The sequence below is a fragment of the Chenopodium quinoa genome, unplaced genomic scaffold (assembly GCF_001683475.1).
Source record: "Chenopodium quinoa cultivar QQ74 unplaced genomic scaffold, ASM168347v1, whole genome shotgun sequence".
Taxonomy (NCBI): Eukaryota; Viridiplantae; Streptophyta; class Magnoliopsida; order Caryophyllales; family Amaranthaceae; genus Chenopodium; species Chenopodium quinoa.
Window position 1 is genome coordinate 1,519,309 of NW_018742951.1, and position 72,089 is coordinate 1,591,397.

Below are 72,089 nucleotides of genomic sequence, written 5' to 3' on the forward strand. Positions count from 1 at the left end.
GTTATGGGATGGTGTGGTGGCATGGGCCAGTAAGGCAGGCCCAGCCAAGGGACTAGGCCCCAACGCGGCAGCCTGCCAACTTGCTAGTTATGATAGAGGCCGGTTGTGTGTGGTGTTCTTGCTTGGGGAGCTATGGGAGTTGTCGTCCTCCCCTGGTGGTTATCACCTACCCTCACTCTCCATTTTCCACATGTTGTTTGCAAATTGATTTGTGTATTCAATTTAATTTAGAATTAAATTAATTACTTAGTTTCTCATTTCCTCAACTTTCCCACATGGAATAATAATTGATGTGTTTGGGAGTGCTTTGCTTATAAATGCCAACCCTAGGAGTTAGGAATAGTTGCTTGAGTTTAACTCAATAAGTCATCTTCAAATGCGGGAGAAAATCTTTAAGATCGTAAAACTCGAGTTTTTGGTTTAGCCTCGTCTAAGCTACGAGATAGGAACTTTGTTCGGGCGCGTGGGTGTGCTTAAAGTAGGAGGGTTCGTGCTTGCGGCTCTTAAGCTTTCCGAGGTTCATGCTCGAGTTCTTGAGAAGCACGCTACAAGGATAAGAAATTATTTTCCTTACTTTCTCTCTCCTCTTCTTTGGTGTTTATTATTTTAATAATTGCATGTTAGTTTGTTTATTTTTATTAATTATGCATGCGGTCCGGGCCGGTTTTAATTCCACATAGTGCACTCGATTCGTAAAACCCAACAGCGGTATCATAGCCACTTGCATTTTAGTTTTACAACTAAAAATTGAATAAGGTGATTTAAATTGGATTTAAATTTCTGGATTAGCAACCTAATTAGATTAGGACCTCAGTTTTATTGGATTAAAATCTTATTATTACTGTTGTTTTACTACAAACCTAAATTTCGACCCAAAATAGTGTATTCTGGGTGGAATTGATGTTCTAAATTTTCTCTTTACCCACATAGTGTTTAAAAATGGTCTTCTAAAAGGCAAAATCTGCACAAAAAGGTATTTTTCCAGGGGTCTTTCGTTTGCAATGAATATTTTTAATTCTTTAGACCTTGATTAATTATGACTTGCAATTGTTGGATTATATTTTTGATTATAGCATTAATCTACTGCAATTTCGTTCCTTATTAAGTACACCTTGATGTGATTTAGTTACTTAATTTGGATAGCTCTAAAATTTACATAAACTTGATTATTGTTCATTATTGCAATTAGATTGCTTGTAATGCATGAGTTTATGTTAAATATGATTTTTGAACCCTTAAAATAATAAAATATTGAATCTTTAATGAATTAATCAATTGAATCTTGACTTACTAAAATCCAAAGTGAACATATTTTGAGTTTTAATCATTTTGGAAGTTGATTAAAATCATGAATGTTCATACTTGTGCTTGAACACTATTCTTCATTAGAAGGTTGAAATATTCAAATATGCATGATTAATTATTGGATAAATTTTTTTCATTGGTAAATTGATTAATTTATTCAACTAATTTTGTCAAACTCATAATTAAATTTAATCTTTGGTTGAGTTAATCATGAGAGAAGCCCTTAACTTTTATTGTATCAAGTTGACCTAATATTACTAAAGAATAGTTCTTGGAGTAATTTTGGTTTATGCACTAAACTTGGATTAATTATGTTAGACTTGATAATAATTCAAAATTGCTTAAATGTTAATTCCAAAATAAATTTTGAATTAATAAAAGTCACACAAAAATTAGGGATTAAAAATCCCAAAGCACACGCATACCAAAGCTTGGAAGCCTCGAGCAACTCTCTTAGCTAGCTAGGGCTGCTCACGCAACCCGCATGAATGTTGCTCCCAATGAGTGCTTGTGTGTGCGGGAGTGTGTGCGAGCATCCTAGTGTAAGGGACAGGTGCATGCGTGCAAGGGTTGGCTGCCATGGCGCAGTAGGCACACGGGCTGAGCCAGGGTTTCTAGGTAGCGCCCACCAACAGCAGCGTGCATATGCGTGCGCGCCATGTGCGTGTTGGGCTGCTAGGCAACACCTAGCAGTAGCTCGGCCTGCAAGGCAGGAGCTACTAGGCAGCGCACATCACTTGCATGCATACGAGCAGCAGGGGGTTGCTAGGCAGCACCCAGCGTTTGCATGGGAGCTAAAGGCCCAGTTTTTGCTAGCCTTGATTTTTCCTTTGTTTGGGCTTGTAATTTTGCATTTTGTATAAAACAAGGGTAGGCCTCAATTTTTCATGTAGGTCCATAATTTTTGACAAAATTTGACTCGATCGGTTTAGCTAATATTTAATTGTATTAATTTAATTAAGTTGGATGTGGAATTTAGTGGGAGCTTCATTAATCGATTTTGAGCTCGTTAAAATTAAATTATGCTTATGGTTTCTTGACGATTATATCTTTTGACATGTTAGTTTTGGTCTGATTAATTGATACGATGATCTGATTAATTGATGCATTGATGACTGATTATTGTGTTTTACCCTGCAATATTATTTATGTGTGAACCTATACCCTAGGCTTTGATTTATTTATTTCTCCTTGGTTTAATTTGCTTTAGCTTATTTATTCTCCTTAGATTAATTCTCAGAAAACAATTTGGTTACTTGATAATTTAGATTATATTTAATTATTTAGGAATAGAAAGACTTTGTTTCTCTGTGGATTCGACCCTACTTCCCTATCTTCTTTAGTTAGAGGACTTAGGTAATTCTTTTGATTAGGTGATACGACTAGATCCTGTCAAAATTTAGCGTTGTTGCCGGGGAAACGGTTTTATTTTTATTTCTGATTATCTTTGTAGTCTAGATTATTTTATTTGGTCTTAGAGAACACAAGTTCTTTGGGACAGTTTCTCATATTTGTTTGTTTAGTTCTGTGTTTATGCCTAGGAGTTCTTGATCAGGTTACATTCCATTCGATCCTGAAATCGAAAATTCTTTTCATAGACAGAAGAACCTTTTCAGACAACTACGAACTACTTCCGAGGGTAATATACCTTAGGAACCCCCATCTGATTCTAGCGACACATAAGCTTCTTCAGAACCAGAATCAGAGATGGGGAATCCGCCACCACCACCACCTCACAAGCCTAGTGATTATTCACAGCCATCCTTGACAGATTTCCCACAGCTTGCTCCAACACCAAATCTCGAGGGAGTACAATTCGAGATTAAACCACAGTTTATGACTATGATCGAAAGGAAGAAATTTAGTGGAGCTAAGAATGAAGATCCAAATCTTTATATTTTGGATTTTTGCCAATATTGCAATACCATCCGATAAACTAGGGTCACGCAGGTCCAAATCATGGAGATTCTTTTTCCCTTTTCTTTATGTGGTAAAGCTAAAATATGGTATAATGGATTGAATAGGACTACTCTTGGTATTACTGACTGGAATTCTCTTGCTATGAATTTCTATATTAAATATTACCCTGTAGAGAGGATAGCTTTGTTGAGAAGTTCGATCCTTAATTTTTCCCAGGAAGTGGATGAAACTTTATATGAAGCTTGGGAAAGATTTAAGGATTTGCACAGTGGCAAATAATCCAAGCCTTCTACAACGGGTTGCAAATTCATTTAGATCAATCCTAGACCTCAGCAGCTAATGGAAGATTTTTGAATCTTCAAGAGGAGCAGGAACATTTATTGAAGAGATGAAAATTCATAATTTTCAATATGGGAATCCTAGAGGTTTTGCAAACAAAGAGAAACATAATGTCGATTCTGTACCCTTTGTACATCTCAATTGACCTCTATTTGTAAGAAATTAGATAATATTAGTATTGCTATTCCTACTTCTTTAGCTAATGTTTCTGTTGTTAATAATAACACTACTCATGTTTTTTGTGAAAATTGTGGAATTGTAGATGAATGGGCACAAGACTGTAGCAGGTTAATGCTTTCCATGACTATAAGCAAAATAACCCATACTCCAACACTTGTAATCCTGGTCTCCAGAACCATCCAAATCTTTCCTACCAAACCCTCCACCTCAACAACAATAACAACAACAAGCCCCACAGCTGAAAGGAATGGTGTCCTTCGAACAAGTGTATTATGCCGATAGAAGGTTCAGAATTATTAGAAAGCTAATTATTCAGTGAGGTCAAGTGATCGGAATGTTTAGCTAGAGGTCACTTCCGATCAGTAATATTAATGCATAATTAATATCACAGCTTAATCTTGACTAAACTTTTTGGGTCACACCCAATCGAGTAACCGAACCGAAACGACGAATTAATCCGAAGGATTAAATGAGTCACTAGAGTATTACGAACATACACCTCGAATTCCAAGCTTAGAGCGTCAAAAACCGAGCGTCGTAAGTCAAGTCGAATTTAGGAATCGACGAGACCAAAAATCAAGCAAACAACAAGTTACAAATATGCACCTAGCCTTGATGTGCCCCGAGTAATCCGAGGAATAGGAGTAATATGGCTAGCCAAAGCTACTAGCATGCATGGCATGGCCGCAAGCATTCACATGCTAGCTAGAAAGCAACACCATGTCGAGCTGTGCCAGCAACAGGCGCATGCCAAGCATCGCAAGCTAGCAGCTTGCGCACCATGCTTGCTAGCATGCTAGCATGCTAATGCCTCGCAAATTGCAGCTCACTAGCAAGTGAAGAGTGTTGGGCTGCACCTAGCACAAGCATCGCAGATGCTAGGCGCTGCCTAGCATAAGCAACGCAACAGCAGTCGAAGCCTGCATAGTTGTGCGTGGCTTGCTTGCTATGCGTGAGACTATACGGGCTAGCTTGCAGGCCTAGCCATGAAGCTAGGTGCCAGAGAGGCTGCCTTGGCTGCCAAGGCAGGCCGCCAGCCAGCACACGCTTGTTTTCTTGTGCATGTGGGTTTCTTAGGAAGAAAGGGGAGGGTGGTCCCCCCCTTGTGGTCCTCACCTAACCCCTTGCTCTCTTCTTGACACTTGTTGTTTGTTGATTCATTTGCATTTTAATTTGCTTTTCGAATTAAATTAAATTGAATAAATGTATTTTTACCAACTATCCCACATTGATGGGAGATTGGAATTCAAGGGCTCCTTTCCCTATAGATTCCAATCACTTGGCATTAAAAAAGGCACTTGAGTTGTGAGCTTGAAAGGATCTTCACAAATGAGAACACTTTTGTTCTAATACTCTAAGTACTTTTGGACTAGCCCGAAATAAGCTTCGGGGTAGGGGCCGTTTGGGTCGGGTCTCGAGGGTAAGAGCCTTTGGAGGCTTACGCTTTTGCGAAGCTTTACGCTTTCCAACACGAGCTCTTAAAAAGAGCAAAGCACGCATCAAGGGTAAGATCGACTTATCTTCTTTCTCTCTCCTTTTTAATTAATTATGTGATTGTTAATTAATTAATATGCATGTTTACTTACTATAATTTGTGTGCGGATTTTGGGAGGGTTTCATTCCGTGTAGTGTCGAAAACTACGAAACCCAACATCGGTATCGGAGCCGCGCTCATTTAAGTATTGTAACTAGTAATTAATTAATGTAATTTAAATGGATTTAAATTTCTGGTTTTGCTTTCTAATTAGATCAGAAGCTCGTTTTAATTAGGTTTAATCTCGCTTTAATGCTAATATTGGCTAAAGAACCTAGATTTTGACCCAAAAGTAGTGAATTGTGGGTGGAATCCATGTTCTATGTCAGTTTTGACCCTCTACGAGGATTGTCCAGAAGCCAAAATCCACCCAGAAACATATTTTTCGAGATATTTTCCGTTTTTGACGAATTTTTATATTTTTAAACCTTGATTAATTATGGAATGTTAATGTTAGATTATGTGTATGGTTACATCATTATTTTACTGCAGTAATAACTCTTATTAAGCATGTTTATGAAGTCATATTTGGTGACTAATTGAATCTTTAATTGTTTATTTGGTTGGAACTTTACTTTCTAGATTCCATGTTTAACTAATTTTTGGTTTAATCATTTTTTGAGTTTATTTAAGTCTTAAAAGATCAAAACTTGTGATTGAAATTTAATTAATCTTCATATTGGAACATGTATTTTTTCAAGTTTACACAAGTTAGTGTTGGAAATTTTCATTGGATGATTGTATTTTTTTTTCCAACCCCTTTAATTTTGTCAAATCTCATTATTATTTTATGTTTTGTTATATTAATTGTGATAATATCCCTCAATTTTTGTAGCATCAAGTTAAGCAAAAAATAATTTAAAGAATTGTTCTTGAATTAATTTCGGTTTGTGCACTAAAAATTGAATTTATTTAATTGGACTTATTTTATTTTCATTATTGCTCAATATTGATTCTAAAATTAATTTAGAATTAATTATTTATGTCACAAAAAATTGGGATAAATTCCCGAGGCACAAGCACGCAAATCAAGGCTAAAGCCCCTAGCACAACACTCGGCCAGCCGGGCTGCTTGTGCGGCCCACATGTGGCTGTCGAGGTGAGCAGGGCTGCCAATGCATTGATGCTCGATTTATGGTGCTTGTGTGTGTGAGCTATAGTGCGGAGGGCTAGCAAACTTGTGTGTAGGCACACCCACCATGCCGCAAAGCCCGAGCTACTGGGCACCTGCTGCGACTAGCAGTGGGGCGCGCCAAGTCTGCCTTGGTGCGCTGGTCACGTGTGTGTTGTCGGCCTTGCGTATCATGCTTGGTGCCTAGCCAATTTAAGCTTGTGGCTAGGCACTTAGCATTGTTTATTTAGCGATATTTCCGTTTCATTTATTTTATTATTTTATTATAATGAGGCTAGGCCTCGATTTTTGCCGGCACTTGCAAAATAATTTGGCTAAATTTGGGTAAAACGGCTTAATTAAATTAATTGGATTAATTTTAATCAAGTTGGATAGGGAATTTAGTGGGAGCTTTGTTAATTACTTGATCTAATTTTATTGTGTTTTAATCACATAATCAGTTAACAACTTGAATTATTTTAATTAGGCGTGTTAATTGGACTAACCACCTAATTTAGTTACTATTTTGTGCGTGTTTTGCATTATTACTTGTTTTACGTTGTAAAATGCATGGGCCATTCACATATAGTAAACAAAATGAATATTCTATCACAGGTTTTATGAAATGGCAACTATTGTGGCCTGATTAGGATAGTAAACACGGACTGCGATTCGTTATGTATTTTTGTAAATCTAAATACGGTTTGCGTACCGTTGTGTATTTTTTGTATCTTAATATTAAGATTAGTCCTAGTCATAATTGCTAGTAGTTGCATTATTAATGGCGATGTCTCGAAGATAGAGATTCTTAGAAGACGAGGCCAAGATGATGTGATAAAGACCCTTGAAGATTTGAAGACTCAATGGGTCATGCTAGTTGCCAAATGCATCTTTTACTTATGTTTTCTATATATAATTATGCTTATATATGAATGATATGTTAGATGCAATGTTTAGGATTTCGAATGTGGCGATGATTAATTAGGTTCATTTCAATCAACCAACATAGAAACCCTTCCCTATAATGTTGAGCCAAATTTTCCATTCCAAGATAACGCTTACCGAACTAATGTGAATAGTAATGGGCTATGCCAAAGCAAGGCATCACTATCTCCCTAGGACGTAAGTTATACTAGGTATACAAGTTGATTTTGGTTAAGCTCAACGACATCAATAAGGACTCCTTAGATTTCGTGACCATGGAGATAAAATGTCAAGAAAGCATTAGATGCGACGTTTTATCGAACCAAGAGTAGCTTAGAGCTATTAGTAATTGGATTGCTTACCTTACAATATTAAGTGTTAAAAAAAGCCAAAGCATGCTTAATCACTTTTTGATTTTTGGGATCTTGGAATCGTTTTATTCTCGCCTAAAAGGGACAAATTTATTATGTGGATAAAACGCTCAATAAGATTGAAAATTTGCATGTATGCTTTATATTTCAAACTTATTGGTTTTATGAATGGTTTTTCATTTCAAATTCTTTCAATTGTAGAAATATGTCTGCAAATAACTCAAACAACCAATTTTCGTTACACTTAATTCTCGACAAGGAGAAATTGAGTGGGCCAAATTTTTTTGATTGGCAAAGGAACTTGTGTTACGTCCTTGATGAGGAAATGCCCGACGCTCCCAATGAGGAGGTCACTCAGGCTGCCCTAAGCCGATGGCAAACTGCCAATTGGGATGTCAAATGCATAATGTTGGCCACGATGTCTCTAGACCTCCAAAAGACTTTCTTTGAGAAGGAGACAACTTTTGAGATCATTCTTGAGCTTCAGAACATGTTTAAAGAGCAGTCCCGAACTGAGAGGTTCAAAACCCACAGGCAGATCCTTCAGAGCAAGCTCAAGAAAGGAGAGCCAGTCAGCCCACATGTACTTAAAATGATCGGATTATTTGAGAACATGGAAAGTCTTTACGCTGTGTATTCGACCGAGATGGGAATTGACAATAGTCTCCATTCACTTCATAATGGCTACGATCAATTCAAGATGAACTATAATATGCACAACATGGAGAAAACCCTTACTGAGCTTCATAGGATGTTGAAGCGAGTCGAGAAAACGCTCAAGGATGAGGGGAAGCATGACATGCTAATGTTCAAGGGAGAGCCATTTAAGAGCTCGGGCAAGAAGAAAGGCTTTAAGGAGATGAGTAAGAAGACTTCTCTGCCTAAGTCAAAAGCTGCCAAGGGCAACAAGAGCAAGAAGGTAGCCTCTTCTCAATCCGATTCCGAATGTTTCTATTTCAAGAAGAATGGACATTGGAAGCGGGATTGCGTCAAATTCAAGGAAGATTAGAAGAACGGCACCGTTGCTTTTTTATTAGGTATTTTTGTTATAGACTTAAACTTCGCTAGCAAAACATCATGGGTATTAGATACCGGATGTGGCTTACACCTTTTTTCCAATGCTCAGGGACTAAGGATTAGTAGAAGGCTAGAGAAGGGAGGGGTTGAACTCCGGGTTGGCAATAGAGCCAAGATGTCAACCGTATCCGTTGGAACTCTAAGTTTGTCTTTGCCCTGTAGGCTTGTTTTAGAACTTGAAAATTGTTATCATGTTCCAAGAGTTACCAAAATTATTATTTCAATTTCGGCGTTGGACGCCAAGGTATTTGAATTTTGGATAAAAGACAATAGTTGTTCATTTTATCTCGATAATGTTTTATATGGTATAGCACATTCATAAAATGGTCTTTATGTTCTTTCCCTTGATAAACTAGTTTATAATGTTAATGATACCACCAAAAGAGCTAAGACCATTGAGTCAAATAAAACCTAGTTGTGGCATTATTGCCTTGGCCACAATAACATTAAATGCATCAAGAAACTTCTGCAAGGAGGTATTCTTGACTAATTCAACTTGGAGTCGTTTGAAAAGTGCGAAGGAAACAATTCTCCAAGTTGGGAGAAAGGGCTAGTGAATTATTGGGTCTTATACACACGGATGTGTGTGGACAAATGAGTACTCCCGCAAGGAATGGTTATCGCTATTTTATCACTTTCACGGACAACTATAGTAGATATGGATATGTCTACCTCATGTCGCACAAATATGAATCCTTTGAGAAATTCAAAGAGTTTCAGAGTGAAGTGGAAAATTAGTTAGGCAAGAAAATCAAAGCGCTTCGATAGGATCAAGGTGGCGAGTATTTGAGCCATGAATTCGACGACCATCTGAAAGAACATGGTATTCTTTAAGAGTTGACACCTCCCGGAACCCCACAATGGGACGGAGTGTCCCAGAGAAGGAATCGAACCTTGTTAGACATGGTCCGATCAATGATAGGTCTAAGCGATCTTCCTATCTCTTTCTAGGGACACACACTTCTCACGGCGACACTAACACTGAACCGAGCTCCGTTAATTTAAATGCTGTCAAAAAGACTCCATATAAATTATGGATGAAGAAACCTCCAAGGTTGTCTTGTCTTAAGATTTGGGGTTGCAAAGCATATGTTAATAAATTAATTTCTGACAAAATTCACCCAAAATCAGACAAGTATTTCTTTGTGGGATACTCAAATGAAACTAAGGGGTATTACTTCTACAACAAATCCAAGAGCAAAGTGTTTGTTGCTCGTGATGGTGTCTTTTTGAAGGAGCACCTTTCCTAAATGACAAGTGGGAGGAAAATCGAACTCGATGAAGTTCAAGAGGACGAGCAAAAAAGTCAAACTGACAAAACTGACAATCAAAGTGCTTTAGAAGCAGCTGATAACATTGATCAGAGTCAAACTGACAAGGTGCAAAGTCAAAATGATAATGCAAATGCTTAATCTATTACCCTGGTAATGAGAGGCGTTTACGCCACTATTTCACCCTTTTTCAATAATGAATTTCCATCATTTGTCACTTGTTTATGCCTTCTCTTACCTTTTACTTTTGTTTTAGTTACTTTTGTTCTTTCTCGTGTTTTTCCTTTACTTTTATCTTTTCTTTTGCTTTTTATCTCTTGTTTGTTTGTTTTGATAGCTCTTGGCACTCATAGGTGGAATTTAACTTGCTCAATGGAGTTGAAATTGCTATTGTGGCTCGGTCCAAGAAGAGAAGATGGCTAAAGTAGAGGGTGTGCAGCACATAGAAGGCCGCGGGCGCGGGTGCCAAAGCCGCAGGCGCGGGTCAAGGTTCTGTGCTAAACATCAGTTTCTGGAGATGGCTTGGAGAGGGCGCGGCCAAGGTGGCAGCGGGTATGGCAGATAATGGCCGCGGGCGCGGCAATCTGGGTTTTCCCAACTTCGTACCCACAGCGGAGAGGACACGACAGCTTAGTTGAGAGGCCTCTCCTCTACTCGGTTCCCTTATTGTATAAAGAGACTATAAATAGTCCTTGGATTGAAATTTCATGACATTCACTATTCCATTGCCATCTAGAACATTTTTCTAGAGAGAGTATATCAAAATCTTAGAGAGAGAAGATAGCTTAATCTTCAAGTTTCCATTATTATAATCAACATCTTTTCAAGCTTCCTTCAAGTTTTCATCTTTTCAATGCAACTAGTCCATATTTACTTAATAATTCAAGCTTAATAGTAGTACTCTCTTTACCCCTTATCTTTTGTTTTGTTTTATTACTCTAAATAGTGTTTATTTCCATAAAGTTCATTGCTTTTACTTATTTCATTGGTTTTTCTTTGGTTTTGAATCATATTTAGTTTTGTTAGGATTGAATCCATGTTTAGAGTAGTTGGTATGACTATCTTCTTTTCTCTAGCTTAGATTTCTAGCTAAGGAAGGGGGTGAAATTCATGATTGATTGAGTTTATATTGATGATTGATTGAACTAGTAGAAAAAATGAAATAGGCACCGTAGAATGCACACCGCTTTTTAAAAAAACGGTGCGAAAAAAAATAGGCGGGATTGAGGGGAAGAGATTTCCCACCGGTTCTAACCAAACCGGTGCGAAAAATGAGTTAATCGCACCGGTTCGGTTCGAACCGGTGCGAAATCTATTGTAAAATAAAAAAACGAATATACTCTTCTTTCTCTTTCATTTCCTCGATCTTTCCTCCTCTCTCATTTGCCTCTCTCTCCTCCATTGAAACGTACTCAAATTTCTCCATTGAAGGGGCTTCTGAGCTTTCTCTCAGCACTTTCCTCAAACTCCTTCTCTCTCCTTCTCCATAACCGCCACTTTCCCTTTCCTTTCTTCTCTTTTTCGATCTCCTTCTCCTTTTCTCTTTCTACAATATTGGAGGTTAGGGTTTCTGGGTTCGTCTATTTTAAATCAATTTGATGTGCGTGCGTCTTCAACTATTCCAAGACGCACTCCAATAACTAAAGCAATTAAAGCAAGCAAAACATGATTGATACATAATTAAGAGAAAAGGGAGAGAGAATTATACCCTAGACGCGTGCTTCGCTCGCCGAAAGAGCTCTTACTTGAACCTCGTAAATGCAAGGTCTTCGACGGCTCGTACCCACGAACCCCGACCCGAACGGTCCAAGTCCCGAAGATAAGTCGTGACTCGACCAATAAAAACTAGAGTTTTACGAACTTAGAGATTTTCTCACCTAATGGGAGATACCTCATTGAGTTCCACTCAAGTGTTCTTCCCAAATGCCAAAACCTTGGTATTTATAGGGAAATGAACCCTTGAACTCCCACTCTTGATCAATGTGGGAGTTTTGTGCATTTCCACCAATTTATTTAATTCTAAAAAAATTTAAAAAGCAAATGCAATCACAAAGCAACAAGTGGGAAGAGGAAAGAGAACGGGTTGGGTGAGGACCATATCCCATGGGGGGACCATTACCTTCTCCCCAAGGCATGGCTATAAGCCTTGGTTCCCACTCTCCTCAAAACCGGCATCTTGCAAGGGGTGAGCTAGCAGCCCAGCTAGCACTGCCAGCCTTGGCGCAGCTAGCATGGCCAGCACGCACCAGCCAGCAGGCCCAGCACATGCGTGCTGCTAGCGAGCCACGCATGCTGCTGGCTGCTGGGCGAGGCTTGCTAGTTGCTCGCTGCCTGCTGCGATGGCATGCACACACACACACACGCATAGCAAGCACAACGTGCTGCTTCTGCTTGGTGCTGCCATGCGAAGGCACGCACACAATCCAGCACGCATGATGCTGCCATGCGAGGCACACACACGCAAGCATCTAGTGCTAGCGATGGTGCGGCCATGCGAGGCACGCATGCACGCAAGCACCTAGTGCTAGCGACGGTGCGCCTAGAACACATGGTGCGTCTAGGCTTGCGCCTAGCCATGAAAAGTGCATGCTAGCTCGAGCTAGCCTAGCGTCCACATAGCTCGACCAATGTGATGCTACGGCTATGCTCGAACTTGTTGCTTTTGATTTTGCGACGCCCGGTCTCGACGCCGTAGGCTCAATATCCAACGTATGTGTTCGTAAAACTCCGACGTCTCATCTAATTCTTCGAATTGATTCGTCGTCTCGGATCGGTTGTTCGATTGGGTTTAACCCGAAGGGTTCAGTCAAGATTAAGCTGTAATATTAATTGTACATTAATATTACTGATCGGAAGCGGCCTCCACCTAGGCGTTCCGATCACTTGACCTTACTAAAAAATTAGTTGTGTAATAAATCTCAACCCTCGATCAGAATAATACACTTGTTGGAAGGACACCATTCCTTTTAATCTCCCACTTGTCCTTCCGGACAAGTGTGCATATAGTGTATAGCCCATTTCCTATGTCGTTTAATGTCTCTTCGTGAACTGTAAGGTAAGATTCATCGTCATCCTTATTATGTTTAGAAGTGTTTCTCAATATCCGAGTTCGTCTGTTAATAAGTAGATGATTTCTAAAATCTATCTGACCACGACCATGCATTTTCACAGTCTCGCTCTTCGAGCGGCCTTGTAAACAACAAAGACATGTTCCCTATTGTTAATAGGGGGACATTCCCAGTCTTGTACCGTAAGTTTCTCGTACTAAGAGGACCCAATCTCCCGAGTGTTCCCGTTATGATCCCCAGTTACGGCAGACGTTAGGCAACATCAAAGAGACTAGTACTCAAACAAGAAAACTTCACAATACTTATGGTTGAGGAAAGAGGTTCCGATAGTTATAATGAGAAATGTAATTATGACAATTTTGAATCTTTTAAAGTACTCTCATAGGTCGATCCGGTGCAGTTCCAAACTATCACTTGTGTAACTGATTCATGACTATTATGTCCTTGTAGCACAAGAATTGATGTTGTAAATCGTACTACACACTAATCTCTGGTGGTCATTAATCGTCCATCTGTTAAATGACCTCGAGTAGGGATAATTTTCGATTTAGATATTTCAATGTTCACTTAACAAGCGTTTCTTTATCCAAGACATAGTCTTGATACCCTGTTTTGAATATTCTTAGAAATCGAATGGACTCTTTAGTTGATTCTAAACAACAATCAAATAGTTTGTGGAATTTATTAGTAAAATTTTAATTTCACCATGAAACTATTCAACCTTTCATCTTATGATAAATGGTTTTCTTCAAATGTTATAAGAGTAATACTCTTCATTAAACATTTATAGAAATCACACCCATACTTAATATGTTTGATTTCTTTCATGCAATTTTGAATGTTGTTGTTCACTTATTGCATAGGTTTAGTTACAATTTACTTTGCAAATATCAACATCTTCATTAATTAACACTTTCATAATAAAATGATAGAATCTGAGAGTGTTATGGATTATCTGTGATTTAGGATTTATTGTCCATGTGATGGCTCCCACTCATTTTCATGATTTGAGATCTTCAACATGACAACACATTTCTTTATTATTGCCTTTGAGGCAACAATATTCTCAACATATATTTTAGTAGAGTTGCTGATGAAGCTTTGCTCTGGATTCTATTCCAAGAGGTTCACAACGATTTGGGGTACCCTAATCACTTGTGACCATGGAAATTTCCGCACATTTACACATGGATTCACGTTCATGTTACCATTCTCAAAACTACGACGCACTTTATCTCGTGCTTGTAAATGGCTTCCTTGTTAAGGATCCGATATGCTATGCAGCTTGTATGTAGCAAAAGAACCCTATATGCTATATTGCCATTCAACTGTTCCTTGTATGTTGAAAAAAACTAGGTTATTTTTATATGTGTTGGGTTTCGTAGTGTGCAACGCTACATGGAAGAGAAAACCGCCCAAGACCCACTCCAATAACTAGAGCAATTAAAGCAAGCAAAACATAATTTTGAGAAAAGGGAGAGAGAATTATACCCTAGACGCGTGCTTCGCTCACAAAAAGAGCTCTTACTTGAACCCACAAATGCAAGGTCTCAGACGGCTCGTACCCACGAACCCCGACCCGAACTTTCCAAGTTCCGAAGGTTAGTCGTGACTCGCCCAACAAAAAATGGATTTTTACGAACTTAGAGGTTTTCTCACCTAATGGGAGATGCCTCATTGAGTTCCAATCAAATGTTTTTCCTAAATGCCAAAACCTTGGTATTTATAGGGAAATGAACCCTTGAACTCCCACTCTTGACCGATGTGGGAGTTTTGTGCATTATTTCCACCAATTTATTTAATTCCAAAAAAAATCAAAAAACAAATGCAATTACAAAGCAACAAGTTGCAAGAGGAGAGAATGGCTTAGGTGAGGACTATATCCCATGGGGGGACCATTGCCTTGCTCCCCAACGCATGTCTATAAGCCTTGGTCCCCACTCTCCTCAAAACCGGCATCTTGCAAGGGGTGAGCTGGCAGCCTACCTTGCTGCCCAACTAGCACTGCCAGCCTGGGCGCAGCTAGCATGGCCAGCACGCACCAGGTAGCAGGCCCAGCACATGCGTGATGCTGGCTGCTGGGCGCAGGGCGAGGTTTGCTAGTTGCTCGCTGCCTGCTGCGATGGCACACACACACACGCACAAACGCATAGCACGCACAGCGTGCTGCTGCCATGCGAAGGCACCCACACAAGCCAGCACACATGATGCTGCCATGCGAGGCACACACACGCAAGCATCTAGTGCTAGCGATGGTGCTGCCATGCGAGGCTCACACACGCAAGCATCTAGTGCTAGCGATGGTGCTGCCATGCGAGGCACACATGCACGCAAGCACCTAGTGCTAGCGACGGTGCGCCTTGCACACATGGTGCGTCTAGGCTTGCGCCTAACCATGCAAAGTGCATGCTAGCTCGAGCTAGCCTAGCGTCCACATGGCTAGACCAATGTGATGCTACGGCTACGCTCGAACTTGTTGCTTGTGATTTTGCGACGCTCGGTCTCGACGCCCTAGGCTCGATATCCGATGTCTGTGTTCGTAAAACTCCGACGTCTCATCTAATTCTTCGAATTGATTCGTCGTCTCGGATCGGTTCTTCGATAAGGTTCAATTCGAAAGGTTCAGTCAAGATTAAGCTTTAATATTAATTGTACATTAATATTACTGATCGGAAGCGGCCTCCATCTAGGCGTTCCGATCACTTAACCTTACTGAAGAATTAGTTCTATAATAATTCTGAACCCTCGATCAGAATAATACACTTGTTGGAAGATATGTTGGTTGTCAATTAATACATTAATATTACTGATCGGAAGATATGTTGGTTGTCAACTATTGACATATGAGTTTTTTAACTCAATATTTCATGTTTATCAAAACTACCCAGTATTTTGAATATATGATATCCAACCGTCCTTTCAGACCTTAAGTCATAAAAGTCAATTATGAGAGGTTGTATTTTATTAATGCCTTTCCATTCATTGAGAACCATTCTCAAAAGGTTTCCGTTACCAATCATTAAAAACAATATAAATTGATTTAGAATTCTACAAATATAAGTGCAAAGTATAACCATTTACCAAGTTCATATCATAATAAGTTTGAAATTCAAAGCATACATGCAAACTTTCAATCTTATTACGCGTCTTATCCATGCATTATAATTTGTCCCTTTTAGGCAAGATTAAAACGATTCCAAGATCCCCAAAATCAGAAAGTTATTAAGCATGTTTTGGCTTGTCTTAACACTTAATATTTTAGGGTAAGCAATCCAATTGCTAATAGCTCCAAGCTACTCTTGGTTCGATAAAACGTCGCAGCTAATGCTTCCTTGACATTTTATCCCCATTGCCACAACATTTAAGGACTCCTTACTGATATTGTTGAGCTTAACCAAGACGACTTGTATACCTAGTATACCCTACGTTCCTAGGGAAGCAGTGATGCCTTGCTTTGGCGTAGCCCATCACACGCGCATTAGGTCGGTAAGTGTCGTTCTTGGAATGGAAAATTTGGCTCAATATTATAGTGACCTAGGGTTTCTATGTTGGTTGATTTAAGTGAACATAATTAATCATCGCAATATTTGAAATCCTAAACATGCATCTATCATACTATTCAATCATATATAAACACAATTATATATATATATAAGACATAAGTAAAAGATGCATTTGGCAACTAGCATGACCCCTTGAGTCTTCAAATCTTCAAGGGTCTCTGATGCAACTTCTTTGGCTTGTCATCTTAGAAACGCCGTCTTCGAGACATCTCCGCCAACTAAGCATCTCCTAGCTGCTACGACTAGGAATAATCTAAATTTTAAGGTACAAAAATACGCAACGGTACACAGACCGTATTTAGATTTACAAAAATACATAACGGATCGCAGTCCGTATTTACTATCCTAGTCAGGCCCCACTAGTTGCCATTTTCACAAAACCTGTAAAACAATATATACATTTCATTCATTCATTCACTATATGTGAATGGCCCATGCATTTTACAACGATAAACAAGTAACAATGCATAACACGCGCAAACTAGTAACTAACTTAGGTGGTTAATCCAATTAACGCGCCTAATTAAATTTAGTCTAAGTTGTTAAATATTTTATGTGATTAAAGCGCAATTAGTTCATGCAATTAACAAAGCTCCCACTAATTTCCCTATCCAACTTAATTAATCCAATTAATTAAGTCAGTTAACCCAAATTTTGTCAAAAAAAATATAACATTTTTGCAAGAGAGGGAAGAACCGAGGCCTAGCCTCGTTAAAATAAATAAATAAAGTAATTAAAATGGATACAATTACGCAACACAATAGCCCACAACATACCCCAAGTGCCTAGCATCAACGCCACGGGGATAGGCTTCCTAGGCACTAAGGCCGTGGCTAGCTAGCCTAGGGTGCTGGGCTGCACACCATGGCTGCCTATCAGCCCTTAAGTGCTGTGGCTGAGCTTGCTGGCCTGCCTGCCAAGCAGAGCGCGCCATGCTTGCTGGCACCACACTCATCGCAGTAAGGTTCGCATGCTTGCGTGCTTGCTGGTGCTGGCAGCGTGTGCTGGGCTGGCTGGGGCTAGCTCCCTTGCTGCCCAACAGCATGCGGGCACCCTCACACACCACACGCATCCTCTCGCACAGCCATAGCACCAAGCGCAACCTTGCATATACATCGTAGCACCATGCACCACACACTTGCATACACACTAGCGCACAAACGAGGCAAGGTAACCCACTCAAACGAGGCAAGGCAGAGTAGGGATGCGCAAATTAATTCGATCCTAGCACATAATAAAATCATAGATAATCAAATTACACAACTTTCCTCTACTCAAACTCGCCAGCAGGGAGTCTAACCATCGCAACCAGTATAACCTACAGATCATGCAAATGCAATTACCCTAAGATGTGGTTAACACTATGATGGGCCTTCTATGCCCAAAGATGATGAACCTATGATAACAACCATTGCTAATCCTGATTCCATTATACCAAATGATGTTGTTACAAGCCCTATAGGGCCCTAGGATAAAACTAACTCTTTTGATAATTCTTTGCAGGGTAAACCCCACGGACAAGAATGGAGATATGCATGTTAAGTTTTGTGATGTTCAACACCACGAGGAACCGCAATCCGCACACAAATTTAAGTAACTATGCATGTATTAAAACCTTAATCACATGATTAACAAGAAGAGAGAGAAAGAATCATTACCGTTGTAGCGTCCTTCGCTCTAACTTAGAGCTCGGACTTGAAAGCATAGATTCCCGCAAACGCGCGAACCTCCAACGGCTAAGACCTTCGCTACCGAATCGAGCCGGGCCCTACCCCGAAGCTTAATCGGGGCTAGACTAAAAATTACTTAGAGTATTAGAACAAAGGTTTTCTCTCTTTGGAGATCCCTTCAAGTTCACCAACTCAAGTTCTCTTTCCCTATGTCAAATGGTTGGTATTTATAAGGAAATGAGCCCTTGAAATCCCATTTCCCATCAATGTGGGAGAGTTGGTAAAAAGAAAAAATATAATTTAGTTTAATTCTAAAATCAAATTAAAAGCTAAATAAAACACCAAACAACAAGTGGCAAGAGGAGAGCAAGGGGTAAGGTAAGAACCACAAGGGGGGATCACCCTCCCCTTGCTCCCCAAGCAAAACCCTCAAACCGGGTTCCCCTAAGCAACGCACCACTCGCGGCGGGCCAGCTGGCGTGGCCTGCCTTGGGCGCCAAGGCTGCCTCGCTAGCGGGTCAGCCCAAGGTTGCCTCGCTAGCGGCCTGACCCCTTTTGCTGGGCCTGCCAGCTGGTCGCGCGTGCTGGAAGCCTCGTACAAGCCCGGAGCAGCGTGCCACACATGAAGGTTGCTTGCTGCTCGGCGTTGCTGCTCTTTTACATGTGTCTAGGAATTCTAGCCTGAGTAGCCTACGCTAGCAGCTACTAGCGAGGCCCTGCGCGCTAGCTTGTAGCTGGCCTTGCTAGCACTGCTGGCATGCTTGCTCGGCCAGTAAGCCCCAGCAAGCACCCGAGTAGGGCTGCTAGGCTTACGGCCTTGCTAGCGGCTATGGCTAGCAGCCCTTTATATCATAGCCCACGCTCGGCTAGGCAGACTCGACGTCAGGGCTATATTTTAACTTTTTGTTTGGTTGATTTCTCATCTTTTTTGATTGTTAAAATCGACTCGACTTATAACGCTCGGTTTCGACTCTCTTAACTTGGAATTCGACGTCTTTTTTCGTAAATACTCTATTAACCATTTAATCGTTTGGATTAATTTGTTGTTTCGATTCGCTTATACGATTGGGTGTGCTTGAAGGCATCAGTCAAGATTATGCTGTAATATTAATTATGCATTAATATTACTGATCGGAAGCGGCCTCCAGCTATGCAATCCGACCACTTGACCTCATTGAATAATTAACTTTCTAATTTCCGAATCCTCTATCGGAATAATACACTTGTTCGTAGGACGCCATTCCTTTCGATCTCCCACTTGTCCTTCCGGAAAGTGCGTTGTTTGTGTATAGCCTATTTCCTATGTCATTCAATATCTCTTCACAAACTATAAGATAAGATTCTACGTCATCCTTATTACGTCCAAAAGTGTTTCTCGATTTTCGTGTTCGACTGTCAATAAGCAGATGATTTCTAAAATCCATCTGAGCACATCACTGCATTTTAACAGTCTCGGTCTTCGAGAGGCCTTGTAAAGAACAAAGACATGTTCCCTATTGTTAATAAGGGGACATTCCCAGTCTTCCATGTTTAGTTTCCCTCACTAAGAGGCCCTAGCCGCCCAACTGTTGCCTTTATATTCCCCTTGTACAGCAGACGTTTGACAACATCAAAGTAGGACTAGTACTCAAACAAGAGAACTAACAATACTCATGGTCGAGGAAAGAGGTTCTGATAGCTATAATGAGTAATATACTTATGACGATTGTTAAATCTCTTAAAGTATTCTCATAGGTAGATCCGGTAAAGTTCCAAACTGATACCTGTGCAAATGATTTAAGGAAATTTTTCCCTTGTAGCAAAGAAAATGGTGCAATAAATCATAATACACACTAATCTCAAGTAATCATTAGTCGTCCAACTTATAAATGACCTTGATTAGGGATAATTTTCGATTTAAATATTCAATGTTCACTTAATAGGTGTTTCTTTATCCAAGACATTGTCTTGATATCCTATTCTCATTATTCTCTAAATTGATTGGACTCATTATTTAATTCTAAACCATAATTAAATAGAAACAGAATGATAATAATTTGCACAAAAATTAAATTACTCCGTAGTCGAATGGTTCCACATAGTGTTTTACATCAAAATCTCCAAAATTTATTTAAAACACATAAATAGAGTAATCAAAGCCAATCTCCAACGTGCCTGATTCCCATTGCCTCAACGTGCTTATTGTGTTTCACTTAAGGCAAAGGTTTAGTGAGTGGATCGGCTACATTGTCATCCGTTCCAACCTAAGAAATTCTGATTTCATCCTTGGACTTCCATTCCCTTATCATGTGAAATTGCCTCATGACATGTTTAAATTTCTGATGCTCCCTTGGCTCCTTGCCCTGAGCAATAGCCCCACTATTGGTCTCTTTATTGAGGGGACAACACCAAGTTCACCAACAAACTTAACAAAACCAAACTGCCTCTTTAGCTGCTTCTATAGTTGCCAAGTTTTTTGCTTCAGTTGTAGAATATGCAGTCCTGCTTTGCTTAACGCCCTTCAACTGAACTCTTCTCCATCAAGACAAAACACGTATCCTAATTGTGATTTGAAGTCGTCTCGGTGTAACCTTTAACAACCAAATTCTTACTCCCACCATAGACCAGAAATTTATCCTTGCTCCTTTTCAGGTACTTTAGGATGTTCTTAGTCGCAGTCCTATGCACCTCTCCTAGGTCTGATTGGTATCGGCTCGTAACACTCAAGGTATACGATACATCCAACCTAGTACATATCATGGCATACATGATCGATCCAATAACAAAAGCATATGGAATATGACTCATCTTCTCTCGCTCATCAGGTGTCTTCGGACACTGTTTCATGCTAAGAGTTATGCCATGTGACATGGGTAGGTGGCCTCTTTTGGCTTCCTCCATATTGAATCATGCTAGTACCTTATCGGTATAAGTACATTGGCTCAACCCAATCATCCTTTAAGATCTATCCCGATAGATCTTGATGCCCAATATGTATTGTGCTTCTCCCAAGTCTTTCATTGAAAAACACTTTCCAAGCCAAGCCATTATAGACTCCAACATTGCGATGTTGTTTCCAATGAGGAATATGTCATTGACATATAAGACAAGGAATGCGATGTCACTCCCACGAATCTTCTTGTAAACACAAGACTGATCTGGATTCTTGATAAAGCCAAACTCACTAATGGCTTTATGGAATCGCAGATTCCATCTTCTGCTTACCTGCTTTAGTCCATAAATGGACTTCTTAAGCTTGCATACCTTCCCAGCATTGTTTGGATCTACAAAACCTTTCGACTGTGTCATGTACATTGTTTCTTCCAAAATCCCATTAAGGAAGGTTGGTTTGACATCCATTTTCCATATCTCATAATAATAATAATATACGACAATTATGAGGATAATCCGAACGGACTTAAGCATGGCGACTGGCGAAAAGGTTTCATCGTAATCAACGCCGTGAATTTGCCTATAACCTTTTGCCACCAATCTAGCTTTGTATACATATACATTTCCATCTTTGTCGGTTTTCAACTTGAAATTCCATTTGCAGCCGATAAGTGTGTAACCTTTTGGCGAATTAATTAAGTCCCATACTCTATTTTCAAAAATGGAGTCCATCTTGGATTTCATGGCTTCTTGCCAATTTGCAGAGACGGGGCTTGTCATAGCTTGTTTGTATGTCACTGGCTCATCTCCATCCACAACTAGGATGTCTTGATCCTCGGTTAAAACAACACCAAGGTATATATCTAGTTGAGATGTTGGCCTTTGCGACATACGCGGGGTAATAGATTGAGCATTTGCATTGTCATTTTGACTTTGCACATTATCGGTTTGACTCTGACCAATGTCAACAGCTGCTTCTAAAGCACTTTGATTGTCAGATTTGTCAGGTTGACTTTGTTGCTCATCCACTCGAACTTCAAAAAGTTCAATTTTCCTCCCACTTGTCATTTTGGAAAGGTGATCCTTCTCCAAAAAGACACAATCATGAGCAACAAATACTTTGTTCTCGGATTTGTTGTATAAGTAATACCCCTTGGTTTCTTTTGTATAGCCCACAAAGAAACACTTATCACATTTTCGTGCAAGCTTGTCAGATATGTGTCTTTTGATATATGCTTCGCAACCCCAAATCTTAAGAAAAGACAACCGCGGAGGTTTCTTTGTCCATAATTCATATGGAATCTTTTCAAAGGCTTTTGACGGAGCTCGGTTAAGTGTTAGTGTTGCGGTTAGAAGTGCGTGTCCCTAAAAAGAGATAAGAAGATTGCTAAGACCCATCATTGATTGAACCATGTCTAACAGAGTTCGATTTATCCTTTCGGACACTCCATTTCATTGTGGAGATCTAGGAGGTGTCAATTATGAGAGAATTCCATGTTTTTCAGATGATCGTCAAATTTGTAGCTTAAATACTCGCCACCTCGATCCGATCAAAGTGTTTTTATTTTCTTGCCTGGCTGATTTTCCAATTCACTCTGAAACTCTTTGAATTTCTCAAAAGATTCAGATTTGTGCGACAAAAGGTAGACATAGCCATATCTATTAAAGTTGTCCCTGAAAGTGAAAAAATAGCGATAACCATTTCTTGCAATTGTTCTCATTGGTCCACATAAATCTGTGTGTAATGGACCTAATAAGTCACTAGCCTTTTCTCCTAACTAGGAAAATGGCTGCTTTATCATCTTACCTAGTAAGCGTCCTTCGTAGTTTTCAAACGACTCTAAGTCTAATTAATCAAGAATCCCTTCACGAAGAAGTTTTTTTATGCGTTGGATGTTAATGTGGCCAAGACGACAATGCCACAAGTAGGTTTGATTTGACTCAATGTTCTTAACTCTTTTGGTGGTATCATTAACATTATAAACCTGTTTGCCTAGTGAAAGCACATAAAGACCATTTTCTGAATGTCCCGTACTATATAAAACATTATCGAGATAAAATGAACAACTATTGTCCTTTATCCAAAATTCAAATCCCTTGGGCGTCCAACGCCGAAATTGAAATAATGTTTTTGTAATGTTTAGAAGATGATAACAATGTTCAAGTTTTAAAACAAGCCCAGAGGGAAAAGACAAACTAAGTGTCCCAACGGATACGGCCGCAATCCTTGCTTCATTGCCGACCCGGAGTTCCACTTCTCCCTTCACTAGCCTTCTACTTTTCCTTAGTCCCTGAGCATTGGAAAACAGGTGTGAGGCACATCCGGTATCTAATACCCATGAAGCTTTGCTATTAAAGTTAAGGTTTATAACATATATACCTGATCCATAGGCAAAAGTGTCATTCTTCTTATCCTCCTTGAATTTGAGGCAATCCCGTTTCCAATGTCCCTTCTTCTTGCAATAAGAACATTCAGATTCGAATTGAGAAAAGGTTACCTTATTTTCCTTGTTGCCCTTGATAGCTCTTGACTTAGGCGAAATGATCTTCTTACCCTTCCCCTTACAGCCTTTCTTCTTGCCTGAGCGCTTGAACGACTTGCCCTTCTTGACCATAAGTATATCATGCTTCCCCTCATCTTTGAGCGTTTGCTCGGCTTGCTTCAACATTCCACGAAGCTCGGTGAGGGTTTTCTCCATGCTGTGCATATTATAGTTAATCTTGAACTAATCATAGCCTTTGTGCAGCGAGTGGAGGATAATATCACTTGCCATCTCAGTTGAGTACCCAGCGTCGAGCCTTTCTATGTTCTCAAATAATCTAATCATTTAAAGTTCATGTGGGCTGACCGGCTTTCCTTTGTTAAGCTTGCTCTTAAGGATCTTCCTACGGGTCTCAAACCGCTTAGTTCGGGCCTGCTCTTGGAACATATTCTTAAGTAAAAAATGATCTCAAAAGTCGTCTCCTTTGCAAAGAAGGTGTTTTGGAGATCCGAAGACATTGTGGCCAACATGATGCATTTGACATCCCAATTAGCAGCATGCCATCGGTTTAGGGCAGCCTGAGTGACCTCCTCATCAGTAGCGTCGGGCATTTCCTCATCACAGACATATTCCTTTTTCTCTTGCATGAGAATTATAGGAAAGTTCATTTGCCAATCAAGGAAGTTTGTCCCATTCAACTTCTCTTTATTGAGAATAGAACGGAGTGAAAATTGGTTGTTGTTGGTATTAGTTGCAGACATGATTTTACAATTGAAATAATTTGCAATGACGAACCATTCATGAAACCAATTAGTTTTAAATTTAAAGCATACATGCAAATTTTCAATCTTATTAAACGTTTCATCCACACATTTAAAATTGTCCCATTTAGACTAGAATAAAACGATTCCAAGACCCCAAAAATCAAAAAGTGATAAAGCATGCTTTGACTTGTCTTAACACTCAATATTTTAAGTTAAGCAATCCAATTCTAATAGCTCTAAGCTACTCTTGGTTCGATAAAACGTCGCATCTAATGCTTTCTTGACGTATTATCTCCATTGCCACGACATCTAAGGACTCCTTACTCATATTGTTGAGTTTAACCAAAACTAACGTGTATGGGATGCCTTGCTTTGGCAAGCGCACCATAATACCTTACTTCCCTAAGAAATTAGTAATGCCTTGCTTTGGCATAGCCCATTACTATTCTCATTAGTTCCGTAAGTGTCATTTTGGAACGACAGATTTAACTTAATTTTCTTTGGGACTTTGGGTTTCTATGTTGGTAGATTTAAGTGAACTAACCTAATCATTCAAAATTCAAAATCCTAAACATGCATCTAACATTGAAATTATATAAGAAAAATGTATAAATCATAATTAAAGATGCATTTGGCAACTAGAATGACCACTTGAACTTAAGTCTTCAAATCTTCAAGGGCCTTGGTTGCATCCTCTAGGCTCGTCTTCTTAGAAACGTCGTCTTCAAGACATCACCACCTATTATGCAACTACTAGAAAATCTAGGACTAATCTAAATATTAAGGTACAAAAATAAACAACAGTACGTAGACCGTGTTTAGATTTACAAAAATATATAACGAATCGCAGTCCGTATTTACTACCCTAATCGTGCCCCACTAGTTGCCATTTTGTAAAACCTGTGATAGAATATTCATTCCATCAATCCATTCACTAATGTGAATGGCCAATGCATTTTTACAAAGTAAAACAAGAAATAAATCAAAACATGCGCAAACTAGTAACTAACTTAGGTGGTTAATCCAATTAACACGCCTAATTAAAACTAAACAAAGTTGTTAACCGATTATGTGATTAAACGCAATAAAATTAGCTAAAAAATTAACGATACATCCGGCCTAGTACATATCATGGCATACATGATCGATCCAGTAAGAGAATCATATGGAATCTGATTCATCCTCTCTCGCTCATTAGGTGTATGTGGACACTGTTTCTTGGTGAGAGTTATACCACGTGAAATGGGTAGGTGCCCTATCTTAGCCTCCTACATGTTGAATTGTGCTAGTACCTTATCAATGTAAGTACTTTGGCTCAATCCAATCATCCTCTTAGATATATCCATATAGATCTTGATGCCCAATATGTACTGTGCCTCTCCCAAGTCGTTCATTGAAAAACACTTTCCAAATCAAGCCTTTACAAACTCTAACATTGGAATACTACTTCCAATGAGCAATATGTCGTCGACATATAAGATGAGGAATGCGATGTCACTCCCACTGACCTTCTTATAAACACAAGACTCATCTGGATTCTTGATAAAACCAAACTTACTAATGGCTTCATCGAATCGCAGATTCCAACTTCTTCTTGCTTTAATCCATAAATGGACTTCTTAAGCTTGCATACCTTCCAAACATTGCTTGGATCAACAAAACCTTCCAGTTGTGTCATGTACACAGTGTCTTCTAAAATTCCATCTAGGAAGGCGGTTTTGACGTTCATCTGCCAATTTTCGTAATCGTAATATGCAGAGATTGCTAGGATAATCCGGACGGACTTAAGCATTGCAACTGGTGAAAAGGTTTCATCATAATCAACGCCGTGAATTTTCCTGTAACCTTTATCCACCAATCTAGCTTTGTGTACATAAAATTTCCATCTTTGTCGGTTTTCAACTTGAAAATCCATTTACAACCGATAGGTGTGTAACCTTCATGCAAATCAACAAGTCCCATACTTGATTTTCAAACATGGAGTTTATCTCAGATTTCATGGCCTCTTGCCATTTTGTAGAGTCAAGACTCGTCATATCTTGCTCGTACATCGCTGGCTCATCTCCATCCACAACTAGGATGTCTTGATCCTTGCTTAATACAACATCGAGATATCTATCTGGTTGAGATCTTGGTCGTTGCGACCTACGTAGGGTAATAGGTTGAGCATTTGCATTGTCAGTTTGACTCTGACCAATGTCAACAGCTGCTTCTAAGCACTTTGATTGTCAGTTTTGTCAGTTTGACTTTATTGCTCGTCCTCTCGAACTTCATCAACTTTGATTTTCCTCCCAAATGTCATTTTGGAAGGGTGCTCCTTCTCCAAAAAGACACCATCATGAGCAACAAAACTTTGTTCTTGGATTTGTTGTAGAATTAATACCCCTTCAATTCTTTTGGGTATACCACAAAAAAAAACTTGTCTAATTTTGGGTGAAGTTTGTCTGAAATTAATTTCTTGACATATGCTTCGCAACACCAAATCTTAAGAAAAGACAACTTGGAGGTTTCTTCATCCATAATTCATATGGAGTCTTTTCGACAGCTTTTAACGGAGCTCGGTTCAGTGTTAGTGTCGCATGTAGAAGTGCGTGTCCCCGGAAAGAGATAGGAAGATCGCTAAGACCCATCATTGATAAGACCATGTCTAACAAGGTTTTATTCTTCCTGTCGGACACACCGTTCCATTGTGGAGTTCCGAGAGGTGTCAACTCTAAGAGAATACCATGTTCTTTTAAATGATCGTCGAATTCATGGCTCAAATACTCGCCACCTCGATCCGATCGAAGGGCTATGATTTTCTTGTCAAGATGATTTCCACTTCACTCTGAAATTCTTTGAATTTCTCAAATGATTCAGATTGTTGGACATAAGGTACACATATCCATATCTACTCTAGTCGTCCTTGAAAGTGGTAAAATAGCAATAACCATTCCTGCGGTTGTACTCATTGGTTCATATACATCAGTGGGCCCAGTAAGTCACTGGCCCTTTCTCCCAACTTTGACAATGGTTGGTTTATTATCTTTCCTAATAAGCATCCTTCACAATTTTCAAACGACTCTTAAGTCGAATAGGTCAAGAATACCTTCTTATAGAAGATTTTTCTTGATGCGTTTGATGTTAATGTGGCCAAGACGACAATGCCACAAGCAGGTTTGATTCGACTCAATGGTCTTAGCTCTTTTGGTGGTATCATTAACATTTGTCTAGTCACATTTAGAATGTGTGATCTCATAAAACACATAAGCAAGAAATTTAAATCACCATCTTCATAATGTGCCTACAAGCACGACGAAAAGACCATCTTCATTGTTCGCTCATAGTTGCACATCCACTTGTTAATCCCTCTCACTAGGTCCCTGAAAATGGGAGCATAAAGTAAGTCACACATGGTATTGAATACCTATGAATAGCTTAAGTGTTAATAAAGATACCTAAGGTAGATGAAACATTCCTCTTTTCTTCATCCCTTTGGAAGAACTTGCATTCCCTCTTATAGTGGCCTTTCCCACCACAATAGAAGCATCACATCTTTGCCTTGTTCTAGAACTCCTTCTTATTTGCTCTCACGAGCATTTTGGTTGCTCCATAGGAGTTGGCCTTGCGAAGTGGCTGCACCACTTCTCTCAATAAGTGTGACTCCTTTCCCGCAGCTATATGCATCCTAAGTGCATCATATCCCAAGTGGAGTGAGGCAAGCAAGATATGACCCGCCATCTCATCCTCCAATGGGATTTCGAGAAGCTCCATGTGCTTGAAGAGCCTAGTCATTCTAAGCACATGAGGTGGAGGGGCATACCGGGCCTTAATTTGGTATTACAGACCTTCGACCAAAGCCGGTACCTCTCTTTAGGAAGGCAACCCTCTTCCGGTGGCTTTATCTTCATATTTTAGAGTGACCTAGTCACATCAAACACAAGACCATCACAATTGCCATTAAGACTCTTTGTGACTCTCACATTGACAATGTCCTCAAGTGCTTTAAAGCATACATGGAAATTTTCAATCTTATTGAGGGTTTTATCCACACATTAAATTTGTCCCTTTTAGGTGAGAATAATACGATTCAAAGATCCCAAAAATCAAAAAGTTATTAAGCATGCTTTGGCTTGTCTTAATACTTAATATTTTAAGGTAAGAAATCTAATTTCTAATAGCTCTACGCTATTCTTTGTTCGATAAAACGTCGCATCTAATGCTTTCGTGATGTTTATCTTCATTGCCACAACATCTAAGGATTCCTTCCTGATATCGTTGAGTTTTACCAAAATCAACTTGCATACCTAGTATACCTTACGTTCCTAGGGAGATAATGATGCCTTGCTTTGGCATAGCCCATCAATATTCACATTAGTTCGGTAAGTGTTATCTTGAAATGGCAAATTTGACTCAATTTTATAGGGACCTAGGGTTTCTATGTTAGTTGATTTAAGTGAAATTAGTTAATCATCGAAACATTCGAAATCCTAAACATGCAAATAACATATCATTCATATATAATGCATAATTATATATAGAAAACATAAGTAAAACATGCATTTGGCAACCAAGATGACCCCTTGAGTCTTCACGTCTTCAAGGGTCTTCATCGCATTATCTTGGCCTCGTCTTCTAAGAATCGACATCTTCGAGACATCGCCATTAATAATGAAACTACTAGTAATTATGACTAGGACTAATCTTTGTATTAAGGTAAAAAAATACGGAACGATACGGAGACCGTGTTTAGATTTACAAAAATACATAACGGAACGCAATCCATATTTACTTTCCTTCCCGGGCCCCACTAGTTGTCGTTTTCATAAAACCTATGAAAGAATATTCATTCCCTTTATCCATTCACTATATGTGAATGGCCTCATGAATTTTACAACGTAAAACAAGAAACAATGCGAAATACGCGCAAACTAGTAACTAACTTAGGTGGTTAATCCAATTAATGCGCCTAATTAAAACTAGTCAAAGTTCTTAACCGATTATGTGATTAAACACAATAAAATTAGCTCAAGTAATTAATGAAGCTCCCACTAATTTCCACATACAACTTAATTAATCTAATTAATTAAGCCGGTTAACTCTTATTTTGCCAAAATTATTTTGTAAGTGCCGGGAGAAACTGAGGCCTAGTCTCGTTTTAATAATTAAATAAAATAATTAAAACGACAAAGTCGCAAAATTACATAGCCCTACGATGCCCAAGTGCCTAGTACCAAGGCTTGGTGTGTCTTATGTGGCTACTGCTTGCATAACCGCTTGGTCTACCAAGCACGTGGGAGCGGGTTAAAATGTCGTTGCACGTTACACCGACCACATCAGTGGACATGCTCGCACACAAGTGAAAGGAATGGTGTCCTTCCAACAAGTGTATTCTTCCGATAGAGGGTTCAGAATTATTACGGGGCTAATTCTTCAGTAAGGTCAAGTGATCGGAATTCCTAGGTGGAGGTCGCTTCCGATCAGTAATATCGAGGTACAATTGATATTACAGCTTGATCTTAACTGAACCCTTTGGGTCGAACCCAATTGAAACACCGATCCGAGACGACGAATTAATCCGAAAGGATTTAATGAGTCGACAGAGTTTTACGAATACAGGCGTCAGAAATTGAGCCTAGGGCGTAGAGACCGAGCGTCGCAAAATCACAAGCAACAAGTATGAGCGTAGCCGTAGCTAGGCTAGGCTAGCTCATCGCAAGCCTAGGCGCACCATGTGTGTGCTAGGCGCACCATGGGTGCTCATGGGTACTATCGCTAGCTTATCGCACCAAGCACATCACCCATGTGCATGTGCGTAATTGTAAGCATCATCGCAACCCCCTAGCACCACGCACAGCACCATAGCAGTGCTAGGCACATGCGTGAGTGCGTATGCGTGTGCACCATAGCACAGCAAGCTGGCAAGGCAGTGCTGGCCTTGCGTGAGCGCTAGGCACCATCGCAGGCCACGCACCAAGCACAGCTAGCTGGCAGGCAGTGTTGGCCTTGCGTGAGTGCTAGGCACCATCGCAGGCCATACACCAAGCACAGCTAGCTGGCAGGCAGCGCTGGCCTTGCGTGTGTGCTAGGCACTATCGCAGGCCACGCACCAAGCACATCGCTAGTGTGTGCTGGCTTGGATGCACATAGTTGTGCAAGCATGGGCGAGTAGTGCTGGCGTGCTAGGTGCTATGCGTATGCTGGTGCGTGTGTCCGTGCCTCGCACCAAGCATAGCAGTGCTAGGCACTGGCTGATGCGTGTGGGAGGGATGCATGGTGCGCAGCGTGGATGGTGCGAAGGAAGGGGCTAGCATGCGTGGCTCGCTAGCAGCACGCATGCTGGTTGTGCTAGTAATAGGATGCGAGAGAGATGCGTGTGCATGCGATAGGCTGTGCTGGGCAGCCAGCAGCACCAGCGCCTAGCACTGGCCAGCAGCAGCGCCTAGCACAGCCTAGCACCAGGCATGCGAGGCTGCTGGGCAGGCACATGCTAGTTAGCTGGGCTGGCCAGCACCATGCTAGTTGGCGTGCTAGCTGGCAGCAGCCCAGCACCCCTCTTAGGTGAGGCGGTTTTGTGTGGGTGGGGACCTAGGCTTTGGGAAAGCCTTGGGGAACAAGGCAATGGTCCCCCCCACCCCTCCATGGTCCTCACCTAACCTTATCTCTCCATTTGACACTTGTTGCATTGTGATTAGATTTATTTATTAATTTATTTTAGAAATAAATTACTTAGCAAATTATACATTCTCCCACATTGGTTGGGGAATGAAAATCAAGGGATCATTTCCCTATAAATACAAAGCTTGGTATTGGGAATTGAAACAACCTTGAGTGGAATTAAAAAGGCAACTCTAAGAACAGAGTAAACCTTTGATTTGTAAAACTCATATTTATTTGTCCGGGTCTTGACTCACCTTCAAGACTTAGGACGCTCGGGTCGGGTCGGGTCGAGGGTACGATTCGTCGGAGATCTCGTCTTTTCGGGATTTTGAAGTATGAGCTCTTTGGGAGCGAAGCACGCGTCAAAGGTATAATTCTTGTTCTTAATCTTGTTTGATTAAGTTTATTATGCTTGTTTAATTTCTTTAATTAAGGGGCGGGTCTTGGTGGGTTTTCTTCCGCGTAGTGTCGGGTCACTACGAAACCCTACAACAAGTCACGGCTTTAGCTCCACGACCGTGTGCTGGTCGTAGCCGCACATCGCAGAACACACACCGCACCACGCTGCACTAAGCAGCGCACCATGCCACACCAAGCAACACATCACGCTTGCATACACGCACCATGAGCCTTGCATCGATGCACCAGCAACCCCGCACACCTCGGCAGCCACATGTAGGTTGCACAAGCAGCGCACCTGGTCGAGGAAGTGCTCGAGGCTTGTGTTCCTCGATTTGCATGCTCGTGCCTTCAGGATTTTATCCCGATTTGTGTCTATGATACTAAATTTAATTCTAAATTATATTTAGAACTAACATTTGAGCAAAATGAAAATAAAACAAGTCCAACTTATATAAATTCAATTTTAAGTGCATAAACCAAAATTAATTCAAGAACCATTCTTTAAATTATTTTTGGCTCAACTTGATGCTACAAAAATTGAGGGCTATTCTAACAATTCATCTAACCAAACATAAATTAATAGTGAGTTTTGACAAATTGAAAGGAGTTCGAAAAATTAAACACAGTCAACCAATGAAAAATTTCCAACTCCAACTTGTGTAAACTTGAAAAATTGCATCTTCCAATATGAAGATTGATAAAATTTCAATCACAAGTTTGAACTTTTAAGACTTTAATCAACTCAAAAATGATTAAATCATGAATTAGTTCAGCATTGAATTTAGAAAGTAAAGTTCTAACCAAATAAACAATTAAAGATTGAATCTTTAGCACTTTAGGGGCTTCAAAAGTATAAATTCACCATAAATATTCACACTTGAAGCAATTAATTTTCAAAAATTTGAAATTGCAAGTTTATGTGAAAAATGAACTCACCAAATCAAGCACCAAATATGACATCATAAACATGTTTAATAAGGGTTATTATTACAGTAAATTAATGATGTAACCATACACATAATCTAACATTAACATGCCATAATAAATCAAGATTAAAAGATTTAAAAATTTTCCTCAAAAAGATAAATCCTGCGAAAAACATGTTTTTGGGTGGCTTTTGGCTTCTAGACAATCCTCATAGTGGGGCCAAACCTGATTTAAAACGTCGATTCCACCAAAAATTCACCATTTTTGGGTCGAAATCTGGGTTCTATAGCAAAAATTAGCATTAAAATAAGATTAAAACGAGCTTCTAATCTAATTAGAGAGCAAAACCAGAAATTTCAATCCATTTAAATCACCTTAATTAATTATTAGTTATAATAATTGAAAGGAATGGTTTCCTTCGAACAAGTGTATTATACCCCACACAAACCAGCTTCCCCACACACGTGCCCTATCGCAACCCCCCACCTGGCTCCCAGACTTGGGCACCAAGCTAAGGCGCGTCGTGATGGCAGCAAAGTTCCCAACTTGGCCAGCCAGCGAGACGGTGTGCTTGCGCGCAGCCCAACTCGCAAGCCGTGCACATATGTGGGCTGCTGCTAGATGTTGCGATGCGCCAACATAGCCCAACAAGTTGTGCTTGCTTGTGGACTGCTGTGTGCGAGGCACTAGCATGCTAGCACGCCTAGCACGCTAGCGATGCTGGACATGCCACTCCAGCTAGCTAGCTAGCACTGCTAGCTTGCAATGCTAGGATGCATGAGTTGCTATTGCTGGAGAGCTCGCAACCTCGCTTAGACCATGTGTGAGGCCCAGCGAGCATTTGCATGCTGATGGCCTTATGATGGTGCGGCTAGTGCTGCTCGCTCGCCTAGCATATGCGGCTAGCCGTGCTGGCCTTGCGATGCGCGCAAGGCATGCTTGGCCCACGCCAAACTTGCAATCAATCCTTGCCTTGCGGCAGTGGCCTTGCTAGCTATATTGACCTTGGCCTTCGGATTGCTCGAGGCATTCCGAGGCTAGGGATATATTTGTAACTTGTTGTTTGGTTGAATTCTCGTCTCGTCGATTCCTAAATTCGACCCAACTTACGATGCTCAGTTTTCGACGTTCTTAGCTAGGAATCCGACATCTATGTTTGAATACTCTTATGACTCATTTAATCCTTCGAATTAATTCGTCATTTCGATTTAGTTACACGATTGGGTGTGACCCAAAGGGTTCAGTCAAGATTAAGCTGTAATATTAATTATGCATTAATATTACTAATCAAAAGCGGCATCCAGCTAGGCATTCCGATCACTTGACCTCACTGAATAATTAGCTTTCTAATAATTCCGAACCCTCTATCGAAATAATACACTCGTTCGAAAGACACCATTCCTTTCACGTTGTCACCCCCCAAGACGGTACTAGACCTTGTTGTGGCGGCCAATATGGTTGATTGACCGTGGGGGTGACTTCTCCTCGGTTTACGCTAGCCTAATAAAGGGCTTGCTGCTGTAGGAACATGCCTTGTTGTGTCCCATAGAGACCTTGCATTGCAAGGCTCATGTTCTGAAATTGTTGCTCAAAATCATGCATACCTTGGAAAAAATGTTGTTGTTTTCAGGGTTTCCATTGTCGTTGTTTTTGTTATTGTTGTTCCTCATCACCACAATCATCATCATCATCCTCACCATCATCATCATCCCAATCTTCCTCATCACCTTTTCCCATTGGAACTTCCACTTGGGTGTTGTCCTTGGGAATCTTCCAAACATTCCTAGTCGCCCTAGTGATTTAGGTTGAAGCCGGGTTTGGAAGCAAACAATAGTGCTCCTTTTGCACAAGCCATGAGTAGACATCTGGATTCTAGGTACTGGCAATGAAACCTAAGTTATGGAATACTTGACCAACCTTGTAACCATGGCCCCACGATGAATCTCACCGGTTATCCTTACCTTAATCAAGGATTTACAACACTCCACGAATATATACCCAAAATTCACCCTTTGCCAATACTCATCATTCGTGGCCATACTAAAACACAAGATCTCCTCCCTAGTAAGCTTCCCAGGATCTTGTTAATTAAAAATTGCATACCCGAGGATCCTATGCAATATCCGAAGGGTCGGATGAATAATTTCACTTGCAATGGAGGATTTGGAGTTGAATTCATCTTTGTTAGAAGTAGCCTTCCACCAAGCAAACTCATTGTAGCCATTTGGATTAGAGTAGAGGGGAGCAAGGATTTCAGCATTTGGATTGAATCCAAAGGCAACAGTGAAGTCATGGAGCTCATGGTTGGTTTAAAATTGAAGAGTTGGAAGGTTATTTGGTTGTCATAGTCTTCCACAGCATTGCACTTAAAGGTGGAGAATAATTCAATGGTGGGCTCAAGATAAGTGCGATAATAAGAATTTACAATTGAACCCAAGCGAAGATTATTGAAGAGGATCCTAAGAATCATCAATCCCTAATTTGGTCATGTTGGGTTTTAAGTAATGGCGAGATGGTCTAAATTTCCTCTCCTCCATCTTATTGTATATGGGGTTATGTTTGGAGCAGTTAATGAATTTGAGTGGGGGAAGAGGTGGAGGAGGAGCATTTTCTTGTGTTTGAGAAGGTTGGCCTTGAGAGGATTGGCCTTGGGAAGACTGACCTTGAGAAAATTGGCCGGCGGTTTGACTAGGAGTTTGCTTGCTAGTTTTCCTTTTTCTAAACACAATCATTTTGATCAACTTCAAAAACACCAAGCCAAAGCACAAACAAATTAATACTCCTAAGAACAACCAATACTACCACCAATAACAACACCTAACACAACCTAAAGCAACACTACTACAACCAATACTCCACAACACTCCTTCAAAAATCCACCCAAAACTACAAAGTATCTGTTGCAACAAATCAACAACCAAAAATCCAAACAACAACTAAAAGCAACAATTAATACAAAAATAATCAAATCATACACACATCACAATCCAAAATCACAAGGAAACCATCCACAATCATCAAATTATCATACAACTATTAAAAACACAATCTTTATATAATATCCAATGGAAATTGATAAAAATAAACAAAGATTAGGATTATACCAACGGTGAAGCCTCAAATTAATCCCAAAAGCAATCCCTTACTCACCCTTGAAGGAACCCCATGAGTAGCAAAAGATATGAATTTCGGCGAAAAATTGCGAGAAATTTGAAGTAAATATAATGAATATAAAGAAAATAGATTAATTTTTGTAGTTTATGCGTGAAAATTTGAAGAAAATGATGAAAGTTTGTGAATTGGGGGCTAGGGTTTGAGAGGAGGATAAGTGAGAAAGAGGAGTGAATAAGGAAAAATAGGAGTGAAATGAGAGGAGAGAGAAAAAGAAAACCGGCTAAAAATTGCAAACCCAGCATGTCGCGTCCGCGATCAGCCTGCGGTGAGATCCAGCTTGATTTTTTGATTTTTTAGCTGTAGAAACAATGCGCCCGCTCTACTTTTTCTGTGGGTGCGAAAATTTGCAGCTACTTCCTGCCTCAATTTTGCATTTTTTTGCTCAAAAACTTTCCGCAACCACTCCCCTGTTTCACCCAAAGCACTTCAACTCCTTTTAACATTCATCTGCAATCCTCAACATAATAGCTCACTTGAACTTGAAATCAACCTACAATGAACCAACATAGAAAAAAAGTAAAGAAAAAGGCAAATGAGGGAAAATAAAGGAAAGAAAAGAATAGAGAAAAGCATTAAGAGATGAGAATTCGTGTTGCCTCCCGTAAGCGCTTTTGTTTACCGTCGTTAGCTTGACGTTTCCACCAAATCATGGAGGGTCAAATAAAGCCACCTTGTCCAAAGTGGTGGAGAGGGAAAAGTCATTTCCATGCTTGGGCAAAATCACATCATGAGATATATCATCTTGAATCATAGAAACCATATCAAACTTGGTATGCTTCAACTTCTCTTTCTTTTTCTTAGGAACTATCTTTTTTTTCCTTGGTTTCTTCTTCCTTGGGGTGAGCGACTTCACACTATCAGCACTTGGAGAACCATGCTCATCATCCTTCTCAGCCTCAAGCTTTGAGGGCTCCTTGACATCTTTATTAACCAACTTGCTTTCAACACTTATAGGAACATTATCACAAGCTACAAGAATGGCGTTAGTAGAAGACACAAACATGCAAGCATTATCATTTGAAGGAAGTGAATTGATACACATGATTCCTTGCACGTAAGATAAAGACTAATGCATCGACTTGAGTTTAAAAATTGCCTTACCAATACCAACACACAAAGTAATAAGGCCACCCTTCACATCAGTCAAGGAACGCGAGGTGGCTAAGAATGGTCACCCTAAGATGATAGGTATATTTTCATCTTCCGCAATCTCAAGCACAATGAAATCAACGGGAATGGTAAACTCTCCAATCTTGAGGAGGACATCCTCAATCCTACCCTTGAGAATCTTAATGGAAAATCGACTAATTGTAGAGTCATGTTGGTAGGAAGTAGCTCTCCTAGCTTAAGCTTCTTGAAAAGGGAGTGTGGGATTATGCTAGCACAAGCACCCAAATCACAAAGAGTATTTTGTAACAATTTGCCATTGATATTGCAAGGGATGGAGATATTCCAGGGATCTTTCATCTTTGGGGGTAAGTCATTATGGATAACAGCACTACAACTTAGAATAATTTGGCATTTGTTGCAAATCATAGGTCAAAGGAATATAAATATGAAGTTTCTTAAGCATCTCTATGAATTCCCCGAATTGTTCGTCCAAGTTATGCTTCAAAAGTTTTTAGGGGTAAGGAAGTTTAGGTTTGATAACCTCATCTTGCATTTTCTCTTTCTCATTAGCCTTCTCATTAGAACTCTCACTCTTCTTTCTAGACACATCATGCTCATCATCATCAAATGAATCACTCACCTTCGTCTTTTCTTGACTCCTCTTAGAAACTCTCTCCTCTAGCACTTTGCCACTTCTCGTGGTTGTAGAATAGACCGGTTTCTTATGGTCAAGACCTTGGGGGTAGAGAAGAAGGGCTAGCACTCTCTTTTAAAGAATTGGATAATTGAGTGATTTGGGTTCTAACATCTTGTTATGGGTCATCATTTCATTGAATTTCTTATCACTAACCGCCATGTGCGTGTTCAAAATCTTAGTTTGATTTTGAGCATTGTTTTGAAAGTTTCCCCTATTTTGATTGTTCCAATTACCCCTATTTTGATTTTGATTGCAAAAACCATAATTATCGTTACCATAACCTTGGTTATGATGACCATAACCTTGGCTTTGATTTTGTCTACTATAACCTTGGTTGTAATAGTTACCTCGGAAAACTTGGTATCCTTGGTTCCTATAACCACCACCTTGGTTATAGTTTTCAAAATTGCCTTGGTTGTGATAATTTCTATTCCCTTGGCCTCTTTGATTATCGAACCTTGGTTCATTATAGTTAGACACAAATTTAACATACTCATTCACATTACAATCTAAATTATCACATCCATCCGAAAAAGCATGAGGTAAATTAGAAGTATCATGATCATATGAACCACACACATCATAAAACAAGCAACCACTAGGCATATTATTAGAGGAAGAGGAGGAGTAGAGTAAGAAGATGTACCTCTCCCCTTAAATAGGGAGAGAAGATTTGGAGCTTGGGAGCTAGAACTCTCCAATTTCGCTTTGATCGAAGACATCTCTTTCCCTAGGCTTGTAATTTGTGAAGACAAATTGTTGATGGCATTTAGATGATCAACAGAGTACACCAAGGAGCTACTCTTTCTAGTTGACTCCCTTTCACCGTCTTGCCAATCCATGTAGTTCCTCAATACATCTTTAATGATGTCCTCATCCTCTTCCTCCGTTCTATTCATAATGGGGCTTCCTGCGCCCGCATCAAGAAAAGACTTTCCTTGAGGACTCAAGCCTTCATAAAAGATTTAAATTATTTGATAGGTCAAGATCCCATGATGAGGACACTCTCTTTGACAATCCTTGTACCTATCCCATGCCTCATAAAGACTCTCATTAGACCTTAGCTTGAAGCTTTGGATAAGAGCTCTAGCTTCCGCCGTCTTCTTTTGGGAGTAGAATCGAGATAGAAATTTCTTAGTCACTTCATACCATGTCCTTAGAGAATTTGGTTTCACCTCCTTATCCAACCATTCTAAAACCCTCCCTATGAGTGAAAAGGGGAAAAGCTTTAGGCGAATGAACTGTTGATTCACACCGTTGACCTTGATCGTGTTGCAATATTTCTCAAATTCTTTAAGATCATTTAGGGGGCTCTCATGTTTAGCTCCACTTATTTGTCTTCTTTTAATCAACATAATCATGGCCGGTCGAATTTCGAAATCATTGGCCGGTTTGGTAGGTGGTGCAAGGCCACTCTCAAGCCTATAGGCTTCGGGGATACCCAACTCCTTCAAGGCTACTCTTGGATTTTCTCCCATACTTGTTTGTTCAAACTCTTGTTCAACCTCTTATCTTGATAAATTAGGGATCAATGATCTTGAAGCAACTCGTATTCAATTTCTGGATCTAGAGGAACAAGTGAGCGAGCACGAGAACTATGCACGAAAAAACCTTAATGATAATATTACTAACACGGTTACAAGTGTAGCCTAAAGAGGAATTTTTTTTTTTGTATTTTCAAATAAAGTGAAATAGACTCAACAACTATAGCAAACAACTATGCCATTTCCCGGCAACGGCGCCATTTGTCAAGAAGTAAACTAGGGTCATGTATAACCAAACTTACTCCTAGTATAGGGGCAAGTCCAAGTCGATCTACGAGGAATGGAGGGTTGAATATTAAGTCTATGTGTTAATAAGCTACTTCAAAAAGAGTGTAGAAGTGTATATCTATAATCTCAAGCAACTTAAACAATGTAGAAATTCAATATCAAAGGCACTAGGGATTAGGATCCACATGCAATCAAGATAGAAATTCCAATCAAGGGAAATCAAATCAATTGAAATAGTAGCAATTGGAATTGAAATAGTCTAAAAGGTTATCTCTTAGAAGTCAAACTAGGTTTCCTCTATGAGTGACTAACAAAGAGACTCACAATTCAAAATCAATCAATAAATGCAATCCCCAAATAAAGTGTTCATGTCATCAAGAATTACAATGCAATCCTGCTTGGAAATCAAGGTTGATCACTCCTATCAAGCCAAACATATGCACCAATTGTTGGGTTTTGTAGTGTTCGACACTACGCGGAATGAAACCCTCCCAAAATCCGCACACAAATCAAAGTAACTAAACATGCATATTAATTAACAATCACATAGTCAATTAACAAAGAGAGAGAAAGAAAGACGATCATACCCTTGATACGTGCTTTGCTCCTTTTAGAGCTCGAACTCGAATGCATAAAGATCCACATATACGCAAGCCTCCAACGGCTCTCACCCTCAAGACACGACCTGAACAACCCCCTAACCCGAAGCTTAGTTGGGGTTGGACAAAAGAACTTAGAGTATTAGAACTATGGTTTTTTCTTCTTGGAGATCTCTTAAAAGTTCACAACTCAAGTGTCCCTTCCCAATGCCAAATGATTGGTATTTATAGGGAAGGAAGCCCTTGAATTCCAATCTCCAATCAATGTAGGAGAGTTGCTAAAATGCATTTTGTTCAATTTAATTCAATTCAAAAATCAAATTAAAATGCAAATGAATCAACAAACAATAAGTGTTAAGTGGAGAGCAAGGGGTTAGGTGAGGACCATAAGATGGGGACCACCCACCCCTTGCTTCCCAAGCAAACCCACACATACAAGCTCCCACACGCCTAAGCTCCTGCACGCACAAGCTCCCACACACAAGTGCTTGTGGCTGGGCATCGGCGTAGGGCCTGGCTGGCTGCCAGCCTTGTTGTGCAGCACAACCAGCACACACACATGCCACCTGGCGTGCTGGGCCTCGTGTTGTGCAGCTTTGCTGCGTGCATGGCCTAGTATGCTAGCTAGGTGTTGCTGCCCCCATGAGCGAGCTGCTGCCACGCCCCCGCTAGCTTAGCGATGCTTTGGAGCGTGCTAGTGTTAGCTTGCATGCGCCCAGGCGCACCACCCTCGCAAGAATGCTCGACCAGCAAGCCTAGCACGAGTATGCATACTTGGCTTGCGGCACACCCATGCATTGCGATTGGTGCCCTATGCTAGTCTAGCCTTCGCATAGCAAGGCCAATGCGAAGCTACAACTTAGCTTAAACGTGTAGTTTGTTTTGATTACTTGTCTCTTCGAATCCTAAATTCGACTCGACTTACGACGCCTGGTTTCAACGCCCTAACCTCGATATCTAACGTCTTTGTTCGTAATACTCTAACGACTCATTTGATCCTTTGGATTAATTCATTGTTTCGGTTCGGTTACTTGATTGGGTGTGACCCGAAGGGTAAGGTCAAGATTAAGCTGTAACATTAATTATGCATTAATATTACTGATCGAAAGTGACCTCTAACTAGGCATTCTAATCACTTGACCTTACTAAATAATTAGCTTTTAAATAATTTTGTGCCCTCTATCGGAAAAGGCGCCTCATATCTACAATCTTGTCTTATAAGACTTTAACTCTACCTTTACTCGTTCCATTTCAATACAAATGAATAAGTAATTAAAATAATTGATTCCATATATCCTTGTATTTTTGCCTCTAAGCTCACTTTGCAAATTATTGCGTATATAATGCTCATAAGGAAAATCAATGTAAATTTCTCATACATAAATTAAACCAATCATCACATTTATCATCAATCAACTCATTACCAAACAATGTCAACCAATCCACAAGTTCTCTAGCATGATTCTAGGTTTTTTTTTTCCAAGTCCCTAAACATGCTCCTAAAATCAAGTTTTCTCAAATTCTTATACGTACCTTAATCAAATCATCTTTCCAACTAGCCACAATGCTAGAAATTACTCAACTTAAAGACTCCTACAATACCAAATACATAAACTCAATTACTTCCTTGATTACACAAATTTCTAGTAACTTTTAAACACTTTAAACCTTCTCTAATAAGCTGAAATTCCGGTTTAAAACCTTTAAAACTCTTTCTTTAAGTGGGTAATTAAAACCACAAAATAAAAACTCATTCATGGTGTTTATATAAAAATTCCAGCACACTTATTAAGATTTAAATCCTTCAAATAAATCTGAAAATTATTTTTAATCATTAAACATTCGTCGAAAATCAAAAATTGTCCGAAAACCCTATTTAGAGGCTGAATTTGGCCACGAGAGGGTGGTATCACTACTATAGTAGTGTGTTCTGATTAGAACGTTGTTTACACACGAAAAACACTATTTTTTTTGTAAAAATCGGACGAGTTAGAATTTCAACGTAATTAAAACGTGATTAAAAATAATTAAGAACAGAGATCGGAATTTAATTACCGAAAATTTGTTTTTATGTTTAATTAATCTTTATAAATTCAATAGGAATGAGAGCCCTAATTTAACTGATTATTAGAACCCTAAAAATCAACACTTTAATAGTCAAAACCCTAACTTTTAATACTTTATAAAATCATAATTTAAAACCATACAAAAATAATTACATAAATAATAATTTAAAACAAGGAGAAGGAGGGACAAATCACCGCGGTGGCTGGGCGGCCGAAGGTAGCCGGCATGAGGTGGCTGCAAGGTGGCGTGGTGTTGGTGGCTTCAAGCACTTGAAGTGTTGTGCGTGAGTTTTCACGCATGAAAAATCCAAGGAAAAGAGAAAAAAAATAAGGGAAAGAATAAGGAAAAAGAAAAAGAAAGAAAAGAAAAGGAAAAATAAGGGAAAAAGAAAAGAAAAGTTACTTACCCCCAAAAACTGATTTTTGATCTCTTGTGTGGGAAATTTTTGGGGTTTAGAGGAATATTTATAGAGTAAAGAGTAGGGATTGTATTTGGGCTTAATAAATAAATGGACTTTAGTCATGAAATATTTGACCCACAAGGGTTCAAATAAGAGAATTGGGCTTACTTAAATAAAATGGGTAGGTCCACTAGAAGTATGTAAGAATTGTTTAATACTATTATTTAAATGAGCCCAAACGATTAATAAACATTTAGCCCAAAATAAATTATACTTTTATAAAACTCAATAATTTAAATACTTTGGCCCTTTAAGTATTTAATTAAAATACTTGAGTACTTTTAAAAATATATTTTATAATTAATTAAATAATTTATAAAATACATAAAAATACGGAGTATTACATGGGTATTGGTAATTTCACTTGAGTTAGTGAACTCTAAGGGATCTCCAAAGGCAAGAAAACCTTTGTTCGTAAACTCCAAGTTATTTTGGTGGACCCCCGTCTAAGCTACGGGGTAGGGGCCGTTTCTGGTTCGGTGAGCAAGGGTGTGAGCCGTCGGAGGTGTCGCACTTACGGAGCTGGAAGCTTTCAAGTCTAAGCTCATTGATTGAGTGAAGCACACGTCTAGGGTTAGTTTCTTTCTCTCTATCTATTCCCTTTATGTATTTTGTTTATTTGCATGCTTTTTGTTCATGTTGTAATTATTATGCATGCGATTTGTTTTTTGGGTTTTGTTTCTGCGTGGTGTCGAACACTGAAAAACCGTACAAATTCAACTCGACTTATGACGCTCGTCTTCGACGCTCTAAGCTCGAAATATGGCGTCTTAGTTTGTAAAATCTCTATTGATTAATTTAATCCTTCTGATTAATTCGTGACTTCGATTCAGTTACACGAATGGGTGTGACCCGAAGGGTTCTATAAAGAGCAAGTCGTAATATTAATTATACATTAATATTATTAATCTAAAGCGGCCTCCTGCTAGGCATTCTAATCACTTGACCTCACTGAATAATTAGCTTTCCTAATTAATTCCGAACCCTCTATCGGAATAATACACTTGTTCGAAGGACACCATTCCTTTGAATAGTATCTTATAAGTAGGTATGACAAATCAAGATTCCGAAATGGTTAGAGGCCATAAAATCCGAAATAGAATCCATGTTTGAAAATCATGTTTGAAACTTGATTAATTTGCATGAAAGTAAAGATCCATCAAACGCAAATAAGTTTTCAAGTAGAAAACTAACAAATATGGAGATGTATATGCATACATAGCTAGATTGGTTGAAAAGGTACAATTAAATTCACGGCATTGAAATTAAAAAACCTATTCACTAATCGGAATGCTTAAGTCTTTTTGTGATTATTCTAGCAAAATTGCGCATATAAAATATTGCAAAATAGATACCAAAACCGCCTTCCTAAAATGGGATTTTCGAAGATACTATGGTTATAGTCTAAGGGCTTTGATTAATCTAGATAATGCTAAATATGAAAGCAAGCTCAAGATATCCATAGGTGGATTGAGGGTAACATTGCATATAGGAATTGGAACATGTGTTCTCATAAAGGTTGGCTTATGGAGAAACATTGAAATTCTTTTAAATAAGAAGTTCGTGGGTGCAAAGGTCAATTTTGTAAGGACAAATAAGAAGTTTATGAAACTTATTGTGAAATGACTACGAAATGCTTAATGTTTAGATTTGAAAGAATTTTTCATCAATGGACCATGCTAAGGTGATACTTAGTACATAGTGGGAATTAAGATCTATTGGATAGACTTAAAAAATGTTTGAATGAGTAAAGGAATTCACGGTTTTAAACATGAACGACTTGAAAAAGCTTTTGACCCATATGTATAATACTAAGTAAATGTTCGAACAAAGTATAAGCTACGCAATTACTAAGTCAAACAAGAAAGACTCTAGTAGAGACTTTTAACCGTATCATATAGCAAACAATTTAGCAAGAGTCAGTGAAGCTGGGTGACCTAATAATCACATGAATGGGATAAAATTGGGAATAGTTCTGCAATTGAATCTATCATTTGTGCTACGATATGGAATCATCACATGACTTACATGCTACGAGCATGAGAAGTATAAAGTACTAATTAACTTGAATCTAAGTATTGGATCATTAGATTATGATTAAAAACATCCACGCAAGCAAGGCCTGCAGCAAATGTTCGCTGGGCCTTGCGCGAGGAAGCAGCAGCAGCAGCACGCAAGCTGTTAGGCTTGCGGTAGGAGCACCTAGCAGCACCAAGCATCCTGCAATGATGCAAGGCATGCTGGTGCGGGCTCCCAACGCATGCAACCAGCTGGCAGGCCCAGCAAAGGGGCCAGGTCTCCAGCGAGGCAGCCTTGGCGGCCAAGGCAGGCCACGCCAGCTGGCGCGCCATGATAGACCGAAGGGGAAGACCGGATTTTTGGGGTTTTGCATTAGGAGTAAGGGAGGTATGGTCCTCCCATATGGTCCTCACCTAACCCCTTGCTCTCCTCATGCCACTTGTTCTTTGCTGATTCATTTGGATTTTTAAATTTAATTTAAAAATTAAATTAAATTGTATTTTTCCTTTTCACCAACTATCCTACATTGAAAGATGATGGGAATTCAAGGGCATTATTCCCTATAAATACCAATCATTTGGAATTAGGAAAAGGCACTTGAGTTGGCAAACTTTAAGGGTTCTTCATAAGAGAGAAAACCTTTGTTCGTAAACTCTAAGTTGTTTTTGGTCCAGCCCCGACTAAGCTTCGGGGTACGGACCGATTCGGTTCAGTAGCGAGGGTGTGAGCCGTTGGAGGTTCTCGCACTTGCGGAACTTGAAGCTTTCAAGTCCGAGCTCAAAGGTTGAGTGAAGTACGCTACAAGGGTGAGCATTCTTTCTCTCTCTTCTCTTATGTTTATGTTTTTTTGCATGCTTTTATTTATGTTGTAATCATTATGCATGCGATCCAGTTATCGGACTTTATTTCCGTGCGGTATCGGACACCGCAAAACACAACACCACTAGAGGATGGGGGAGACTGTCGCCAAAACCTTTATTACTCATCAGCCAAAGTCTCCACTCCAATGGCGGCAGCATTGTCAGGGCAAAAAGGCACCTCTAAGATCAGTACGACATGGTTGGGAACCTTGTAGTTGACTATGCGAGGATGGTCAGCAGGAAAGTTGTGGCGATCAGCGTTCCCAGTAAGGCCAACCTTAGCCCAAAACGCCTTAAAACGAGCCTGCTGCTCTTTAGTTTCCCATATAGGCTGCTCACTTAACGGGATGCCACTTCCCACCCCCCCATCATGGCTATTAGTAAGGAACCTGGCAAAGACTGGAGAAAGTACAAAAGGCTTACATGCTTCTTTCCTAGCCGCAGCAAGCTCACCCTCTCACCCAGCAAGTAATTGAGCCACCTTAGCTTTTCTAAAGACTGCACCTAAACCTGATAAGACCCCAGCTCCCTCTCATAGTGTGCTAGCTTAGTCTTGAGGGGCTGGAATTCCTCAAGCTGAAGTTAAAGGGCATTCGATCTCTCCTTCAAAGGGGTCAGCTCACTAGCAAGCGCATCCCTATCAAAGCTAACCTGCTGAATCTCCTTGTCCTTCATAATAAGAACATTACTCTGATTCTTATACTCTTTCTCCATTATAAGCAAGGCATTGGCCAAGTCACCAACATACATGGTAACCTTCAAAATAGCAAATAGTAGAAAAATAACAAGTTAGAGATAAAAGGCAAAGCAAGTGAGAAGAGGAATAAGAAAAATCAAAAGCTAAAAGCCAAGCAAACTGAACTTCTGAAGATCGTGACACGTAGTGGCAGCGGGAAGGCACACTAAGCGACGAGTAGAGTCAGCGGGAAGGCGAATACTGTTAGGTTTCATAGCGTACAACACTACGCGGAAGAGAAACCCGCCCAAGACCCGCCTATTAATTAAAGCAACTAAGTATGCAATCACATAATTAAACAACAAAAGAAAGAGAAAGGGCAATAACATTCTTACCCTCGACGCGTGTTTCGCTTCGATAGAGCTCAGACTTCAAAGCCTTAGCTCCGCAAGCACGAGAGCCTCCAACGGAGTCCACCCTTGAGACCCGACCCGAACGTCCTCTACCCCGAAGGTTAGTCGGGGCTAGACCAAGAAAAGAATAAAATATTACAAACTTAAAGGTTTTCTCACCTATAGGGAGATGCCTTATTGAGTTCAACTCTTGTGATTTTTCCCAAACCCAAAACATGTGTATTTATAGGGAAGGGAGCCTTGATTTCATTTCTCCCATCAATGTGGAAGATTTGTATTTTCCTCTATTTTATTTTAATCAAAAACAAAATAAAAATGCAAGGCAATCAACAAGCTCCAAGTGTCACATGGAGGGAGAGAGAAGGTGAAGACCACCAAAGGGGAAGGAGACCAAATCACCTTGCTCCCCAAGCCACAGACCAACCCCTTGGTCCCACACAAAAACCGTACCACCCCGTCACTTGGCTGGCTGGCAGCCTACCTTGGCTGCCAAGTTGCCAACTGGCACCTAGCACCAAGGCTGGGCAGCCTAGCCAGCTAGCTCGCAACACATGCGCATCCAGCCAGCATGGAGCCAGCTGGCACAAGCATGCGTTGATGCTGCTGTTGCTTGGTGCTGCTATGCTATGCGTGTGGCGAGTGCTTGGAGCTGCTTGCTAGCAAGCACGCACAATGAGCTATTGCCACTTGGTGTTGCTACGCTATGCGAGCACGCATAGCCACACACACGCACACATGGCTTGTGATGCTGCGTGCTATGTTGTGCGATGCCCAAGCATGCTGCGACGCTCGATGATGCAGCTGGTGCTGCTATGCTAGCAAGCACGCCCAGCCATGCATGCACAGCCATAGCACACACACGCATGGCACGCATCTTGCGATGCTCGTGCTGTGCAATGTGCGTGTGCTAGGCAATGCTAGGAACGCTAGCAGGACTCGTATGGCTAGACCAATGCGATGCTACGGTATGGCTCGTACTTGTCGCTTGCTTCATTCCACATCTCGCTGAATTCCGAATTCGACTCGACTTATGACGTCCGGTTATAACGCTCTAAGCTCGATATCAAACGTCTTTGTTCGTAATACTCTAATGACTCATCTAATCCTTCGGATTGATTCGTCGTCTTGGATCGGTTACTCGATTGGGTGTGACCCGAAGGGTTCAGTCAAGATTAAGCTGTAATATTAATTACACATTAATATTACTTATTAGAAGCGGCCTCCACCTAGGCATTCCGATCACCAGACCTCATTGAAGAATTAGCTTTCTAATAATTCTGCACCCTCTATCGGAATAATAAACTTGTTGGAAGAACACCATTCCTTTCAAATACCTTGATGAAGACGGTATCCCAAAGTACCACCCTATTGCGGGTTGTCCAAAAAGAGAGTCTTGTCCACCCAAACATTCAATAGAGGTCGAATGAGAGCATTCTCATCCCAAGTTATGCACAGAACAAGACGTAAAGCAGCAATAGGCACCTCCCCAAACTCTATGGGCTCAGTAGTGCGAAAAGTGCCGCTAACGGACATAGAAGTCGTTTAAAGTTGATTCTCAAAAGCATCACTCAAGAATTGGTGAACATAACGGTTGAGCTCCTTAGAGGTATGGGTGCCAATGTCTTCCACGGCATTCTCACCAAGAATCCCAGTGTTGGCAGAGTGAGAAGTAAGGGGATCTAGTGCAGAAGAGGTGCGAGCCCTCTTGGCTGCATGCTGCTCTTCGCTAGCTAAGGGCGAAACCATGGGATCATCCTCCAAGTCAATAAACTAGGGAGCCCGCTACTGCGTCCTCACAGACTGAGAATGACCACTCTTATAGGCACTCCGCAAATGGGTAGGGAGCCCGAGAGAGTGGGGTGTTTTCTTAGGGAGCTCCTTAATAGCATCATCAACTAGCTCAAAGTTAGAGTTTCAGCAACACGAACAACGGGTTCTTAGGCAGCAATGGAAGTACCAATGCTGGTAGTAGAGAGCAGAACATGCTAAGAAGAAGTTGTGGGTTTTTTACCACCGCAGCGTTAATCTCAACCTCATATCAGTGGGAAAGTTGAGAACATTTTTTGCAAAATAATTGACATTATCATTTTTTGGATCATCAGAAGCTTGTTTCCTTGGTTAGTTTACTTGGGAGGACTTAGGTACCACCTGGCCGGAAGCCACATCAGGGTCCTTCACAGAAGATGAAGTTCTCTGCTCCACTAACGCCTCAGGTCCCGAAGTAACTTCCCTCAACATGTTCTGAGATGCCAGCCGACTCCCTACTGTAGAAGAGAAAGGTTCAGCTTATGTCTGCTAGGCCCAGCAAGGTTTATAGGGGTCACAGTACAAAAAATAGACCTTAATTCAGCAGGGGCCAAGCGAACTTCACCCTTTAATGCACTAGCATGAACCTCTAAAGTATCAAAGAGCTCAAGGGGATTGTATGGGGTGGCAGTAATAGGGTCCTTCCATTTATCTTGCGGGCCAAGAATCTGCCTATCCAACTTGTCATAACCTGAAATAAAAAAAAAACGATAATAGAAGAAAATATAAGACAAGCGCAGATAGAAATGAGAAGAAAAAGAAGCACTAGGAAGCAAGAAGAGAAGGAAACATACCAGGCTCATGAGTAGAGCACAAGCACATGGCAGAATGAGAGCACTAGGAAGCAGAAAGCTGCGCGTTGCCTATAATATAAAGAGAAGTGGGCAGCCAGATCTTAAGATACATAGAATCTCTTATACCCGCTCCCTACAGCGCATCAAAAGCATGCATTTCCCTGGCAGCCTTGAAGGGAGAAACGGTAACCCCGACCATGTTAGTGCGAATGAGCCTAAAGTTGCGTGTCACTACAAAATAAGAAGGAACAAAAGCCCAAAAGAACTTGCCCGTCCAGTCCTTGAAGAGACCAAGCTTGGGATAGGACAACACTCTCCCTTCTTTAGGGGCCACATAATACCAACCAAACTCAAGTGAGTTGGAGGATGTTCTCGTCAGGCTCATTAAGGACATAAACAAGTTCAGCTATTTTAGATAATGCCGAAAGCGCAGGAACCACAGTAGACATATCAAAGTGTGTAGGGAAGTAGGGTGCAGTAGGGCGATGCAAAGATTAAAAGTATGAAAGCCCTTGTCGAAAAATTGGTCAAAAGGAAGCACAAGCCCTAGTCCAGCTGGGAGGCAAAAACAGCAATGTGCCTAGTAGGAGGAGTGGAGAGCTTTAAGCCCTCAGCAGGAAGAACAAACCTGTAACCTAGCCCAAACCTATAGAATTCCTGGCCTACTGTAGCTAGATCGAACCTTTGAGCGTCCTTACACCAATCGGAGTCTAGTGTGCAATTCTTGGGACCAAGGCACCTTTCATCGACATAGAAGTCTGATTTCCCTTTCTCCACAAGCTTAACAACATAGATGGCTGGCAATCTTGAATAGCTTGCTCACTAGGAAACTCTACAGTGTTGCTCATACTCATAGCTGAGGAAGGAGATGGCGAAGGAGTTGGAGAGCGACCACCCCGCACTACATAGTGATCAAACCGATTCACGTCAGCCATATCATCATGCCAAGAAAAACTGTTTTAAGGCTAGACATGGGGAATAAGACTAACAAGAGACACATTAGGGGGAATAGCCTTAACCTCATCAACAATTGTTTATGGCGCATTGCGGGCATTCTCAAACGCATAACATGCAAGAAGGCAACCCCATTATAAGTAAGTTCCCGCTCACAATAATGATCAAAGAAATCAGGGCAAGTTTTAGAACGAAAAGGCCGAAAAGTGCTGCTGGCAGCAGGGCGACTACCGCCCGACCTAGATACAACTCGAGGGGTCGGAGCAGTACCCACTTCGCTCCCTACAGGAGAGGTGTCACCGAGCTTAACTACTTGTAAGGGAATGGGGGGAGAGGCAGGATAAGCAAAAGAAGTTCGCTCAAAACGCTCACCTAAGAAAGATGGCTCAAGGGAAGAATCAAACTCTGTACGCACAGAAGGGGAACCCAGATTTGACTTTCAGTAGCGTCAGACATTTTAAAGATCTACAAATAACAAAAAAAGACCCCCCAAAAAGCGAAGAAAATTGGTGAGTAAAAGCAAACTCAATTGCGCTCCAAGGGAAAATTCAGTGAAGACAAAGCCAGAAAAGAGAAAAATTGCAAAAAAGACGCAAGAAAGCGCAAATAAACAACAACAGGGGAAAAAATGGACAGGGACAATCAAACCCAAGAAAAGACTGAATCTTGCGAAGAACAAATGAAAAGAAATGCAGTTGAGTAAACAAAAACAAAAAGAAAGGCAAAAGAAAAGTACATTTTCGAATAAAAACCACAGGAGCAAGAGCGCACAGCAACAATGACAACACCAAAAAGTCGAAAATGGGGGTGAAGATTTCAAACTACAACCAAAAAAGAAATAGTCCCAATGTAAGACAAAAATCTGGGAGAAGTAAGTAGATAAGAGAGAAAAATAAAACAAAAATGAAAGCAAATGAGGAAAAAGGGAAAAACTTACAACAACAACAACAAGAAACAACGATCGTTTGCTGAAAGGGTAATGGCGAAGAATTTAAAAGAGGAAGACGAAGAGTGAAAAATGAAAAAGAGAAGTAAAAAGGGGACGGTGAAATTAATGCAGAAATTAATAGGCAGTTTGGTCAATCAACAAAACCAAATCGCCATGTCACTTCAGTAAAAATAAACAGACCCTCGGATGACTATCACGTGTCCTATACATGCAAACACTGTTCCCGTAAAAAAAATTATTCAAAAAATTTATTTATCAAACTTCAACAAGAACAATCGAAATTCCTCCCTGCCAGTTCGTCATTTCTCAGACTTCAGTGGGAGTAATCGGATTTATTCCCTGCCAGTTTGTCATCTCTCAGACTTCAACAAGAGTAATAAAAATTCCTCCCTGCAAGTTCGTCATCTCTCTGACTTTAGCGAGATCAATCGAAGTTCCTCCTTGCTAGTTCGTCATTTCTCAGACTTCAGTGGGAGTAATCGGATTTCCTCCCTGCCAGTTTATCATTTTTCAGACTTCAGCAGGAGTAATCAAAATTCCTCTCTGCCAGCTCTTCATTTCTTATACTTCATCAGGCGTAATCAGATTTCCTCCCTGCCGGTTTGTCTTTTCTCAGACTTCAGCAGGAGTAATCGAAATCCTCCCTGAAAGCTCATTTTGCCTCTAATGTCAGCAGAAAGAATCAACATCCTTTGACACATGGACGATAATTCCCTGGAAAATAAGAAACAACATCATCAGCAAGTAACAACAAACTCCGTCTTCACCACTTTGCAGCATGTCCTCCCATGTCTCAGAATCGCATAAACAATCATGAGACTTGAGGGGCTAGAGGTATGCAGGCTGTCTTAGCCGAACGACCTTTTGAGCTATTACCAATAACATTACGCACTCAGAATAGATAGCATCATAAACCTCCTACCACCTTTTGAGAGGCTAGTTATATAGGATAGCTCCTACTGAGCTATTCCCTCCCAACTAAGCTCATTTAGAGGGAGCACACCGTTTAGACAAGAGCTAACATGACTGATATCATACCACCTCTTGAGGAGCTAGTTTTATGGGATAACTCTTGCTGAGCTATCACCAGGCTCCCAGCCTTGCTCACGGGGTCCGCACTCACCACTAGAAGAACATCCAAAGGGGATCACCAGCCCGATAGAGTCAGCCCGCAAGCTGACCTAGTAGGACTCTCTCAAAGGAGATCGTACACCTATAAATGAAGGACTAAGTACAAAGGAAAGGAAGTTAGACACACAAGTTTTACACTCTCTCTATCTCTCTAAGTACATTTTCTCTCTCTAAAACACTTTCTAACTTAATTATCGGAGGGGGGTTCCTCGAGCCACCCCTAAGGGCAGTCACGTGTGTTTCCTTTCGCAAGTTACCAGTTGGACCCAGCCTGCACCAGTCTGAACCCTTGGATCCGTACCCGGAACACCAGCGTTCCAATATTCTCGTCGGAGATCCTTTTGATCTCGTCCCAGGCTGCCTTGATTTTCTCATTTTCCTTGGACTGCCAATCCAAGAAGGCACTGAGCATAAGGAAGAGCTGCATTCGTACATAAACGATTTAGTAAGAACTAAGCATGAAAATAAACCATGTATTGATTCTTAGACAAAAAGCAATTACCTCACCGCTGTAGATGATCATTCGGCCGAGGAAGCCCTCATTAATTTTGCGGAACTTGTCCCGCTGCTCCATAGGGACGACCCTGAGCATGACATCCCCGATGGCCATCCGATCGGCGCCGGTAAGCTACTGGTCGGGTAGCTTCATGTACATCTCCTCGGCAATGTCTATACAACCCATAAAGAAAGATAGATCATTTAAATTAAAATACAAGTACTAAGTATTCTAGTGCCATATATACTTTCGAAGAAGGATGGAGGAAATGGTATATGAAACTCAGCTGAGTGAGTGGGCAGCGATTGTTCCTCGATGTCTTAGGTGCGACCTTGCAGCACATCGGCCACATGAGAGACATCCTTCTTACACTCAGATTTAGAAATTACCTCGACATGCGGAGTCGAGGCAGTGTTGCCGGTCTTTGTGTATGGGGACGACTTTCCCCCTATACTTGTGCGGACGATTTCACCGTGTACAACTTTAGCTTGCGGATCAACGGACTTGGAGCCCCCACTCACTGTCAGCTAGGGTTATTCTCCTCTAGGTTACTTAGAAGTAATCTGCAGCGTGGTCTTCTTGGACTTGGACGACTGCTCGTCCTTGTTGGCAAGAGCATGTTGCTTCCTCTTGGTCCTGGGAGTGGACGCCGGAAAAGAATAGAATACAGGGAAAGTAAGAAATTGCGTCCGAGCAAAGTTGGAAAGGATACCCTTCCCAACATACTAGTTTGGCAATATAATCAAAGAAGTTGCATCCGAGAAAAATTGGGAAGGACGCCCTTTGCAACATACCAGCTCGCTAAAAAAATAAAAAAATAATTGGGGAGGACACCCTTCGCAACATAAGAGAGAGAAGTGATCAATACCTCCTTAGCCTAGTTGTACTGCTGTTTTAAGAGCTTGTACCGCACCAACTGAAGTCGGACATACTGGTTTCTCCTTTCTGCTCAGGGTCCAACTTTGCAAGAGCATCGTTTAAAAATAAAATAGAAGTGTTAAAATATTTTAAAGTTACAAAAACATCAGAACGGGCAAGTCACAAGGTTCCACCTTGGGGATATTTCTAGTACAAGATGCAGGCTAACATGAACACCGGATCCTTAAGCCAGTCGGCCAGTGGAATTTAATTGGATGAACGGTCGCAGACTTCCTATTCCTGATCACCTTCTTGACTTTAAGATAGTTAATTCAGAAATCGTTGTCAGGAGACGTCTGGGTTGAAGCCTTGTCTAGGACACGTCACTAGATAGCCGAATATATTTACCTAGCTATTCGGCACCAGCTGAAAAATGGCAATGTTGTATTCATCCAGTAGGGCCTGGACGAATGGATGTAAAGACATCTTTCTTTGTGTCTCGTCCTCTTAGGCAACTACCGAGTGAGAGCGCCTTAGCGCCACGATGTGGTAGCCTTTCCTAAGTTGGAGGAATTTTTTGAACTCCTTTAATTTATGGTGCAGAAAGCCTAAGGACACCTTGCCGACAATACAGGTATATGGGTCCTTGAAGTTAACGACATTGTCCTCCTTATCCGCCTGATCAGCTTCCGGATTTTTAGCTTCTTGTTCGATGGCCTGAGGTTCAAAGGCCCTAGCCAAGCCGAGTTCAAAGGACAACACTATGTCCTAGGCAACAGCCTCAGCCGAGCTTCCCCTCATGGAGCCCAGGCCGGCCTTAGTAAAAATGGTGCCCTCAGGCACCAAGGGTCTTTTACCCTTATCTCTCTTCCTTCCATTAGCGTCTGACTGATTTCCCAAAGGAGGAGCGCTACATGGGGTCATGTTGGACAGTTTAGAAATATGTACCCCAGTCCTAAGCCTTTTCGACTTGTTAGTTTACGTTTAGGGTTGTTGGGGATTTTGGTCAGACGACCCCCTCACCCGGACCTAGTGTCCGCTTGATTTCCAGAAGGATGCCTCTCATAAGATAGCATCTCGGATGACATCAGGACCGAGCTCGTGTATTGAGAAATGCGATGTACCAGATTTGGCCTGGACGTCACGGTCTCTCTCTCCCTAGTCTGCCTAGAAGAAGACCGAGAGGTTTATTTTATTGAGCTTGCTACCCGGACGAGGAGGCAGTAACCTCCACAACTGAACAAGCACTACCACTAACAGTAGTGTCCGTGTTCTCCCTGTCCGTATTACTCGGATCATAAGGGACTAAGGGGTCGACCATGCTGCCGTCCGGGTTTCTAGCGGCATCTCGCTCATGCGTTTTTCTCGTACACACCATGTTCGACTGCAGGGATAGAGAAGAATAGGTGGGGATGAGTAGCTATGCATTAGAAATGGACCCACTCTAAAGAGAGGAGGAGTCATCTCTGTCAACTCTAGACTCCTTAGTCCCAGGCAAACGACCGACCTCATTAGAAGAAACGGACGAGTCCGAGTATTGTGTAAGTTTGTGTTAAAAAAATAGAACAAGTATGGAAAAAGAAAAAATAAAAAAAAAAGTAGACATACCTCTGTACGAGTAGAAAACTTGAAAACTTTGAAGATCTTGGCGGGTTGACCATAAAATTCAAGAAACTCGAACGGAAAACTCAAAGTTACGTCGGAACTCTTGAAGACTGGGAAGGAAATCACTTTTTCTCTCTAAGAAGCTCTAATCTCTTTCTAAAAGCACAAAGTTCCAAAGTGACCTTATTAAGTAAAACAAGTCCTATTTATAGGTAAAATTTATGGGGAAAAAATCGTAAAATCACCTTTTCCGTCTAGAAGCTCAAACAGCTCTGTTTTGAAAAACCTAACCTAGAAGCTCAAACGGTTATTTAAACCATTTCATCTATATAGACGGGGAAGACGTACGTTTACTCAAACGACACATTAAAATAGATGGTCAGGTCAGCAAACTTGAACCGTCAGTCTGAAAAATACGAAGAACAAGAGTCCCACCATATTACAGGCAGCACCCCTCGTCCGTATAATCTCAAGACTTAGGTCCAAAGATGAAAACAGGCACATGGATTAAGGCAATGGGCCCAAAGGATCTTTCCCAAAACCAGGAGGATAGTATAGTTTGCTCCTTCTAACCAAATCATTCCATCAGGCAAGTAATCGGACGTGCTCGAACGAGTGAAAATCAAAGGAGGCGACCCTTATGGTACGAGTCACCCCCTCTAAGGGGCAAATGTTTAGCGTAAAAAATACCCCAACACATTGTCTAATCTCATAGTGACACGGGGCCCAATAGAAGGGCGACACATATCCTAGCAAAAAGATGACATGTGGCTGAAAAGATAACACTTGAATGAGAGAATGCCTCCTTACATCAGGGGGCCCAAATCCCGAAAAAAGTTCCCTAACAATGCCACCATAGGACACTTATCCCTATCTGATTGCGCCGTCAATCAAAGCACACCATTCTAGGTCACTAAACCCTAGATGGAACACATTCCCACCCCTATAAATACCCTAATCATTTATGATGGGAGGAATAGAGACATCTCATTTATTACATTAGCAATTTACTCTAACTTCTCTCTACTTTGTCTCTCTAAATACTCTTGCTTTCCGGTCACTAACTTGATCGTCGGAAGAGAATATTACATCTCATTTATTACATTAGCAATTTACTCTAACTTCGTTGTTTTGCAGTTGTTGAAGACCGACCGGCTGTATTCACAGCCTGTATCCCGAAGGATTCCAAAAATCCACGAAAAAAAAAATGTAGGAGAAGTTTTGGATATCTCCAAAAAATAATGACGATAAAAAAAAGTGGCAAAGGTTTTTTAACAACCCCAAAAATAAAAAGTGATGATTAAAGATAAGAAAAGTTTTTTAAATCTTCCCAAAAGAACATAAAAAATAAAATAAAGAAAAGTTTTTGAAATTTTCCCCAAAAGAAAATAAAGGAGAAGGAAAAGTATTTGAATTACCCAAAAATAAGATGATTACAAGTAGATGAGAAAGTTTTTTACACTTCCCCAAAAAGATATAGATTATAAAGGGATGGGGAAGGTTTTTGAACTTTAAAAAGAAAAAACAACTGACTATAGAAACCTAAAATGTCTCCCCAAAACCAAACCCAATGATGAACAACTTTTCACCGCTATTATTGGTCGGGTTAAGTATTTCATCTTTGGAGTGCTTAAATCCATATTCAATCCAATATATTTCCTAAACCAATCCAATTCTTAGTCAATTTCCCCAAACCATACCCTATTTTCCTCTTTTTGTGGCCACATCAAAAAATAGAGCTAAACTAATTTAGTGCCCTCTATTTTTTATCCAAATATTACTTGGTTGGATAGGCCTTGAAGTAAGATTTCCGACGGTATATCATAAGCCCAATTCTGATTTAAAACGAACAAGATAAAGAACCTATTGCAAGGAACAAGGGGTATATTGGTTTTTTTTTGAGGATATCTAAGATTTAACTATCTACTAAGAAGAAATTAAAATAAACAAAATAAGGAGTTAAACTAGAATCAGTAAAATAAAGATGAAAGATAAGATTTTAAATGGAAATATGATCAAAAATACTTAGGAGAGGGGGTTCTAATCATGATCTGCTAAAACAACTATGATAATCATCATGGATTCATGCCAAGGAGTACAAACTCTACTCAAAATGATTCATTCTCATGCAATCACTCAAAGCAAGTCAATGAAATCGATCAAACTTAAACTAGATCATTCTCATGCATCTAATCTAGAACTCATATATTTGGGCTAGAGGTGCACAACAATAGCTCCAAGCATAATAAGCATAAAATCATGAACTCAAGGCAAAACCCAATCAATCATTAATATAAACTCAATCAATCATGATTTTCACCCCCTTCCCTAGCTAGAAATCTAAGCTAGAGAAAGGTACATAGCCATATTAACTACACTAAACATGTATTCAATCCCAACTAAACTAAACATGATTCAAAACCAAAGAAAAAGCAATGAAATAAGTAAAAGCAAGGAACTTTATGGAAAATAGCACTATTAAGAGCAATAAAACCAAATAAAAGATAAGGGGTAAAGAGATTACTACTATTAAACATGAAGGATTAAGCAAACATGGACTAGTTGTATTGAAAAGATAAAAACTTGAAAATATCTTGATTACAACAATGGAAACTTGAAGGTTAAGCTACTTTATCTCTTTAGAATGTTGATGTTCTCTCTCTACAATGTTTTTCAATGGAATAGTGAATTTTTGTCCAAAGTTGTAATGAGAATTCAAGCTAAAGACTATATATAGTTTCTTAATCACACAAATAAAATGGGTGAGGGAGAGGCTTCTCCATCAAGGTTGTCGCGCCCTCTCTAATATGGGTACGTAGTCGGGAAAACCCAGCTCGCTGAGCCCGCGGCCTTAACTGCCGCGCCCGCGACCACTAGGGTCGCGCCCTCTCCAAGCCATCTCCCAACCATCTCCGAAAACCGGGTGTTCACCTCAGGATCTCTGTCCGTGCCCGCGGCAATGGCACCCGCGCCCGCAGCATAGCACTTCTGTCCACTCCCGCGGCACACTGTGGCAGTGCGCCCTCTCCTTTTTGCATCTCCTTTCCTTGGAACAAGCTATTCTAATAACTTCGACTCCGCTTCGCAATTCCAATTCTGCCCACGAGTGCTAGGAGCTATCAAAGCGAAGAAATAAAGGGTAAAAAGCAAAAAAAAAAGATAAAAGAAGAGGAAAAACACGAGAGAGAACGAAAGTAACTAAAACAAAGGTAAAAACAGTAAGAAGAGGTACAAACAAGTGACAAATAAGGGGAATTCACTACTGAAAAAGGGTGAAATGGTGGCGTAAACTCCACTCATCACTAGCTTTGGCGTAGCCCATCACCACGCGCATTAGTTCGGTTAGTGTCATTCTTGGAATGACAAATTTGGCTCAATATTCTAGGGACCTAGGGCTTCTATGCTGGTTGATTTAAGTGAACTTAATTAATCATCGCAACATTTGAAAGCCTAAACATGCATCTATCATGCAATTGAATCATATATAAACACAATATATATAACTCATAAGTATAAGATGCATTTGGCAACTAGCATGACCCCTTGAGTCTTCAAATCATCAAGGGTCTCCGATGCAACTTCTTGGCTTTCCCTCTTAGAAACGCCGTCTTCGAGACATCTCCGCCAACTATGGAACTACTAGCTACTATGACTAGGAATAATCTAAATATTAAGGTACAAAAATACGCAACGGTATGCAGACCGTATTTAGATTTACAAAAATACATAACGTATCACTGTCCATATTTACTATCCTAGTCGGGCCCCACTAGTTGTCATTTTCACAAAACCTGTGAAATAATATACATTCCATTAATCCATTCACTATATGTGAATGGTCCATGCATTTTACAATGATAAACAAGTAACATTGCATTAACATGCGCGAACTAACAACTAACTTAGGTGGTTAATCCAATTAAAGCGCCTAATTTAAACTAGTCAAAGTTGTTAAACATTTTATGTGATTAAAACGCAATTAATTCAAGCAATAAACGAAGCTCCCACTAAATTCTGCATCCAACTGAATTAATCCAATTAATTAAGCCGGTAAACCCATATTTTGCCAAATTATTTTGCAAGTGCCGGAAGAACCGAGGCCTAGCCACGTTAAAATAATTAAATAAAATAATTAAAATGGCAAAAAACTCACAAAATGATAACCCACAACACGCCCAAGTGTCTAGCATCAAAACCACGGGGCTAAGTTTGCTAGGCACTAAGGTCGTGCCTTGCTTGCCTAGGGTGCTGGGCTGCCCACCCTTGCTGCCCCTGGGTGTTGTGGTTGTGCGTGCTGGCATGGTTGCCTAGCAGAGCACGCCACGCTTGCTGGCACCGACATCATCATAGCACGCTACGCATGCTTACGTGCATGCGTGTGCTGGTCTTGTTGGGGCTCGCATACCATGCTGCCCAGCAGCACTTGCGGACACCTTCAAACAGCACACGCATCATTCTCGTACAGCCCATAGCACCAAGTGTGCATCACACTCTCACACACACCATGCACTAGCGCATTTACGAGGCAAGGCAGCCCATCACGCACCTAAGCAGCCACATATGGGCTGCTTGAGCAGCCCAGATAGCCTAAGGGCGTGTCTTGGGGGATTTTGCCTTGATTTGTGTGCACTTGCCTCGAGATTTTCATTCCTGATTTATGTGTGATAAAATTAATTCTAAACTTACTTTAGAACCAATTTAGAGAAAAATGAAAATAAAAAAAGTCCAACTTAATTAAATTCAATTTTAATAGTGCACAAGCCTAAATTATTCAAGAACCATTCTTTAAATCAATTTAGGTCTATCTTAATGCTACAAAATTGAAGGGCTATACTCATAATTAATTTAACCATACAAAAATTAATAATGAGATTTGACAAAATTAAAGAGGTTACAAAATTAAACCCTTTCATCCAATGAAAAATTTCCAACACTGACTTGTGTGAAATTGAAAAAATTACATCTTCCAATATGAAGATTAATTAAATTTCAATCAAAAGTTTTGAACTTTTAGGACTTTAATCAACTCAAAAATGATTAAATCCAAGAATTAGTTCAACATGGAATTTAGCAATAAAAGTTCCAACGAAATAAACAATTAAAGATTGGATTTTTAACATATTAAGGACTTCAAAATTACAAGTTCACCATAAACATTCACACTTGAAGCCATTTATTTGCAAAAATGTAAAAATTTCAAGTTTATTTGAAAAATGAATTCACCAAATTAAGCACCAATTATGACTTCATAAACATGCTTAATAAGGTTTATAATTGCAATAGATTAGTGATGCAACCATACATTTAATCTACCTTTAACATGCCATAATTAATCAAGGTTTAAAAATTTAAAATTTTTCATCAAAAACGAAAAATCCCTCGAAAAACATGTTTCTGGGTGGATTTTGGCTTCTGGACAGTCCTCATGAGATTAAAAAATTATTAGAACATCGATTCCACCCAAAAATCGCTATTTTTGAGTAGAAATCTGGGTTCGTTGGCAAAAATTAGTAAAATACGAGATTAAAACTAATAAAACGAGCTTCTAATCTAATTAGAAAGCAAAACCAGAAATTAAATCCATTTTAAATCACCTCAATTAATTATTAGTTACAATAATTTAAATGAGCGCGGCTCCGACACCGCTGTTGGGTTTCGTAGAGTCTAACGCTACGCGGAAGAGAGACCCGCCCAAGACTCACCCACTAATTAAAGCAACTAAACATGCAATCACATAATTAACAACATAAGAGAAAGAAAGAGAAAAGACATTCGTACCTTTGACGCGTGCTTCGCTCGATTCACGAGCACTTACTTCAAAGCTTGAGCCACGCAAGTGCGACGACCTCCTACGGCTCGCACCCTCGACCCGTCTCAAACGGTCTTATTCCAAGAGGTTAGTCGGGACTTGACCAAATAAAACTAGAGTATTACAAACTTAAAGGTTTTCTCAATAATGATGAGATGCCTTATTGAGTTCAACTCAAGTGATTTTTCCCAAACCCAAAACTTGGGTATTTATAGGGAGGGAGCCTTGATCTCCCTTCTCCCATCAATGTGGGAGATTTGCATTTTCCTCTATTTTATTTTAATCAAAAACAAAATAAAAATGCAAGGCAATCAACAAGCTCCAAGTGTCACATAGAGGGAGAGAGTAGGTGAGGACCATTCAAGGGGGAGGACCAAATCCCCTTGCTCACTAAGAAATCCATCAATTTTGGTCCCCATACAAAAACCGCACCACCTTGCCACTTGGCAGGCTGGGCACCAAGGCTGGACGGCCCAGCCAGCCAGCTCGCAACATATGCGCAGCCAGCCAGCACACGCATGCGCTGCTGCAGCTGCTGCTTGGTGCGTGATGCTGTGCGAGTGGCGAGTTCTTGGTGCTGCTCGCTAGCGAGCAAGCACAACCAGCTGCTTGGTGCTGCTACGCTAGCTAGCACGCACAGCCACACACACGCACGCATGGTTGGCGATGCTGCATGCTGTGATGTGCGATGCCCAAGCATGCTGCGATGATACGCCTGGTGCTGCTATGCTAACAAGCACGCCCAACCATGCATGCACAACCACAGCACACACACGCATGGCACGCATCTTGCGATGCTCGTGCTGTGCAATGTGCGTGTGCTAGGCAATACCAGGCACGCTAGTACGCATGCGGTTTAAGACATCACCTAGCCTAGCACTCGCATGGCCAGACCAATGCGATGCTACACCTTGGCTCGTACTTGTCGCTTGCTTGATTCCACGTTTCGTCGAATTCTAGATTCGACTCGACTTGCGACGCTCGGTCTCGACGCTCTTAGCTCGATATCCGACATCTTTGTTCACAATACTCTAATGACTCATCTAATATCCTTCAAATTGATTCGTCAATTCGGATCGGTTATTCGATAGGGGTGCGACCCGAAGGGTTCAGTCAAGATTAAGCCGTAATATTAATTATGCATTAATATTACTGATCGGAAACGGCCTCCACCTAGGCATTCCGATCACCTGACCTCACTGAAGAATTAGCTTTTTAATAATTCCGAACCCTTTATCGGAATAATACACTTGTTGGTCACCATTCCTTTCATGATGTACCTTACAACTACAAAAGTGGAGTTTTGCCAAGGGACTTGTATGGACTACGATTGACTCAAGATTTAGCTGATTGATTCTTCCTAACTATACTTGACATTACTGAAATTACATGTGCAAGACTTTGTGCAAAGAAAGTGTAATTTCTTGCAAGTAAGAACAAAAACAAACGAAAAATGTAAAAAAAAAAAACTCGTCATTTTTGTAACAAGTGGAGGGTAACGACTCTTTCCCGAAAAAGTAAGACGTGAAAGATATATGAAATGTGTTTAGGGAAAAAAATACCCCAACACATGGTCTAATCCCATAGTAACACGTGGCCCAATAGAAGGGTGACACGTGTCTCAATGGGAAGATGACACGTGGCAGACAAGATAGCACCTTAATGAGAGAAGGTCTCCTTACATTAGGAGGCCCAAATCACGAGAAAGGCGCCCTAACAGAGCCCCCATAGGACACTTGTCCCTACCTGATTGCAACGCAAATCAGAGCACACCATTCTAGGTCACTAAACTCTAGAAGGAACATCCTTTATGATGGGAGGGGTGGATAGAAACATCTCATTTATTGCATAAGCATTTTGATCTACCTTCTCTCTACTTTCTCTATTGACCTTATGGTTTTGATGATGACATAGCCTAACTTATTTACTTACTAATAAGTGCTTGATTGTTTAAGTGTGTGATCAGATGCTTTAACTAGGAGAATTGAGTTGTCTTGTGAATATTTCATGAGGAACAAGATAGCACAGGATGTAATAATCTAAAAGAGAAGAGTTCCCCACAGGAAATGATGCTTTAGAGTTGGAACCTTGAGAAGAGAAGTTCCTTATAAGGAATAGAAGTGTCAGAGTTTATACTTCATCAGAGACACATGAAGACTAAAATATTTTTATGTTTTAGGACTTATGTAAGTATAAGAATTAAGTTTATACTCTAAATTAGCAATGTGGAATTGGTCTATAAGATAAGTTTGTGTGTTGCTTAATTTTATAAAAACAATTAGTTTAATTCTTATCTTTTTAATTTATGAAAAAGATTTTATTTTCTTTTTATTTCGGAAAATCAGTTTTAAAATAAATTATGTTCATGTTTTCCAAAACTTGCGAACTACTCTCCATGACTTAGTCCATGTCATGGTCTTGCGTATTAAGGAGTTCATGTCCTTAATTTTAGGACATGATGTTTTTAGTGGGTAAATAGTAGTGGCGTTAAGGCTACGCAGCACAAGGCGTTTTTCCTAAGCTAAAAAAGGTCTATAAATAGCCGGTTATTTCAGTTGGAAAAACTCACCCTTGCTCAAATAGATTTTATCTTTTATTTTCTTTAACAGAGTTAAGAATCCTCTTCCACAGTAGTGAATTAGAGTGTTCTTAAGTTCTTATAGTAGAGTTAATTCTTTCTAGTTGTATTTTAGGGAATTGGGAAGTTTGAGTGAAGTTTTGTTTTAGCTTTGAGTGAAGCTAAGAGAAAGAGAAGAGTAATAGGTTGGGTGACTTGTTTCTTGGGGCTTTGAGTTCCTTGAGGAACTTAAAGTAACAGTCTTTAGTTTGTAATAGGCCATTTCCCTATTCTTGTAAAGAATCTTTTCTTATAATCCCTTGTGGTCGTGGTTTTTCTCCTTGATTAGGGCCTAGGAGTTTTCCACGTGAAATCTCTTTTGCACTTTAAGTTCCTTAAGCTTAGCTGTTTTTATTTCCCCAATAAGTTTGACAAATCTGTCATAATACAATTCAACAACCCTTCCTATAGTATTCATTGAAACAATATTCTCTCTTTATATACGTTCGTTTTTCAATCACTAACTTGATCGTCGGAGGCAAATATTCCATCCAACGGAATATTCGTTGTTTTGCAGGTGTCGAAGACCATCTGGCTGTATTCATGACCTGTATCTCTAGGGATTCCAAAAAATCCCGAAACATTTGTCATTGTCTGTGGGATACACATCGGAAATAGCTAAATATGGTCAGACACCCGTTCCTGGTCAAGATAACCATGTAAAGAATATCATTGCCACGATCAATAACAGTGATCCTCTAACCGCTTCCTTCCATGAGGCGGAGGATCCACCTGCAACGGCCATCTCCTTACAGGCCATCTTGGATAAGCTTCGAAAGGAGTTTGAGTGTCAGATACCCTCTTCTTTTAGACAACCGTCTAGAAGAGAAGGAGAGGGCATCCTAAAAAAACCCTAAGACAAGACGGCCAAAACTTAAGATGTTGGGAATAATCAGTTCAGAAGACATCAGAGGTCCCTAATGGTGCCTCGGATAAACTGATCCAAGCTTCTTGAAAAATCAAAATCGGCTGGGGGACAGACCAAGCAGCCTTAGAGGTAGCCAAATAAGTCGTCCCAACACTGGAAGGATGCTAGAGACTACCTATGGCACAAGCGGCAGGAGTGAGCACAGTCCTACTACTTGGACACTGCCTCCATTCCCGCGCATGCCGGATGAAATGTCAAACTACACCCTCTCCATGCATACCAGCTCGGCCAGGACCAATAGGAGTCAAGCTCACCATACTCAAAATCCAGTTCCTTTAACTCAACCACCTCAGTTTCAAAAGCCCCATAACATGGTGCAATTCTACCGCCTACTCCCCTTGTGTACAGGCAATATGGCTAGTCGTACAACTAGGAAGCTAACCTGGGTGGACCGGCAGCAGAACCTCAGCCCTTTAATTGGCAAATGGCTTATTGAATCTTAGTGACGAGTTGCCTCCATTTTCTCAAGAAATTCTTAATTCTCCTCATCCAGCTAAAGTGAAGAGTGTAATTCTAGGTGCTTATGACGGTACGGGCAACCTAGAAGAACACATTTCCTCATACATAAACTTGATGTACTTGTAAAGTGTGGATAATGACACTTGGTGCAAATGCTTCCCGGCCACCCTCAAGGGTGTGGCTCAGGACTGGTTTTTGAAATGGCACTCAAATGACGTTATTTTAGGATGATTTTAGTTACTTTTATAGCTTTCGGTATATCTTTTCTCTTAGTTTTGATTTCTTATTCTCCAGTTTGTCTCATTTTCGTTTATTCTACCTTTTTCTTATACTTTCGTAGATTTTATCATCTTTCCCCGTTTACTTGCTTTCCTTTCTTTGTTTACAGGTATAAGGTGAAGTCCAAGAACCTTCATGATGATTTTTCGGGTTAAAAGATGCTAAAAGTTAAAGGTGGAAGCTCTCATATAGCTCACCAGGCAAGGAATGGATAGCTTCAAGAATTGGTGATTACGCTCACGAACTACGCTCGCATGAAACCGTGGTGTTTAGCCCACTGTGAAACCATTTTGTGACTTCCATACCTAATGACGGTCAAGAGGGCACCACCTACATCAAAGAGTGCACCGAGGAGATACCCTATTCAAGTGGCGCGGGCGCCCTGCTTAGAAACCATATTCCGTGCCTAGGTCTTCGTGAGCGTGGATGTACGGGTTTATTTTGGACGTCTTCCTTATTTCTCCTTATTTAGTTATACTATATATAGATTTTCCTTCTATTTTTAGTAGGGGGATTAGAAAAACAATTAGATAAAAGAATTAGAATTAGAGAGATAATTAGAACTAGATTTAAGTGAGAGAAAGTTGGAGATTTTGTTGATTTCTACATTTGATTTCCTCTACTTTAAATGCAAGCACAAATCATTTGATTTGATCAAAGTTTAAATGATTCTTCTTATTCTTAATTCAATCTCCTTTCATTTGATTTTGATTAATTGTTGTAATTTCAAGGTTATTGATTAGTTTGATTTTTGATAATTTGTTTTGCAATGATGATGATGATTAGTTTTGTTTTGTTCTTTCAATTCACCATGATTAGTGAGTAGATTCCTTGCTAGGGTTATGGTGAAGCATGCATTAATGATGGATCACTGCTTTGTTATTCCTTGATTTGTTATTCTTCTTACAAGTCATTCATAGAGGAAACCTAGCTTTACTTCAAGGAGATAACCTTTTGAGTTCTCTTGATTGCAATTACTATTTTCCCTTGCAACATTTGGTTGATCGATTTTCCCCTCAATTGGCATTCCTATCTCGATTGTATGTGGATCCTAATACCTAGTGATTTTGATACTAAATTTGTTTATTGTTTAGTTTCTTGAGACCATAGTTATACATTTAACACTTTCCTATTCTTTGAAGTAGCTTGACTTTAGGCTATAGTAACCTTTCTCCTATTATTCGTGGTTCGACCCTTGACTTAATTATACATTGTTTAGGATTGGTCGAGTGTTTACAAATTTTGTTCATAAGGTTGTAAGCATTTAACGACATGTTTAGACCCTCTATAACTGGTTCAACAGTCTGTCAGTCGGATGCATCAATTACTTTACAACTCTCAGCTTGTTGTTCGTTGGAAACTTCTCCAACAATATACCGTACCGAAAGACTAGTCTTAACTTGGTGACCATTGTCCAAGGAAAGAAAAAGCTAGGGGTTGCGTTCGTACGTTCAGAGGTTTAATATGGAGAAAGCCCAAATTCAGAACTTGCCAGATGAAATGGCCTACTTGGAGTTTCTTCGAGGACTAAGGCACAATGATTTCAAGTTTTATTTAATCGAAAAATAGATTCGGACATATGCAGGTGTTTTGTATGAGGCCGAATCATATATCGAGGTAGCTGATTTCTATTCTCTTATAAAGTTAGAAGAGCCAGCCAAGGGCGCAGAGAAGAAACCATCTTCTCAGCAAGCCTTGGCCGACAAAAAGAAAGAAGGAAACAATAAATGAAAGAAGTCTGGGTGGCTAATTGCCAATAGACCAAGTCCAAGAAAGCCAAGACGTACGAGTCACAGCACGAGTACAATAAGGACTGATACTCAATTTTGATGGTAATCAAAGACAAGTCCGATTTTGAGAAGCCCTTTCCTTTGAAGGGGCCGGCCCAGTACAGAAACAAAAACAAGTACTGCCATTACAACAAGGATGTGGGGCATGATACGAATGACTATAACAACTTGAAAAGGTTGGTTGATAAGCTAGCCGAGAAGGGCATGCTCACTCATATGTTCTGAAGTCTAAGTTCATATACTCTCGAACTGATAACTAGTCCGAGAAGAAGAAGGAAAAGAAAAAAGATGTTGAAAATGGAAATAGCACAGATTTCGAGTTTGTGGCCGTCATTACAAGCGGGTTCGCTGCAGGTGTCCCAACAATGAAGGGAATTAAGCATGATACTTGGCAATCTAGGAAGGTCATGCACACGGAGAATGTGAAGGTGGAGCCATTCCCAGAGGTGATTGTCTACGAGACAAATAGAGGCAAAACTAGGACTCCCCATGATGATCCAATGGTGTTCGTATTGAAGGTTGCCAATTTGAAGGTTAGACGAGTGCTAATAGACATTGAAAGCTCATCCGATATTATCAGCTTAGCTTGTTTGAAAAATTTGAAGTTTCCTAAAGATACGTTGAAGGATATCTCCCACCCATTGGTTGGGTTTGGTGGGAGCATTATCCATCCAATTGGACGGATAGATTTACCAGTCCGGTTTGGGTCAAAGAGAGAAGGAACATGGTCATCCGATTCTTAGTTGTCAAAGAGCTCATAGGCTATAATGTCATCATTAGTCGTCTGACCTTAAACTCAACAAAGGCTGTAATTGTCCCTCACTTAATGCTGATGAATTTCGAGCAGTCGGACGAGAAGATAGGCTCCATTCAAGGAGACCAATTTATGGCAAAATAATGTAATCAGCTGGCCGATCGGACGATCAAGGTAGGCATTATGGCCATAAACCTGCTTGGAGATGACTTAGTGAAGTTGCTAAGAGAATTTAGAGATGTGTTTGCATTTGAAGTTCATGAGATGCTGGGTATAGGCCCATACCTAGCGGTTCAAAAGTTGGCCGTGAATCCGGCTGTACGGCCAGTTCGGCAAAAAAATAGAAATCATGTTGAAGAAAGGAATCAGCTGGCCGCGGCCGAAGTAAAGAAGTTATTGGACGCAGGCTTCATTCAGCAATGTCATTACCCTAACTAGATGGCCAATGTAGTTATGGTCAAGAAGCCGAATGGAACTTGGCGAATGTGCGTGGATTACACTAATCTCAACAACGCATGCCCTAAGGATAGCTTCCCTATGCCTAAAATCGACTGACTGGTCGATTCAATGGTCGGGCATGCCCCGATGAGCTTTATGGACACGTACTCCGGTTTTCACCAAATCCCTTTATGGGTAGCAAATAAAGAGAAAACATCATTTGTGACCGAGCAGGGGCTATACTATTACAAATTCATGCCATTTGGCCTGAAGAATGCCCCTACCACATTTTAGAGACTTGTGAATACAGTCTTTAGAGATCAGATCGACCGGAATATGGAGGCTTATTTTGATGATATGATTGTTAAATAAAAGAAGCCGACCGACCATCTGGATGACCTCTGAGAAACATTTACCCAACTCAGGCGGCATAAGATGATTTTAAATCCAAAGAAGTATGTCTTTGGTGTTGAGTCCGGCAAATTTCATGGATTTCTAATTAATAAGCGCGTCTTTGATTGCGTTTTATAATTGCAAGAAAAACGCAATCAAAGTAAGGAATTATTAGTCGTGATATTCAATTTCATGTTAATGGGAATATGTAATTGAATATCATGACTAATAGGAAAATTTAGATGACCGGTTTAGGTTCCTTTTTAATCTTGTTGCTAATTCAAGTGATCATAATACTTAGAATTGTATGTTACATTAACATTCAACCAATTTAGACTAATATTAGTTTGGAGCAAATTGAATCTTTGTTTGTGTGCCTTTGAGATTTCAGGAATACTTTTCACAATAAGAATTGAGTAGAGACCAATACGGGCGAATGTGACTCCATGACTCACTTCGTACCATAATCCCCGCTCCTCCTTTAGTGGTTCCAAACCATATGGAGTTACTAATCTCATGAATTAAGAATGGGGTGTAACCTTCACGGGTCAATCGTTGTTGCCTTTTGTTGTCCCTTATCGTGATCGCCTTATAATGATCTGTGAACGGTTTACAAGTTCCTTAAAAATTTGTTGGCGGCTCCCTACTTTTATTGTCCCTAATCGTTATCCTTAATCAGATTTGTCAAATCCTGCTTCTTATGATTCCCAAACATATTTACAACATGCTTAAGTAGGCGCGCTTCGAATGACGCCTACAATGACAGATTAGTAAGTTAAGTAAGTATGACTAAGTTGAGTCAATTAGATTGAATGGACACGTTGCTTAATGTGGAAGGATTGAATCTCCTCCATTTGTCTTGAGTGAAAATGATGCTTGAATTATATATGTGTTACTTAGGCTGTAATAACCCTTATTTTTTAGACTTATTTTCTAATTAATTAATTAATTAATATTTTTGTAAAATAATATTTTAGTAATATATTTTACTATTTGAATTTTGGAGCCAGAATGATATTTGTATTTTGACGCCAAAAACATTTTCAAAACTCAATTATTATTTTGTACTTTGGATAAGATGTATTATCCATTTATTTTATTTTAAAAATCGGATTATATATATATCGGATATTTTAATTAAGCAAAAAAGTTATATTTTCTTAATTATATTTAGAGGGACGAATTTCCTAATTATCTAGCTAAGAATTTCGGATTTTCTATGTGTAGAAATCTTATTTCCTTAGTTAATTTAATTAGTTATTAATTGGTATTTTTTTAATTAATTATTTTGTACAAAATATACTATTTACACAATCATTTTTATTCCTTAAAATCTAGAAAAATAATGCCTAAAAACCAATGAAGAGGTCCGAAGATATGAGCATATAAGGCTCAATATTTTCGGCAACCATATGGTATTTTTGAGAAAATTATTTTGGTAATTTTATTATTTATTTATCTTCCTCAAATTTCCTTATTCCTTAATTCCTATTTTCCATCTCACAAAGATTTGATCATATAATTCATTTACCTTAAATACTTCTTGATTATTCTCCAAGTAAGCTCACTTTCCATCTTCCATTTCATGATTTAGCTACTTAATTCTTAAACTCTCTTTTCCAATTAATTCCTTAAACTATAATTACTATATTTCTTCCTACACTAAATTACCTTAATTCTTTCATTCTTCAGCCTATAAATACCCCCTCATACCTCTCATATTCTTCACACCAAAACCTAGCTCTCTTCTTCTCTCTTAATTTTCTTTTCTCTAAAACTTCTCACACTTTTCTTCTCCTCTTTTCATACATAATCAGCCCGTATAATTTTAAAGCCAATTATAGGGCACTTCTAGTCCATTATAGGGTTTTCTGTTTCACTGAAAATTATTCCCCTCAAAAAATCCTTGAGGTTAGGCTTAAGAATCACCCAAATCGGAGTTATATTGAAGCAGTTATGGCCTCTACAAGTTCAGCCTATTCTTTCCAACGCAAATCCAATTCTCTTTAATCCTATTCCTTTATTTTCTTCATGATTAGTTTTTTTCAAAGTTATAATATTATATTAAAATATTATTTTGAAAGAGTTTTATAGTCCATCCATATTAGATTTGGGTTTATGTCTAAAGATGTTGTGATAACCTTATGGTTATGTTAATTGCAAGGTGTACTCGTAATTGAACTTTGAAAGTGTGAAGTGTTGATTATGATTTAGAATCAAGATACGTTTAGGTGGCTAGATCCCTTTGAAAGTGATTGGTTTGAATAGCATGTTTCATATGATTTTATTAGTGATTGAATTTAAATGATTTGGATTATGATTTATGAAATAATCTTGAGAATTAATGTTTTAAAATAAATATGTTTGAGAATGGAATTTTATATCATGTTTTGAACGGTTTGACTTATTTATTATTCTTAGAGGAATTTGATTATAAAAATATATTGGATTGATTTAAAGAGTTTTGAGTTTGAATTTAATATTTGAAAAGGATTATTTGAAAGAATGTTGAATTAAATAAAAAGGAGTTTGAGTTAACCTATTATAAAGGTTTATTTATTGATTTAATTAAAGGATGAGTTTATGAGAAATTATTGAATTACTATTAAATCTTTACAAGCATGATTATATTAATCCCACTATGCAGATTTTGATAAGACTATGGACATTGTATGACCTAGTCTTTCCTCAAGGATAATCTTTCAATATAAAGATACTAACTTGGGGGTGTGCACACTTAGGAGAGGAATTGGGTTTTAAAAAGAGGAATTAATTTTATAAATCATTATTATTGAATAATTTAATTATTGAGTTATTGGAATTGTTTTGAGAAGTTTGAGGATTAGTTTTGAATTATGAGTTTGGAATGATTAGAAATGGTTTTAAAATCATGTTTGCTAATAAATTGAGTTTACATTATCTTGCACTTATCGTACTTAGCATATTTTGCTAATCCGTATTTTGTTTTGGTTTTGAGAACTTCATGGTAAGCACTGTTGTCTATTTTCAAGTGGAGTCAATGATTGAGCATATGAGAGTCTTAGGATTTGCTTCACCTAGTTTACGAACGTTGGTTTTTGTCTTTATTTTTGAGTACTCATAACAATGGTTACTATTTTTATAAAGTATTAATAAAGAAAGAGTTTGAGTTTTTGCTGCAAAGTTTTGGTTTTGTTTAGTAGTTTGAGTAGCCTTGCGTAATCACACAGCGGTAATACTCCTAAATCTATCTCTACGGTTTAATTATACGTATTATACTAGCATTTCTGTAGAGGGAAATTTGGAGGTGTTACATAGGCAAAGAGGCTAAGTACACTATTCTTTGATGTGATAAAAAGGTGAAGACTTTGTGACGACTGATTCGAAAGATGATGAGGTATTCTTAGTCAAGATTTCATGAAACATGTATGTGTGAAAATGACACTAAGGTTAAGCTGCAATGGCTATGGCTATGAAAATAAATGACTTGCAAAGAGTCAAAAGATGATGAATCTTTATGCTGGGTAGGCCAAAAATGTGAGCTCAAGCCCCAAGTCTAGCTTTAAATATAAGGGATGAGCATTGAAAATCCCTTGTTATATTTTTTTTTTTGGGAAAAAAATCCCTTAAATATGATCATGCATGCAATGACTGTTAATTTGAATATGATAGAGGTCGCATCTCGATATGAGGTTGCCTACGTACCCGTTAGGAAACAGGCCGAACGTAGCTCTCACTGAACGTAGTTATAGTTGAATTTCGCATTAGTGTATGTACACCTCAA